We start from the raw sequence: 72089 nt of genomic DNA on the forward strand, positions 1-72089 counted from the left end.
CAATGAAGATTGGGGAAAAGGATGAAGACATCTGGGTAATGCAGAAGTAGGAAGTGGGAGGGTAGTAATTGTAAGGATGTATATGTGGGGTATCTGGACAGGCAAGGGTCATTCAGAGGGAGGAGTCAAAAAATACTCAAAATATATGAAGTAACATATTTCAAATAAAAAAGGAGAATATTTCAAAATATAAATAGGAAAAGAAAAAATTAAAGGCAATACATTGGTAAGTTTCATTTCTTTCCTCTTTATCTTCTCCTCTTTCTGAAATGGGATACAGTTATTGTTTTAGTTTATTTGTTTTAGCTTATTTTTGTTTGTTTAATTGCAGAGACTATTTTACCTGCAAATCTTTCAAGCCTACAAAAAAGGTGTTATCTTAACTGTTTGTAAATGTCAAAATGGTTCATCAGGCCCAAAGTTTATCTCCATAGTTACTAAACAGCAACAACCCGCTCTTCTGAACACTGATGAGACTTGAGTTCTACCATTTTAGGTTCTGCCTACCTATTCCTTGTTAAAAATTACTCCACTGTAATTTCTACAGTGGAGTAGAAGTTAGGAGAACTGACTTTTTTATCATAGGTTCTGTGGCTAATTTCTGGGCAACATTTGACAGGAGCCCTTTAAACTTTCTGAAGTTTTTGATCTAAAAATTAGAGATAAGCATAATCATTTTGTTTTATGACGGCTGTAAAAATAAGATAAAATGGTGTTCAGTATTCAATAAATATGAAAAATCATCACTGAGATCCCACAATGAGCAGGTGATAATGCAGGGCAATTTCACATACTTTACCTTATTTAATCCTAATGGTAGCCCTCTGATAGACATTATCTTCACGTTTAAAGAAATGAGGCTCCCCTGTCAAAAGTTAAGCAATTTGTCCAAATGTAAGATAGGCACTTAGCAAATATTTTATGAATCAACTGATGAATTACTCCCTAGTCCCCTCCTTTGGCATTCCTCACATTTAATTATTTACATAAAGTAGAACCTTGCCAATGTAACAAAGTGTGTCTAGGGGGAGATCTATGCTAAATAGAAAAAGTCTGAATTATGAAATATTTGATGAGTATAAATTCACCCAAATTTCCTTGCAACTTTAGAGCTCTGCTTATTTGATCAACTTTATGGAGTACGTGGTCATAGGGTGTACATAGTACACAGTGATACCAAATTTGAGATTTTATCATTATAATTATTAACTAAGATTATTTGATATCCATTCAGCCAATCAACAGATGTTTAAGGGGCTAAGTAGTGGGAATTCAGTGGGGAACGAAACTAGGTAGTCCTTGTTTTTGGAAGGTTTCTAGAATAGTGAAAGAGATGGATATTATTCAAATTGTTACCAAAAATTTGTGAACTTGCCATTGTGGTAAGCGTGACTCTGCTGAGAGAGGCTATAAGAGAAAGGTTTACCTCAGTGAGAGAGACAAGGAAAAACTTGAAGTGAAATATGAGAAGTGATATGAGAAGGGAGGTATGTCCAGGGCAGAAGGAATGGCATAGAAAGTGATCTCTAGCAAGAGAGGAAACTGGAGTGGTGAGAATAAAGAAATTTGTCCTGCAGCAACATAGGGGGTCAACATTGGTTCCCTCTGTCTTTTCCTTTTCCACAGAACCAATCAAGAGATGCAGAGGCAGCAGATAGATGGAGATCAGAATGAGTAGGGGAAGCACAAAAAGCTAGGAGCGTCACTCAAAATGAAATACCCTTCACAGGGAAACAGATGGAGTAGGGGATAAATAATCCCCTCCCCCCAAAGTTGAAGAAAATTGTTTTCAGGTAGAGGATAAAAATGGAGGCAGGGCTGGACTGCAAAAAGCTGGTCTTGTAGGTGACTTTAAAGAAATCTATCTTTATCTTAGGAGTAATAAGAAATTAGTGAAGGATTTAAGAGTATAGGTTATAGATGACATTTTGAAAATCTATTTCTAGCTGTTGCAAGGAACAAAGATTGGAAAAGGAGAATAGTTAGGAAATGATTGTGGAAATACAGGCAAAGAGTAGTTGGACTAAGGTTGTGTTGGTCATAGTTGCAATGGGAGACAGACAGGCATGAGAGCTGTTTAGTACATGAAATGGACAGGATTTGTTAAAGGCTTTTGAAATGGGGAGTAATGGAGATATCGAAGATGACATGTCATGGAGAATGATGAATGGTGGTTTGATTTAATGAAATTGAGGAAACTGAAAGAGAACCAAGTTTGGGGAGAGAAGATTTCAAGTTAGTTTGAGCTGACTGAGTACTAGATGCCTTTGAAAGTGGCCAATCATTTGCCTCCCTATTAATGTTTCAAAATTAATTTATACACTTGATTTATCTCAGCCATATTGTTTATACTACCTAATTACATGGCAAACGTTTTTCAAGTCAACCTGTCAAGTAATCATTATAAATTTCATAATAGTGGAATATAAATCAACGTGCCTTTTGTGTTTATAACTCTAAACTGCTGCTCTATTCAGAGATTATTCTAGATTTTTGAAAAGTGAATTTTTTTCTGCATTTATTATTTATGTGTTTTGTTTCTGTGAAGTAATCACCATGCCTTCTGGGCAGCTCTTAAGGAAACCCTATTTGAAACAGCATAGTGGGCAATCTTTCTTGAGTCTAAACAGAAGTGAGTTCTTTACGCTATCATCACGTGCAAGCAAGTTTTTCAAGAAAAGAGGCTTGGAATGATTTGCATAGGACCACTGAGTTTAGAAGGAGCTGTGATTTCATTAAGCTCACCTTGCCTTCCAGTAAGGCCACAAGAAAAACACCTCATTAAAGAAGAATGTGCCCTGTGTTTAAATAAAGCTTATAAGAAAACTCCTTTACTTCTTTCCCTAGGTCTTCCCCAAAACTTATCCACTATTTGTCACCTCAAAAGTTTTTCTTTACTTCAAATCTAAGATCTACCTACTGGTGGTAGAATTTACTTCTTTTTCTTCTCCTTTTCCTTCTTCTATTTTTTTTCCTGAATGAGTGGTCTTATAGAGGTAATTTTCAAAGTTTAAATCTATCAACTGTTTAAGGAAAATACACAGAGCTAAAGACTATTGCATTTTAAGTGGAATCTAAAGATAAATATTCACTCACAGTAGTAGCTTAAAATATTTTCATGGAATTTGGGGGGGGAATATTCAAGTGTAAAGAAACATCATAATTTCTAAAGTAGTTCATGGAACTCAGACATAGATAACCCTCAATTATACCTACTAATGGAGGAAAGTCTGCATAGAGATATGAAACCTCCAACCAGTAATTTCAAATGTCTTCACTAAAATTTTATGAGGGCAATATCTGAACTGATTTTCACTACTGTTCTTTTCTTTAGCCTCTGCCCTTCTGGTTAAGGAGCATCTAACAATCACATTGATGTGGTTAATGTCAAGAAGAATAAAAGAAGGAAAGTGAAAAATGGGCAGAAGACCTATATAGACATTTCTCCAAAGAAGATATACACATTGCCAACAAACACATGAAAGGATGCTCAACATCATTAATCATTAGAGAAATGCAAATCAAAACTACAGTGAGATATCACCTCACACCTGTCAGAATGGCCATTATCAAAAAATCTACAAACAATAAATGTTGGAGAGGGTGTGGAGAAAAGGGAACCCTCTTGCACTGTTGGTGGCTATGTAACTTGATACAGCCACTATGGAGAACAGTATAGAGGTTCCTTAAAAAACTAAAAATAGAACTACCATACGACCCAGCAATCCCACTACTGGGTATATATCCTGAGAAAACCATAATTCAAAAAGAGTCATGTACCACAATGTTCATTGCAACTCTATTTACAATAGCCAGGACATGGAAGCAACCTAAGTGTCCATCAATAGATGAATGGATATAGAAGATGTGGTACATATATACAATGGAATATTACTCAGCCATAAAAAGAAACGAAATTGAGATATTTGTAGTGAGGTGGATGGACCTAGAGTCTGTCATGCAAAGTGAGGTAAGTCAGAAAGAGAAAAACAAATACCATATGCTAACATATATAGATGGAATCTAAAAAAAAAAAAAAATGGTCATGAAGAACCTAGGGGCAAGACGGCAATAAAGACACAGACCTACTAGAGAATGGACTTGAGGATATGGGGAGGGGGAAAGGTAAGATGGGACAAAGTGACAGAGTGACATGGACAATATATACACTACCAAATGTAAAATAGATAGCTAGCGGGAAGCAGCCGCATAGCACAGGGAGATCAGCTAGGTGCTTTGTGACCACCTAGAGGGGTGGGATAGGGAGGGTGGGAGGGAGGGAGATGCAAGAGGGGAGAAATATGGGGACATATGTATATGTATAACTGATTCACTTTGTTATAAAGCAGAAACTAACACAACATTGTAAAGCAATTATACTCCAATAAAGATGTTTAAAAAAAAAAAAAGGAAAGTGAAAGAAGACAGAAGATGACTGTAGAAGGTGTACAACCCACAGATTGAATTCTATACAAAAATCAAGCCTCATATTTATTTACAATACGTTTAAAAATACAATTTTGTGTTTTTGTATTAACTACAAAATATATTACAACATTCTTCTCTATCACATAGAGATTGATGTGAGAAGACACCTTATTGGGCCTAGTAATTCCCACTCAATGCCCTGAAACTTAAAAAACACTCAGCTCTGCTGTAAAAATAATTCTACATTGGACTCATGTAACACTTCCTCTGACAGTCTTCCAGGGTTGAAAAATTTATGGTATCTTCGTTGTTCTATTGGGATAAACACATTTTAGAAACACTTCAGCTTTGCTTTTGTTTTTATTGTGTCAAACAACAACAAGAACAACAACAAACAAAAATACAAAGTATGAGTACAAGATTACTCAGGATCCCATCATTCTGATAGTTATTTCAAGGGCTAAGATAAATTATCTGCAGTTATATGGAGACTATATGGCTGCATGGACCAGGAGATTTGGTCTGTCTTAAAGATAGCTTTACATTTGTAGTGAAAGCCATTTCCATGAAAATGATAATGAAACAGTACTATTTTATTCTGCTGGTATTGATTAATGTGCATCGTATGTCACATTTGATTCCCATTAAGATTTGAAACACATGAAATCTAAGATTTCAAGCTTTAACAACACAGAATCATGATATCTTAGAAACAGAGAAGGCCAATCTCCCTTCAGTGCAGCAATTCTTTGTGAAACTTCCAGGACAAAACATAGCTGAAGCCTCTGTTTGATACTCCCACAGATGGAGAACTTACTACTTCACCATGCTAATTGTTTCTCTGCAATATTGCTATGTCTCAAACAGTCTACTTCATATGTGTGCAAGTTTATCCTATCTGTTGGTCCTATTCCACTGGGGCATCACAGAATACATTCTTATTTCCATAGCCACATTTTCAAATGTCAGAAGACAGCTAGACTTGTTCCTCCAATCATTTCTTAGAAAAATAAACACAGTTCCTTCCAGGACTTTATGTAAGACATGATTTTCAGCTTCTTGGTCATTCAGTTTTTTCTGATCTAAAGATGATTTATTTGGTCAATAACCCTCATGGGACAAAATAATACCCTATAGGTGGCTCTAATTACAGGCAGTAATTTGAAGCTATCATCTCCCTTACTTGGGATGCTAAAATGCCATTAATTTAAAGCAAAATCTTCAGGTGGTTTTAAAATTAACCCTATTCAAAATAAGATATCTTTTATATTATTCTCTTTTATAGTTCCTCTTTTTAAAATGATGTGAAATGTACATGCATTAAAATACATAAATACTAACTATGCAGTTTTAACTTGGTAATACCTGTTTAACCAACACCCTCTCGCAATATAAATATTTGCACCTCTCCAGAATGTATCCTCATGTCTCTTTTGAAACAATTCCCTCTAGCCCTAACACGAGGACAACCCCTGTTCTTATATATTTTTCTTTATCTTAGTGCTTCCTGTTCTTGAACTCAGATAAATTAGGTTTGTTGAGTCTGATTTCTTTTGCTCAAAATTAAGGATGTGAGATTCATCCATGATGTTTTTAGTATTAGTTTGTTCCTTTTGATCACCCAGCGGTATTCCACTGTATGATTATATCACAATTTGCCAGTCTTTTGCCTAGTTGATAGAATTTGGGTTGTTTCTAGATTTCTACTATTGTGGATAATGTTGCTATGAATTTTTGTGTACAAGTCTTTGTATAGATATACATTTTCATTTCTCTTGGGAGTTGCCTTGCTGGGTAGTATGAAAAGTGTATGTTTAAAATAGAAGAATGATCAATCTATTCTCCAAACCATCTGTAATATTTTGCATTTGTACCATTATGTTCCAGTTGCTCACATCCTCAACAGCATTTGGTAATGTAAATCTTTTTATTTTAGCCATTCTAGTCAATAGGATGGCCATGCAAACTGCTTTGGTTTGTCTGGGACAGTCCAGATTTATGCTTGATGTCAAAGTTTAATTCTCTCTCTCTCTCTCTTTAGTGAGAACATTTAAATTCTACTCTCTTAGCCAATTTCAATTATACAACACAGTGTTATCAACAATAGTCACCATGTTATCTATTAGATTCTCAGACCTCATTCATCATATAACTGAAAGTTTGTATCCTTTTACCAACCTCTCCCTATTCTCCCCTTAATCCCCCAACCCCTGGTAACTGTTTTTCTACTTTTCTATTCTCTGTTTCTGTAAATTTGACTTTTGAATTTTTTATTTCCTTTTTAGATTTCACATAGAAGTGATACCATGCTGTATTTGTCTTTCTCTGTCTGGCTTCTTTCACTTAGCATAATGCCCTACAGGTTGATACATGTTGTCACAAATGCCAAGATTTCCTTCTTTTTTAAGACTAAATAGTATTACATTATATATATATATATTTTTTTTTCTTTTTCCATCCATTGATGGACACTTAGGTTGTTTCCGTACCACGGCTATTGTGAAATTATGGATAATGAATGCTGCAATGGACATAGGAGTACACATAACACTTTGAGATAATTATTTTGTTTGGATATATATTCAGAAGTGGGATTGATGGATCATATGATCATTCTTTTTTTTTCAGTATGCGGGCCTCTCACCGCTGTGGCCTCTCCCGTTGCGGAGCACAGGCTCCGGACACGCAGGCTCAGCGGCCATGGCTCACGGGCCCAGCCGCTCCGCGGCATGTGGGATCTTCCCAGACAGGGGCACGAACCCGTGTCCCCTGCATCGGCAGGCGGACTCTCAACCACTGCGCCACCAGGGAAGCCCTGATCATTCTATTTTTAATTTCTTGAGGAACCACCATACTGTTTGGCACAGTGGTTTTTATCAGTTTATATCCCCACCAACAGTGTACAAGCATTCCCTTTTCTCCACATCCTTGTCAATATTTGTTATCTCTTGTCTCTTTGATAATGGACTACCTAACAGGCATGAGGCCAGTTTAATTTGTAATAGTGCTCCTTTTGCTCTTGAGAGTGTTGCAGTTTGGACAATGAATTATATGGTCAATCTGGTTAATCAGGGACTCTGGTATGACCTATACCCTAGTGGTAAAGGGTCATGTCTGCAAGTACCAGGAGCTATTTGAGGGCAGAAGAAACATGGCAGGCCATATAATCCAGATATCCTACTGAGAGGAACAGTTTCTGGAAAATTTCTCCAATGAGAGTCATGTGTGTTAGAAGCAGATGAGCAAATTTCTAACCAATTTACACCATTAAGAGTCATCACTATTAGAAATGCAACTAGAATCAATAAATAGCGTAAGGCTCTTTGTGAGTTTCCAGCATGGAAAAGTTTCCAGCATGGCAAAGCATGTTATTTATGCTGCATAAAAAAATTTCCAAAAGCTTAGTGTCTTGAAATAACACATGATTATTATCTCACTGTTTTTGAGGGCAGGAGTCTAGGCATGACTTAGCTAAATTTTCTCCTTCAGGGTCCTACTAGGCTGCAATCAAAGTGCCAACAAACTGCCTTCTCATCTGAAGACTCAACTGGAGAAGAATTCACTTCCATGTTCACTTAGGTTATTGGTACAATTCATTTCCTTGCAGCAATAGGACTTGAAGTTTGGTTTTATTTCTAGCTATTGGCTGGAGGTCACTGGCTCTAAGAGACTGTCCACAGTTCTTTGCTATGTGGACCTCTCCGTAGGCAGTTTACAGTATGGCAGCTCGATTCTTCAAGGCCCGTAGGAGAGCAAAAGCTGGGTGGCTGGCAAGATGAAGTGTTATGTAACATAATATATGAGTGACATCTCAACATCTTTGCCTTAATTTACTGGTTAGAATCAAGTCATAGGTCCCACCTACACTCACACAAGAATTACACAAAGACATGAATTTCAGGAGGTAGGAATCATGGGGCCACATTAGAGTCAGTTCTCTTCCACACTCTGCAATATTATCTTAACAGGGCATTAGAAATTACTAATTTTCTTTTGTCTACACTTTTCTCAGAAGAAAAAAAAAGAACGGTTTTCCAGAATGAAAGCTAATTGGGGTAGGGGCTTGAGCTATCTATTATAAATTGAATTTTAACCAGTGGCTTAGTTTTCCAGGGAATTCTATCTATCTATCTATCTATCTATCTATCTATCTATCTATCATACATTTTTCCATTCTTAGTTTCAAGCTTATTCTTCCAAATGTCTTCTAATATTTCTGCTACTAGGCCATGGTCAAATCACATTAAGCTTTTCTTGATTATCTTAGTTCACAGAAATTTCTCTCTTCTCTTCAAGTCAGATATATATTGGTATGAATCCTGACTCTATCACTCACTAGATTTTATGAACTAAGGAAGATTATTTAACCTTCCTGAATATTAGCCTTTTTGTTGGCAAAGTGGGAATAGTATTATTTGCTTCACCTGCTTCTTGAGAAGTGGAACTGTAATTATACACAAATAGCCTGGTCCACAGAACATCTTATCCAAATAGTGTTTCCTTTATTCCTCTCCTTTTCTTGCCTTTCTGTACTCTCTATATCATTTTTAACACTCAATGCATATTAGTCAGCATAGTTAATTTTGTTATGTGTATATGTATACACAACTGGGAGATATCTGTTATTATTACACATTGCATTTTTGGGGGTGATAATTTCAAGTAGGTTTTCCAGCTGTGGTGATGGATCTATACTGGTCCATCCACATTCTCTTCCCAATCTCTGGAATAAGTTGCAGCAAATCTATGAAGTGATTAGGCAGGTTACCCTTATCCAGTATTTGATCACTTTATTATAGAATTCATTTTGTGGTGGCTATCCTTATTATTCTAGGCCCTGTTATATTCCGATCTTAGGGCCTCTTTCTCTCTCATCTTCTTAATAGTCTTTTGGAACTCTCCAGGGGGAGGGGGGAATGTTTAGGGCCCTGGTTTACGGTTTTAGGTATTAGATAGCTTTCTTTATTTTTTTGCAGTATGCGGGCCTCTCACTGTTGCGTTCTCTCCCGTTGTGGAGCACAGGCTCCGGACGCGCAGGCCCAGCGGCTGTGGCTCACGGGCTCAGCCACTCCGCGGCATGTGGGATACCCCCTGACCGGGGCATGAACCCGTGTTCCCTGCATCAGCAGGCGGACTCCCAACCACTGCACCACCAGAGAAGCCCCTAGATAGCTTTTTTACGATACCTGCCAGAAAAGTTTTAATTATGTAAATTCCTCATCATATAATTCCAGTGGGAAAACTATATTCTTTAAGGAACACTCTGGCACTTCATTTTTAAAGTCCATTTCTAAAATTAATATGAAGTAGCATAACATATTTCCCCCCAAAAGAATAACTTCCATGAATTTCCCCTGAGAGTATTTTAAAAAATATATATCCTTACGTAAATAAAGGCACAGACTTAACCTTGTAACTTAGTAATTTCAGATGGAATAAATAAGTTATACTCAACTACTGAGCTGGTCATCTTATCATTTTGAGCCCCAGGTTTTTGTTTATTAACTGAGGAATTTGGAGCAGGTGATTCTTTAGTTCCTATGGGCTCTACAGTTCTATAATTTTGGAAAATTAGTTACATTTCTGTTTATTAATTTCTTTTTATAAAATTACATTCATTCATAATTTATTGTAACTTTCAGCTTTCTTTCTTCATTCTCAAGCTTGTGTATGTGCTGGTTCGAGAACAGGATAAGTCTGTTGAAGTCACATCAGGAGTTTTTACATATACATTTGTGCTGGTCAGGAGGTATACAAAGATAGAGATTTCCAGCTAAGGGTAGATAATTAGGCATCCCTTTCGATCTCTACTTCAAAGAGAATAGAACTTCTCTTTGTTATCAACACCAAGAATACAAACCAGGACGCCAAAATCAATTAACAAGAATTTCAGAACTGAGTCTAAAGAAGACGTTTCAAGTTGCTTTCTCAGAAGTGAAAAGAAGTGGGTATGGGGGAAGACTATAAATATCTTTTAACGTTCAGGTGGCAGAAGTTTGCATCTGAACAGCAAAATTGTCTAGCAAAATCTGAGGACATGCAATAACTGACTTCTACATTCTTGAGCTACAGATATTCTTCTTGAATGTCTAGAATATTAACGGATGGGAGATAGCCAGCATATGTCCATCACTGTTCTCAGTACTGAACATGCACACATCTGACAAGGCTGCTACCCAATCATTCAAGTGTGGCTAAAGGGGCTCATTTCTGACCTGCAGTCTGTTCCATGTTGACTGCAAATACAGTTTGTATTCTGGAGCCAGCAGGGCCACCCATGGAGCCTGTCACTCAGCAATTGGCAGAGATATAATCACTTTGCCTTCAAAATTACATCATGTTTTAAATCAAATTTATGTTCTCTACTTCTGGGAAACTCATGATTCCCCTACTGTTCACTTCCAAATTTCAGAAGGGCATCCCTGTCTTCTTTGTCCTTTTTCCAATTGATAAGAACCAGTAGAATCCTCAAACCCAAGAGCACCAGTGCCTAGGCAACTACCTTCTACAGTGCCCTTATTTCATAGAACAAATGAAGAAAGCTTCACACAAGGAAGTGACTTGCTCAAGGTCAAACAGGAGAAGGCAGAGATGGAAATGATAAGTCCCATTTCTTGACTTCCAGTTCCAAGGGCTTTCTCTGACTCCATGCTACATCAGTGTGATCTCTTGGGTGAGCTTCATTCTGATCTGTTTTTTAATATGCATCCTGCTATGACTGGCCCAATATGACCTTCACAGTTCATTATTATCATTGATCCTTATATGATGAACTTCATAAATGAACAAAAAGTAAGGTAAATAATTATGTTAGACATGCTTTCCTAGTACACTGATTTTACTCAAAGTAATAATAATCTTATATTGTAAGAGTACTTTGTAGATCCAAAAAGCACATTCATATATTTGATCACTTTGATATGTATATTTTTTTCCTTTAAGGAAACTCTGTGAATTCAGCAAAATGATTGGACCCAAAGGCTGACAATGACTATGTAGCAGATTCACCTTATCATACAGAAATATCTATTTATCCAAGTATAGGTGTGAAATGGTTAATCCACGCATCCTGATTAACAGAGTGATGCATTACATATACTATCTAAACTTTTTTCTTTGTTTGTTTTTAACTTTTTTAAAGTGCATGTATTTTTAAAAAAATTATTCAAAGCCATTTCAGACTTTAATACCCTCCATTTACAGTTATTACAATAGAATTTCATTCAAATTCCCATCCCACACTACAATCCAGTTAACAAAGGTTTTGAGTAATGCTGAAGTAACAACATTTTACATTGAACTAAAGTGCCAGACATTTCATTTAATTTAGTTTACATTTTGCTTATTTCATGAAGAATTTTAAGCCACTTACAATACAAATAAAATATAAGTAGAAAATCAAGAACATGTAAAAATTAAAAAGTAGAGATCATCAAGGCCAGGTTAGATGTTAATTGAATTTCACATTCACCTTTCAGCTTCCAAGAATCAAAAGCCAAAAAAAGAAAGAAAGAAAAAAGAAGAGAGAAATAGAAATCATTTATGCATTTTACTATATTTCTAAAATATCAATATCAAAAAGAATCAGGCAATATCAAAACAATTTAGACTTCTAAAGACAAGAATACACGGAAACAAACACTCAACACAAATGTATTGAAAATAGTTTATTGTTTCTTTAGTAATTGAAAGGGCATTTGGAATATGGCAAGGCCATAGCACATTGTATTAAATATCTCCTGGATAGCTGCAATATGGAAGATACAGAACTCATATGCCTAATTATCCAAAGTACTGGCATTTTTGAAAGACTAGAATAGATTATCGCTAATGTTTCTTTTAGTTCTAATTTCACTGACTCTGATTCACATGGAAGCTGTGACTGATTGACATTTGTGAATCTCAGATTTAGATCTCCTTGTTCCAGGCCTCCAAACAGTGCCAGACATACCCTATTAGGGATTCAATGAATGAGACATTGATGGGTTTGGTGACCTCCCTGGATGTATCTCGCCTTCCGATGTTGAATTCAGTAAAATCAGGGTCCTCCCACTTGGAGTTTCTTCATTTCTGGCAATTCCCGGAGCCCTTCCTCCCTAGGATGCTCTCCTTCATTGCTCCAGAAGGCAAGCTACTGAATAAGTGCTTCCCAGAGGGAGGGAAAAGTTACTTGGAAGAGGCTAGACTCTGCTAGATAAGTAAAAACTTTCATAAATACCTGGCTTGGAACTGAGAGAGAAGAAGGTTTTCAAATCAAAGTGCTAAATTAAGAAGCTTAATTTTGGTACTTCAGCTGACTGAGTTGTTTATGGAAGGGTTTATGCTAACAATTCCCCCGCATCCACAGGGGATGAAGAGCTGAAACTGATAAGATAGCTTCAGGGGGAGGAAAGGACTGTCTCACTCCAGTAGCTCTGTCTTCAGAAAGCATGTGAAGAGTGCGAGTCCAGGACTGTTTTGGTCCCATGCTGGTATAGAGATAGCTACAGCATACTGCCTTTCTCCATACTGTGCTTTCCTTGGAGGAACAGAACCAACACTTACGTTTCTTGTGGACTTCTCCAATTTATCATTACAAATACAATCACAAAGAGAAAATCCTTTGTCAAGGGAAGGAGAAAGACACTGGCTTTGAACGAAAAGACACTTAATTGGGATTTATACTATGACTAATTTCAGATTCTAACAATAACTTGCTGAGGAAATTATTTGCTTACTCTGGAGCAGTTTTTCCCATCTGAAGATGGGAGTTAGAGCTTTTATATGGTCTCCATCATACTCTGCACCTCTAGAAATTCCTTATTATATCATTCTAATGTTAAATATATTTCAAGGATAGTCCAGTATATTTATGTATTGAAGTTCTAAAAATCAAGTTTGGCACTGGATATTATTATTTTTGGAAATTTACATAAAAATAATAAGACATTTGCAGAAGTATTTATCTATCAGAATGTTTATTTCAACATTATTTAAGTGGTAAAAGTTGGGAACAAACTAACCTCACAATAAAAAATGATTGAATGTATAAATTATTGTTTATCCATATGAGGGCATAAGGTACACCTATTTAAATTCAGATTGTTGAAAAATATTTAATGGCATAGAACATGTTCACAGTGAAATCCAAATAATAAAATCAGATTACAAGCAGTAAGAAGATACCTCAATTTTGTTAAAGATAAAAATAAATTTGTTGGGCTTCCCTGGTGGTGCAGTGGTTGAGAGTCCGCCTGCCCATGCAGGGGACTCGGGTTCATGCTCTGGTCCGGGAAGATCTCACATGCCGCGGAGTGGCTGGGCCCATGAGCCATGATCGCTGAGCCTGCACGTCCAGAGTCTGTGCTCCGCAACGGAAGAGGCCACAACAGTGAGAGGCCCGCGCACCGCAAAAAAAAAAAAAAAAAAATTTGTTAAAGATATATGTGTGTGAAATGGAATAGAAAAAAGCCTGGAGAACTCTATTTCAAAATTTCAACTGTGTTTATTTCTGTTTAGGTAGCTGTTGGTAGTTTTTATTTATTATTATAGCATTCTACAATTTTCAATACTTTTACAATGAAGGTTGATTACATTTGCAATCAGAAGTAAACATGATTAATTTCATTTAAATATTGCAGAAAAAAATAATGTATACACCCTCCCTTTCTTCACCTTCCTTCTTCCCAATAGCTCAAGCTTGAAGAAAAATCTTCAAGTATTGTGACAAATAATATGCTATCTCAATAAGTTTCAAAAAGTTGAAATCACTTCCATTTATTTTTTGTGTGAACCGTAGATGTCAGGGCTAAAGGAGACTCCAGAAGCCCTATGATTTTCTCAACTCATGTTATTGGGTCTCAGAAAAACTAATGACTTGTCAACTGTTATAAAACAATGATCCAAGTAGTTACAAATATAAAGAATCTAAATTTTACAGACCTGACTCACAATGAGGTATACAGCACATAGCCATCTGAAAGGAATGTAGTAATGTAAAAGCACTGAAACTATTAACTGATCTAATATTAAGATTCTTCAAAGTCTGGGACTATTCCCACCATTGTCAAGCAAAAAGTTTCGAATAACTTTCTGATTACAAATAGTACAAATAGAGTACTTTGATTTCATAACACTTGGTGAATATGAAATGGTCCATTCCTCTAGATTTTTGCAGAAGCATGCCTGGATATCATGGTACCTGAAAAGCATTCCAGTAAAATCATTTAGCTATCTAACTAAAAGATAGCTTTTTGTTGTTGAGTTTGGACAATTACATGCATTTACCTCTATTCATAAGCTCAAGATATGTTTCCTGATCATGAGGTGTTGCAGCTCAATGACTGTGCTTTGACCATTTGTGGCCAGTGTTTGCCCCCACGACAAAAGTCACATGGGGCACAACATGGCTAACATCCAGAATGATCACAAGAACCACACAACTGCTTTGTCACCCCTTCAAGAACTTCCCAGCAAGGAGCTCGAAATTGCTGACCATCTGGTTGGAAACACTAGCAATAATTTGTTTAATATTAGAATCAATATGATGTTTGTCAGTAAGAAGAATTTTGTGGGATTGTAACCACCATGGTAGTCCATGTTAGGTAGACTCTTATTATTATCTTTGTTTTCCCTTGCTCATTAGTTTCTGGGAAATTAATTCTGGGCTTCATAGTCAATGTTTTCTTATTAGACATTGGAATTCATCATACCCGTTCTTTATAATCTTAAATGTTAGGAGACTAGATGAGTTAAAAGGATTACATAGATTAATAAATTTTAATGCATCTGAGGACTTTAGAAGCTATAGGAGCCATTAGTCCTGATTTTCTCAACATGATTCCAAATGTGAAAAGTTCTTTTCAGGGACCTAAATATTTCAGAATACATTTACTCATTATAGTGTCTAGAAAAATGGGTAACTTAACTGAATGTTATCTAAGCTAGTGTCTCATACCAACACTGAAGAACCTGAAGCTTAGGAAGATGAAGGAAGATTCCTAAGGTCATAGTGGCAGAATGAGACCCAGTGCCTCATTTTAGACCCCAGTTCCATGTGTTTTCTTTTAGGCTGATCATACTTGTTCACATCTCTTGAAAGGTTTTAATATGGCTCTTGGGGACTGGGAGAAATATGAAAACTTTTTTGGTATTATTGTTGCAAATTCTAGCACTATTCACTTTATATTTTTATACAATTTTTAAAGGTTACACTCCATTTACAGTTATTACAAAGTATTGGCTATATTCCCCATGTTGTAAAATACATCCTTGTAGCCTCTCTTACACCCAATACTTTGTACTTCCCACTCTCCACCCCTATATTTCCCCTCCTACCTGCTGGTAACCACTAGTTTGTTCTCTATATATATGAGTCTGTTTTTTCTTTGTTATATTTGCTTGTTTGTTGTATTTTTAGATTCCACATATAAGTGACATCATACAGTATTTGTCTTTCTCTGTATGACTCATTTCACTTTGCATAATACCCTCCAAGCCCATCCACATTGCTGCAAATGGCAAAATTTCATCCTTTGTTATAGCTGACTAGTATTCCATTGTGGGTGTGGGTGTGTACATATATATATATGTACATATATATATATATATAACATCTTCTTTACCCAGTTTTCTGTTGATGGATATTTAGGTTGATTTCATATCTTGCCAGTTGTATGTAATGCTTCTATGAACATTGGGGTGAATGTATCTTTTTGAATTAGTGTTTTTGTTTTTTTTTCGGATATATACGCAGGAGTGGAATTGCTGGGTCATATGGTAGTTCTATTTTTAGTTTCTTGAGAAACCTACATATTGTTTTTTGTTTGTTTGTTTGTTTTTGTTTTGTTATTTTGTTTGTTTTTTTGCGGTACGCAGGCCTCTCACTGCTGTGGCCTCTCCCGTTGCGGAGCACAGGTTCCGGACGCGCAGGCTCAGCGGCCATGGCTCACGGGCCCAGCCGCTCCGCGACATGTGGGATCCTCCCGGACCAGGGCACGAACCCGTGTCCCCTGCATCGGCAGGCGGACTCTCAACCACTGCACCACCAAGGAAGCCCTACATATTGTTTTTGACAGTGGCTGTACCTATTTACATTCTCACAGGGTACAAGGGTTCCCCTTTCACCACAGTCAATATCTGCAAATCCATCAGTGTGACACACCACATTAACAAATTGAAGAATAAAAACCATATGATCATCTCAATAGATGCAGAAAAAACTTTGGATAAAATTCAACATCCATTTATGATAAAAACTCTCCAGAAAGCAGGCATAGAGGGAATATACCTCAACATAATAAAGGTCACATAGGAAAACCCCCAGCTAACATCATACTCCATTGTGAAGAGACAAAAGCATTTCATCTAAAATCAGGAACAAGACAAGCGTGCCCATTCTCATCACTTTTATTCAACATAGTTTTGGAAGTCTTAGCCACAGAAATCAGACAAGAGAAATAAATAAAATGAATCTAAATTGGAAAGAAAGAAGTAAAACTGTCACTGTTTGCAGATGACATGATACAATACACAGAAAATCCTAAAGACACCAGAAAATGACCAGAGCTCATCAAAGAATTCAGTATAGTTGCAGGATACAAAATTAATATACTGAAAAACTGCTGCTTTTCTAAAATAACAATGAACTATCAGAAAGAGAAATTAAGGAAACAATCCTATTTACCATTGCATCAAAAAGAATAAAATACCTAAGAATAAATTTACCTAAGGGTGTAAAAGCCCTGTACTACAAAAATTGTAAGACACTGATGAAAGGAATTGAAGACAACACAAACAGATTTAAAGATATACCATATTCTTGAATTGGAAGGATTAATATTGTTAAAATGACTACCCAAAGTAATCTACAGATTCAATGCAATCCCTATTAAAATACCAATAGCAGTTTTCACAGAACTAGAACAAATAATTTTAAAATTTGTATGGAAACACAAAAGACCCCGAATAGCCAAAACAATCTTGAGAAAGAAGAACAGAGCCAGATGAATCATGAGCTCTGAATTCAGAATATACTACGAAGCTACAGTAATCAAAACAGTATGGTATTGGCACAAAAACAAGCACTTAGATCAATGGAACAGGTTAGGGAGTCCAGAAATAAGCCTACACACTTATGGTCAATTACTCTAAGAGGCAAGAATTTACAATGGAGAAAAGACAGTCACATCAATAAGTAGTGCTGGGGTAACTGGACAGCTACATATAAAAGAATAAAATTAGAACATTCTCTAACATATATAAAAATAAACTCAAAATAGATTAAAGACCTAAATGAAAACTTTTAAGTAACAATTGTGTAAGATTAAAGTTTTAATCAGTCCCAAGTTCATCTGGTTATAGGCCTGATTTTATAGGCTTATTCTGTTGGTACCAGATGTTGTCACTGAAGTACTCTAGTTTTAATTCTTCTATTATTTCTGCCACAGACTGAAGAGCTTTCCTCCCCCCTAAATTCCAGACCTGGGTTTTCCTTTTTCTCATTTCAAAACCAGGATAGCATGGACATATATACACTACCAAACGTAAAATAGATAGCTAGTGGGAAGCAGCCGCATGGCACAGGGAGATCAGCTCGGTGCTTTGTGACCACCTAGAGGGGTGGGATAGGGAGGGTGGGAGGGAGGGAGACGCAAGAGGGAAGAGATATGGGAACATATGTATGTGTATAGCTGATTCACTTTGTTATAAAGCAGAAACTAACACACCATTGTAAAGCAATTATACTCCAATAAAGATGTTAAAAAAAAAACAGGATGGAAGTGGTGATGACAGAAATAATCTGTATCCTCTCTTTTATTCGTATGAATTCTCTCAACACGTGTAGATGTATCATGGCTAGGACCTGACAGAGGAAATGTCTTTGGATGTGGAGAGAGAAGAAAGTATGGAAAATAGATGTGGTCTGCTGTCCATAGTCCTGAAATGTCATTTTCAACTTGCCCTGCCATAACGGGTAACTTTGGCAACATCTCTCAAGAAATCTGTACAAGGTAAGGAAAATGTCTTGTGGAAGAGAATGGAAGAAGCACAAAATGAGATGAAGGAAGAGAAGATATTAGATAGGAATGGTCTCTCACTGATTGCAGAGAGTAAAATAAGAGATTATTCTTTGATGTAATGGTCACATTTTTACAGTTTTACAAAAAGATTGTTTTCCCTCCAGGAAGTTGGTTGACATAAGACACTCTCATTCCCACCCATCTGTATCTACCTCTCCTTGATGGTTTAGGTCTTAGTTAGCCAGGCATATTTTATCCAGATAAAACCATGGAGAAAACACTAATACATGTTTCTTTAGATGTTAATTTTAAAATAATCATAATTTTTCTGATCAGTTCTTCTAGAATTGGGGCACAAAGCAGAAGAGGGAAATGACATGAGTGATTGGAATGTGTCATTCTTGAGACAGGAACCATAGAGAGATACTAGAGACACAAAAGTGAATAATGAAATTTTTGTTGCACAGTTTAGAGAAAAAATTTATTTATATAGTTAGTTTTTGTTGACTTCTGAGCATGTGGTAAACAATTTCTGTGCATTATTTCACTTGATCATCAGAAAAATCTTATGACATTGATATTATTTTCACTAATTTTTTTAGGTGAAGAAACTAAGACTAACAGAAGTTTTAAAGAATGTCCAGAGATACATGGCTTATGGCAGAGCTCAAATCCAAACCTTTCTGATTCCACAATTCATGTCAATAATTCAGCAATGCAGGGGTATGTGTGACAATAGAAGTATGCAAAAAGTGATGGCTGGTTTTCAGTAAATAAGAAAACTGTTGAACTTCTCTCAAGTCTGAACAAGGTGATGCATAGTAGTAAACTGAAGTGGAAGAGAAGGAAGACACAAACAGTGATATCAAAACTGAGCTTTAACGGTTGAGAAGAAGGTCATCAAGCTTTGCAAATAGGGTCAAAGGCATGTGCAAAGTTCTAAAATGGCATGGTGTGTTTGAAGAATGATCCGTTTTCAACATGGCTTTATAACAAGATGCATGCTGAGAACACAGTGAATGTAAGCTATGATTTTTTTTTGCATTGTGACTGGACAAGTCATTAACCTCTGGGAAAGCTAATCATTTTCTGGCTGAATTTCATGGTGTTAATCCCATAAAGTCCTTTTGAAATGTCATATTTATACATCATTTTCCTTCTCCTCTTCCACAATCTGCTCAGTTATCCTGGATCTTATTATCCCATTTATGGATTGCTTTGGTCCTCTACTTTTTCACTATCTCCCTTCTATTACCAGTCAGGTAGCCATTTTATTGCTCATTTGCACCTCTACTAGAGAGAAAAGATGTGATAGCCAAACCAGTCAACATTTTATTTGCTTGCAACTCTTTTAAAATTTTAGTAAGGGAAAAATCATAAAAAAGGTAATGAATACAATCAGATCTGAGGATGTTCTGTACATTTCTCTGTACTAGGTTTCTTTCCCTTAACCTTGTATAATCAAGAGTTTGATTTAATTTTTTTACCTTAAACATTATATTATACTGTTTTCCCTCCCTTCCCTATTTCATTTTCCAGATAATATTTACTGAAGTGAATTAAATGTTAGGTGGATTTCAATAAATAATATATCAAGTTATTGGCAGGGCTTCAATTATAATCTGAATCTTCTAATTCCTTGATATTGTAGCTCCAAATTCAGTCTACTCTATACCCTCTAAATATTCTCTTAGATTAGACACATAAATCTAATAAGAAATGACTATGGCTCAGGATGGTCACATAATTCATCATCCGAAGAATAGCACCTTTGGCAGTGAAAAGAGGTATAAATAAAAATTAATCCATGACAATAGGCATAAACCAGATTTAGTCCAGGCAATCTGGAGTGTATGGGTAATCTGTACTTCATTGAAATCAAAGGACACCCTAATAGGTAGCCCAAAATTATATATTAGAGTGTCTCCAGAGCACAACACATGCTCACTTGACCAGGTGGTATCACTCTACCCAGATTAAAATTTTTTAAAAAAATGGCAGGTGACGTGTACAGACAATTCCTAAGGGAATCCATGGACCATTGGTATTCAGTTAGTGCTTCTGAAGGCTGGAGTAATTGGGCTCTGATTCCCTTATACATCACCAGAGCTTTTACAAGTTGAGCAGTGAACCAGGTACAGTCCCTGTCCCAGAGTCATTCACATTCTTAATCTGCCAATGAAGAAGGCAGGTTAATAAACAGATATTTACTGGGCAGAGGAATAAATGCCATTAGAGTAATAAACTATGGTTTGTGAAACACAAAGGATGGAAAAAATCCTTACTATTCTCTGGGAAATTGGCCAAGGCTACAATAATGAATCCTCTAGGTGGAGGGGGAAAAAGTAAAACAAAAAGACAGAGATATTAAATAACCCCTCTTAGGTATACAAGGTACAGCTGTGCAGGTTACTTATCCTATCCATTAGGTTGTGGCAGGTTGTTTGAAGGGCTAGGGAATCTGGGATTTACCCTACAGATAATAAGGAACCATCAGTGCTTTCGTTTTTGCTTTAAAGCAGGTAAGTGATACAAACACACATGTGTTTGAAAATGTAATTCTGCTGGCAGTATTAAGGGAAGTGAATCTATATAATGTCCTTCCCATGCTTACATGTTTCTTTGGAAACCTAAGTATAATAATGTGCTAAATATTTAAACATCTTAACTACACTTAATTTAGGTATTTGCTTATTTTAAAAGATACTCTCCAGCCTCTTTCCGCTCCTTTTGCTCCTTCTCTCTTTCATGCTTATATTCTCATCTTAAACACTTTTTTTTCAGAATCCCATGTCACAGTGCCTCCTTTTTAGGTTAAATCAGCATTCCTTCTATCCTGCTTTTCCAGAAACTACACTTGGGATTTTCCTTAATTTGGTTTCCTTTTATTGACAGGATGAAGCCAAATACTGTTTTTCTCCTCTTGTCTTTTCTTTTGCTTGATTTCCACTCTTTCTTGTAGTCTTTGATCAGAGAGAGCTGTCTGCATTATCATTAAATTTGCTGAGTCATTTGTAATTTTCTTTGAACGCTGAGGGCTTCAATGCCATTAGAGATGAGGTCCAATTTGGTTGGTTTTTCAATATAATTGAGCCAAATTACATATTCTAATTGTACATCCTAATTTTTAATGACGCTGAAATGAGAGGGGTCATAAGGGTGCATGCAGTTACAAAATCTTTCATGAGATTCATGATGGAGATTCATGATAGAGAAATAGTGATTCATATCTTTCTGTATTGTATTTTCAAGGAGAAAGGCTGCTTTAAAAATGAAACCAGAAGAAACACATTAATTGAGAGAAATATGGCAAAATCCAAGCTTCAAAAGGAACGGTCTAATTTTAGAAGATAAACTAAAAGAGTTTTTTCAAGTAAATTATAGAATCATTCTTTGCTTTACAGAAAATAGAGTATATGTGTGTATTGTGGTATTGCTGCCCAGTAGCCTTCCTTATCCCTTGTTGGACTGACTTTACATTTCTAATGGGTGTGGCAGATTTAAAAAGTGGTTACAATATTTTTCAGCTCTTACAATTAGGAATATATTTCTCCACCTCTTGAATCTTAGCTTGGACACATGACTTGCTTTGACCAAAAGGACATTAAGAAACATGATAGAAGCCAAGGGTTGAAAAGTGCTTTCTTTTCCTCTTCCTGCTTCTGGAACCCTGCTACCTTGTGAAGAAGACTGAGATAGCTTTCAAGATTCTGGAGGAAAGTGGCCTAGTTGCCCCTGTTGCCCCACCCAGTCACCAGAAACATAAGGGAGACCATCTACAACCAAGATGCAGTCAACTCAAAAACTCACTGCAATTGTATAAGTAAATCCAGCTGAGATGATTGGAAGAACTGCCCAACTAAGCTCAGTCTAAATTGCCAACCCATAGAATCATAAGCTAATAATCAGTTATTTCTGTTTTAAGCCACTAAGTTTAAGGGTGGCTTATATGCATCAAAAACTAACATAACGGGTTAACGTGTCTCCAACTCTGATAGGCTGAATTCTAAATTGGTTCCCAAGACTCCTGTGCCCTGCATGCCCTATATAATTGGGGAATGGAAGAGGATATCACTCTTGTGTTTAGGCAAAGATGAAGGGATTTTGCAGATTCACTTAAGGTCTCTGATCAGTTGACTTTGAGTCAATCAAAGGAGAAATTATCCTAGGTGAGGCTGACCCAATAAGTCACATCCTTAAAAGAGATCAGCAGAACCTGAAGCAGAAGCAGATATGCTTCTTTTGTCCTTGAAAAGATAATCTGCAATGTTGTAAAGATGATTACATGACAGGAAATGGTGAGCAGCTTTCAGAGATTAAACCAGCTCCCAGGTGACAGGCAACGAGGCAATGGGACTCGGTCCTCCAGCTGAAAACTTTCAGCAACTAAAATCTTGGAAGAGGACCCTAAACCACAGATGAGATCACAGCCCCAGTCTGCAGCTAGATTTCAACCTGATGAGACTGAACAAAGCCCCCAGATTCCTGGACTCCTGACTCATGGAAACTATGAGATAATAATTTGTTTTGTTTTAAGCTAAATTTGTGGTAACTTGTTATGCAGCAGGAGAAAACAAATATACCAATCTAGTCCTTCAACTTTTAGATATAGTCAGAATTGTGACTTAACAGAGATGGTCCACTTACAGGTTTCTTTGCCAGGTTGTAAATCTTGGTAAAAGACAGAAGTGAGGTTCTTTGACTTGAAGAAAGCCATTTTCTCTTCCTCTAGGCTCACTGAAAATGCAACCCCCTTCAATGTCATGTGAATATAATGCAAAAAGGAAGATTTTATCTATAAGTGATGATCTCTTCAAAAGCTAATGTTCAGTTGGAGTCAGAGGATTAGATTATATGACCTCTTGAGGGAATTTCTTGCCCCCATAATGTTGTGGCTCAGCATAATGTCATCTTTTCTTGCTCCTAAAAGTGCTGAAAGGCACTCAAAATTATAAGTCAAAGTGCATGACTGATGGGCTTGTTAATGTTGAAAAGGAAATGGCTTGTTCTCTATTATAACACAAACAAAAGGAGCATAACTTTCACCAAGGAAAACAAAGACTAAAGGAAAACTGTCTACTGGTAAAATAAATGGCATAATGAAGCCAGTAAAAGTCCCAGCTGGTTAAAAACACAGATACAGACTAGCCAGATCTCCATGTGGCAGAATGGATGCAGAGCTTTCTCTGACAGAACAATGACAAGAGATTTCAGTGAATATGCATTGATTTAGCAGGGCCTCGGACAAATCCATCTTTACTGAGTGGCATATACAAGTTCCCTGTCATTAAGTACAAATCAAAGCATTTAAAATGCATGCAAGAAAAAATTTTCAATCCTGCAAGGCTTAGCACCATGCAGAGAGTGCCACAGGGCATCAAATTTTTATAGTGTTATTCCTGTACCATTTGCCTGGATCCATCTGACTCTCTACTCCCTAATTTGCCCTTGATTCTTCTAATTTCTGACCTTTTGATATGTTCACCCTGGCACTTTTATAGTTATAGCCTTTGCTTCCTTTCTTGAATATGATTTACATTTTTCCCTGAATATGGCATCTTTATCCCATAATGTATAATGCTGAAATCTTCAACTTTTTAAGGTGGCCCTCTTCTCCATTAAGAATCTTCTACTGAGTTCATGCTAGCTCTTCAAACAAGACTGAGACAAAACTCAGGCACTGCCACATCCCATGCAAATACCATTCTCATTGTCACATAATCATTCTAATGCATTGAAAATTCTCTAGGTCGTCTTCATGGAGAATGAGTAGCTTGCACTAGGACTAGTGGGAGAAGTCATTCATTAATTCAACAAATTGTAATTAAGCACTTACTGCATTTTGGGCACAATTTTAGGGTCTTAGAATATGTCAGTGAATAAAAGAAAGATCACTGACATCTTAAATTACTAAGATGTAATATTTATAGGTGTAATGATACTATAAAATAGTTAGCAAAAAACGGGAGATTGGAATCCATGAAGGAATTTAAGAACAGAATTGAATTCTTATTAAGTATAATTGATCAGACTAGGAACTTTACATTATCAATCTCTTTGAATCCTTCTGAAAACCACTTGAAGTATCAATAGGTATTATTATCCTCAAAACCACACACACATTAAATGGTGAAATTTGAATGTGAACCCATGAATAAAGTGTTCATTATAGTGGGTTTCCCTGAAACCATGAATAAACAGTGTAAGAGAAGTTAGCATAAAATTTCAAGGCAAAAAGACCTAAATTAAAAAGTTTTCTCTGCTACTTACTGGGAGTGTGATTTTTGTGGCCTCTCAGATAATGTCCCCTGTTAACCATAATCTTCCATGGCCTAAACCACATAGATTTGAGACAGCTATGCTAGTCTCTCCCATTAATTTGTATTTCTAGTTAGTATAAACTTGAACGAGCCTATTCACATAGCAGCCATTTAGAGGAAATGCTGACTCATAGAACCTTAAGGAACTTCTGCTGATTCATTTCAACTCTAAAATAAGGGGTTTATCCCTGTTCTATTCTTACTCTCCATCATATCAGTCCATATCTTCTATTTCAATGGTTCCCAAATTTGTAGCATGAGAATCACCTGGAGACCTTATTAAACCCTAGATGGCTTTGCAAGTAACCAGATAATGCCAGTGCTTCTGGTCTGCGGATCACACTTTGAGAACCACTATCCTATGCATTTACTTTCTCTTCTCACCTCATTCCCTTCTATATTACTTCTAACCCCTAATTAGATATATTCAAACAATCTTCCCTTTGATAGTTCCAATATGTGTGAACTTCAGTTACCATGATTTAGTTAGAAAATACCAGTCCCCCACAACATGGTTTAAATTTTAATTACTATAGTACATTAGCTGTGAGTGATTGCATAAAGTACAGACTTCTATGGCTAGCTCTGCAGTCCACAAATCACTGTGTGAATAAAAGATGTGCATAATGACCAATCATGTCAATTCTTTGAAAATCTGTTAGTGGTTGCTACCATGGGCATTGCTGGTTTACCTGCAGACAGCAAAGCATGTAGTTGTTTTACCTCCTTATCCCTCAGTAATAAAGCAATGTGGCATTTTACAAAAATGGATGATCAAAAGAGAGAACTGGCTAACAAAGATAAAAGTACAGAAAAGAAACAAAGTGATAACACTGGAAGTGAAATTGCAATCAAATGTAAATGGAGTTATAGAAGAAATTGCTGACTGTGAAATATAGACACTGTCACTACTTGAAAGACTCTAGATAAGAAGCCAGAGGAAATTAGTGAAGATGAACTTATCAACATACATGAAGAAAATGATAATGATGAAAAACATGACCATATCCCATATAAGAAATACCAGAAAAAACTTCACATTAAAATACCTCTCAAAGATATTTCATGACATTGAAGGTGCAAAAGGTACAATTTTGGAAGGTGATCCAAAATTAGAAAGGTATATGGCAATCCGCCAAGGCATAGAGAAGACGTTCACGTCATATCTTAAATTATACGACAAGAAGGAAAGCAATGTTCAAGCTATTCTTAATGCAAAGAAATAAAACACTTTAATTCTCAGTCTTTCCAATGTTTTAAATTACAGTGTACTAAATAAGCACTAGTTTTACTGTAGTTTTTCTTTTCATTCCTCTCTACATCTACAATAGACAGTAAAAGATTTTTAATATTTTGACAAAAAATTTTTAAAGGTTACAGAACAGTCATAATTTTCCATTGATTATTAAGTTCGCCTTGCGGGGTTTCAGTTTACATCACATTTTTATGGTTCTGCACTGCCATACAAATTGAGCATTGTCTATACCTGTTTCTCTCTTCCTAACTATATAAAGCTCTCTTTATGGTTATAGTGGATCAACTGGTAACTATATTAGCACCTTTACCAGAGTTCCCTGTCTTTAACTCATAATTAGCCTCCCTAGGAATAGTACTGTATGGTTGGAGTTTACTTCTGTGGTCTAACAAATGACCTGATATTGGTAACCTGCAATAATGCATTTCTTACTCAGCTCCAAACTTTTGCACTCACCAGACATCAAGTATGCAGTCTGGAGAGCATACTCCCCACTAAGCCATTACTATACATTTATCACTTGCTATATTAGTTTCCTAGAGTTGCTGTAACAAAGTACTACAAACTGGGTGGCTTAAAACAACAAACAATAGAAATTTATTATCTCATGGTTCTTGGAGGTTAAGAGTCCAAAAATCAAGATGTTAGCAGGACTGTGCTCCCTCTGAAAACTGTAGGGGAATTCTTTCTTACCTCTTTCTAGCTTCTGGTGATTTTCTGGTTATATTTGACATTTCTTGGTTTGCAGCTGCATAACTCCAAATCTCTGGCTTTGTTATCACAAAGAGATCTCTCTGCTTGTCCCTGTATTCCCATGGCTGTCTTCTTGTAAGGACACAAGTCATATTGGATTGGGGGCCCATCCTATTCCAGTGTGAACTTGTCTTAACTAATTATCTTAATTTATAATCTATCTTATTTCCAAGTAAGGTCCCATAACATATACTTTTACTGTCGATGCACCTTATGAACCGGCCATAGTTCAAATACTTAGTCCATGAGACTTATCCTCTCTTAGCCTCCATTGCCTCAAAAGTATACTTAGCATCTTAATTCCTAGTCACAAAGTAGTTTCAAGGATTAATAAACATATTTGTAATACATGTGTCAAAACTTCATGGCTCCTTAAACATTAGTTCCTTCTGAATGGCTCCCCACTTAACCATTTATAAATTAAATCCCTCGTTGAACGCTTGACCTTTAGTGCCTTATATTACTGATAAATGCCACTGTCTATGTTAGGTCTAAAAAGATTGCAAAAAACAGCAAATTAATTATGTGTTACTATATGATTTTGCATCTCCAAAGAACCTAGGAGACATGGCTGCATAAAACAGAAACATTTTTAAAAGCTTTATTGGATATTCCACCACTGAATAAAGTTAATTACATATGAATGCATGTTATGATCCTGGTTCCTGAATAATTAGATTAAAATAAAAATCAGATTTCACAATTGAAATTTGGAAAAAGAAATAAAAACCAACAGAACTACCGTATATTCAAATGTTTTCCTTTTTCTTGCAGGACAGCATGGGAATACAATTATGAAAGTTTTTTTCTGCAAAAGTCTTTTTGTTCAGGTGAAAGTATACATATTATTACAGTTTTAAAGGGAGATAGGTACCTTACAATTGAATGATTTTGGATGGAAGTATGACAGATTGTGATTTTAGATCTTTCTGGTCACAGGCTTTTCAAGACCATAGATTTTCTCATAAAGTGGAGTTGTAGGATATTTACTGGGAAGTCGTAAAAGTCTAATGATAGTATATCTAGCAAATTATATAGAAAATATTAGTGAAATTAGATAAAAGAACTCAAAATACCTTTCAGTATATATGAGCAATCAATACATGAAAAGAGTATCACTTACCTTCTTCAAGGAAAAGAATGATTTTTATAATAAATAGTGCTGGTGAAATTTGCTATCCACTTAAAAGATAACAAAGGAAGACCATGCCTTTACACCATATGAAAAAAAATCAGATCAATTTAAGATTCAATGAAAATGTGAAATAGTAAAACTATTAAAAAAATTTAAGAAGATCTATGTTTAAACCAATTTTTTTTTTTTTTTTGGTGGTTCGCGGGCCTCTCACTCTTGTGGCCTCTCCCATTGCAGAGCACAAGCTCCGGATGCGCAGGCTCAGTGGCCATGGCTCATGGGCCTAGCCGCTCCACGACATGTGGGATCTTCCCAGACCAGGGCACGAACCCATGTCTCCTGCATCGGCAGGCTGACTCTCAACCACTGCACCACCAAGGAAGCCCGTTTAAACCAATTTTAAATGTGAATTAATGTATTAAGGATGGAGAAAGATGTATGATGCAAACACTAACCAAAAGAGAGTAGGATTAATATCACATAAAGTAGACTTTAGAACAGGAAGTGTTCTAAAGCCTGGATAAATAGAAACACTATGTAATGATAACACAGTCAATTCTCCAAGAACACATAATGATTCTAATATGTATGCATTTATCAGCAGAGTGTTAAAGTACATGATGGAAAACTCATAGAGTTAAAAGAAATAATAGACAATCTAAAAAGAAAAGATATAGAAGAACTGAATACCCTATAACCAACAGTCCTATTTGATATTAATAGATTTCATTCAACAACATCAGAAAACACTTAATTTTCAAATATACACAGAACATTCAGCAGGACAGGCTATGTTTTGAGCCATAAAACAAATCTTGACAAATTTAAAGATTAGAAATCATATAAATTATGTTTATTGGCCATAACAGAAAGATAGCTGGAAAACCTCCAAATACTTGGAAATTAAACAAAACAGGTCTAAATAATGAATGATGCAAACAGTAAGTCTCAAGGAAAATTTAAAAATATTTTGGACTAAATAAAAATAAAAATACAATATATTCAAATGTGTGGGATGCATCAACAACAATGTTCACTGTTAAATTTGTAGATTAAATTGTTAGAATAGAAAAAGGGCAAAATAATCTTAACTAGAAAAAGGACAAACTATATCCAAATCAAGTAGACAATAAAAATAATAAATATAAATAACAAATAAAAATAGATAAACATTAGATAAAATCAATGAACAGTTGATAAATTGTTCATTTATAAAATTAATCTCTAGCCAGACTGAGGAAATAAGTGAGAAGATACAATTTACCATGTCAGCATTAAAAGAGAGGATATCACTACAGACCTCACAGACATTAATAGAAAAAAAGGAAGAAAATGAACAACCCACAACATAGACCCACAGATATTAACAGGATTAAATGCATAATATAAACAACTACTCCTATAAATTTACAGTTTATGGGAAATACACCAATTCTTTGAAAATACAAACTACCAAAACTAACTCAAGAAAAACATAGGTAATTAATTAATCATATATCAATTAAAGAAATTGAATTTATAGTTAAAACTTTTCCAAAAAGGAAAATCCAGTACCAGATGTTTTCTCTTGTGAATTCTACCAAACATTTAAGGAAACAAAGATAACACTAAGCCTACAAAATATATTCTAGAAAATATGAGGGAGCACATCCCAACTCATTTTATGAGGGCAGGTGAGCATTTCCATTACCAAAAGCAGATAAAAACATTACAAGAAAAGAAAAGTACAGAATAATATCACTCATGAATAGAGATATAAAAGGTTAGAGAAAAATATTAACTGAATGAATCTGGCAGTATATAAAAAAGATAATATATCTTGGAAAAGTGGGGTTTCTCCAAGAATGCTGGTTTAGGATTCAAAAATTAATTGATGTAATTTATCATGTTGACTGATGAATGAAGAAAAATCATGTTATAATCTCAAGCAATGCAGAAAACCATTAGACAAAACCCAGGAGCCATTCCTGATTCTAAAAGTCCCAGCAAACTTGGCAGAAAAGTGAGCTATCTTAACCTGATAAAGAACGTCTGTTTAAAAACAACAACATAAACAAAACCAAACAAACAAAAAATGCAGCTAACATCCTATTTAATAATAGTGACAGACTGAAATCCACCCCCTCAAATTTGGGAATAACTATATTCCCAAATATACTTCCCAAGTATATCATGTTCTCCATCATGCTGTATGTTGTAGTCTGTGTAATAAGGCAAGAAAAATAAATAAAAGGAATACAGATTTGAAAGATAGAGAAGCATGAAGTCTGCAATATTTCTACATGTTAAATCTTAAATAAGCTACATAAAAAGCTCCTAGAGGTTAACAAGGTTATAGAATCAAAGTAAAAGTACAGAAATCATATGTATTTCTATGGTCTAGCAGTGAACAAAAAGAATTTGAAATTAAAAAGCAATCTATTGAGGTGACTTCCAGTTTCTGATCTGGCATGTAAGAAGCTTGGAAGTCATCACTGCTGTCCCCATAACAACTAAAACAACAAACAAAACTGAAAATCCATTGGCAACTCTTCTTAGATCCGTCAGAGAGTTAAGGTCACAGGGCAAACTGATATCCTGAAAATTGGAGACAGACGGGTGGTTTCAGAGAATCACAGCTTACTGGAACAGAAGCCCAAGAGCAGAAACTATTGTTGAAGTCAGTAACCAGAGTAGGAAAACTTAAACTTTGGTTAATGAATTGCTGGAGTTTCATGTGGACAATTTTGAGATTTAAATACTCCAAGAGGGCTCAGAGTCAGTGATACCCCTACACTTTCATGAATTTTATCTCCAGGAACCATACCAGATTTGCAGAGTGATGGTCAGGGGAAAATCTCCTTGTGCTTCCAGTACTGGGAAGGAAAAAGTAGTCATTTTGATATATGCTTAGAGTATTTTATCCTTCTTAGTAAGACCTTTATTCAAAGGAAAACATTTTATCAGAGCCTAATCAGGATTTTACCAGAGCCTAACTTACCTGAGGGAAAGGAAATACCCAGTCCTAGCTCCCTCTAAACTTTCTGTCTCATCCAAGGGTGTGAGTGGGAAGCACTTGTAAAGGTCACAGCCCAAGGGCACAGGCTGACTAGAAGACTGAGACTTACTGATAAGACTTTAGAACACTTCCCCTCCCCTATACCTTACCACCACATCAATAAGGCTCCTGTAAAATAACAACAAATTAAGTAAATATAATTATACATTGAAAACCTTATTTAAGAAGACATCTCTAAGGAAACACAAATACAACAAGGAAGACAAAAATAAAAACACTAGAGGAAATTTTAACCTCTTATAACTACAGATAAAACAAATTGTAAATGCAGCCTAACTTCTAGTCACAATAAACATAAATCCTCCCTAAAGCTTTCTTACCTCAGTTCCCAGTACATCATGTATGATTTTCAGTGAAAATTTATGAACATACCAAAAGACAAAAAAACACAGTTTGAAGCAAAAGAACAAGTATCAGAACCAGATTCAGATATGGCGGTGATTTTGAAATTATCAGATCAATGAATTTAAAACAACTATAGTTAATATGCTAAGGACTCTCATGGACAAAGTGGACATCATACAAATCAGTTAGATAAGTAATCAGAGAAATAAAAACTCTAAGAATCAAAAAGAAAAGCTAGAAATCAAAAACACTGTAAAAGAAATGAAGAATCCCTTTGATGAGTTCATCAACAGACTAGACACCATGCAAAAAGAATCAGTGAACTTGAAGAAATATCAATAGAAACTTCCAACAAAATGCAAGGAGAAAAAAAGTGAAAAAGATGGAACAAGATATTCAAGAACTGAGGAACAATTATGAGAAGTTTAACATACATGCAGTGAGAATACTGGAAGGAGAAGAAAGAGAGAAAGGAACAGAAGAAATATTTAAAGTAATAATGACTGTTAATTTTCCAAAATTAATAACAGACAGCAAACAACATATCTGGGAATCCCAGGGAACACCAAGCAGGGTAAATACCACAAAAATCACACCTGGGTATATCATATTAAAACTGAAAAAAAAAAATCAAAGAAAAGAGGAAATCTTGAAAAAAGGCCAGAGAAAAAAGCCACACTATCTGGTAAATAGCAAGGGTAAGAATTAAGACAACTCCTTAGAAACCATGCAAGAAGAGTGGTGAAATATTTAAAATGTTAAAAGACACACCCCCTCCCCCCCACACGATTTGATTCTCTATCCATTGAAATTATCCTTCAAAAGGAGAAATAAAAATTTTTTCAGACAAAGAAAGTTGTGGAAATTTGTCACCAGTAGACCTGCTTTGCAAGAAATGCTAAAATACATTCTTCAGAGAGAAGAAAAATTATATAGGTCAGAAAATCAAATTACGTTGAAAAAGAAAAAAAAAGATCAAAACCCATACAAGATAAAAATGTTGAGCAAACTAATAATAGAGGAGAACTTCTTCAGCTTGGTAAAAAATATCTACAAAAACCCTACAGCTAACATCGTACTTAATGGTGAGAAAATAGATACTTTTCCACTAAGAGCAGGAATAATGCAAGGATATTATTTTTCACCACTCCTATTCAGCAATATAATGGAACGCTAGCTAATGCAATAAGACAATAAAATGTTTACAGATGGGGAAGAGATAAAACTTTGTTCACAGACAACATGATTTTCTATGTAGAAAATCCCAAACAATCAACAACAACAAAAACAATAATAAACTCCTAAAACTAATAAGCAATTGTAATAAGATGGTAGGATGCAATATTAAAATACAGGAGTTAACTGTTTTCTTATATACCATCAATGCATAATTGGAATTTGAAACTAAAAGCACAATATCATTTACATTAGCACCAATAGAATGAATACTTAGGTATAAATCTAACAAAGTACATACAAGACATTTATGAGGAAAACTACAAATTTCCAATGAAAGAAATCAAATAAGATCTAAATAAAAGGAAAGATACTCCATGTACATAGATAGGAAGACAATACTTTCAAGATATCAAATTTGTAGGCACAGAATTGTTCATAATCCTCTATTATCCTTTTATACACAGGATCAGTAGTGATGGAAACTTTCTTCTCTGTTATCAGTGATTATTGTATTCTCTCTCTTTTTATTTTTATTTTTCTTAGTTACCCTGGTTAGAGGTTTATCAATTTTGATGATATCTTGGAAATGAGATAACAATTTTGTACTTCCTGTGCCACTGAAAAAACAGGCAAAAACCAAGAATACAAGTTACTATGCTGTCTGGAGTGATAGATTATGATGACAGGAAATTGGGTTACTGATAAACTATGGGGAAAAGAGAACTATGTCTGAAACCCAGGGTATTCTCTGGTATGTCTCTTAATATTTTAATTTCCAATTCTAAAGATTAATGAAAAAGTACAGTAAAAATAAAGAATGATTGAGGGCTTAGCCCTTTCAAGAATAAAAATTTTTGTCACTCTACCAGGTAAAGTATCCTGAGAAACTGTGCTTCTAGCTGAGGGCAATAGAAATGTGGAATTAAGAGTGGGAGAAAGATGCCACAGATGTTCATAGGGCTTTGTGAACAATTATTTTAAAAAGGAATTGTAAGTAAATATGCATATTTTCTCTTTGCTTGCTATATGTATGTGTTTCTTTGTATATAATATCCTGTTTCTTCTTTCTTCTCATTTTTATTTTATATACAAGTCACTAGAATTTAAATTCACAATTTAGTTTTTACTTATTCAGTAGGTCTGTAAATGTATTTCAGGAGTAATTCATATAGCTAACCATGGATACAACTGTTGTAATTGTATGTTTCCTTATTTTTCAGAAAACATGAGAATTTTTTCACATGTAAGCTGTGAATTCCAGTGGTTGGATATTGGAGGTGTTGACTAGAAAGGGACAGCATAAGGGAATTTAGGGGGTGATGGAGGCTCTTTATGGAGGCAGGATGTCAGACATATGCCTGTATGCAGTTGTCAAAATGCATAAAACTGTACCAAATGAGAATGAATTGTACTCTATATAAATTTTAAGAAATCAACCAGGATATGGAGGAATGATGGAATCAGAAAACAAATAAATCTAATTATTACATCGAATCATATCACTCTGAAGGGGTTGGGGAAAAAAGCTGTTCCAAGAATGTTGGTAATAATGTCTTACCTGGATGCTAAAGACAAAAATGATTATACATAAGCACTGTACTTCAATTTACAAGTTTGTTATTCATAAGGATATAGGTAAGCAAGACTGAAACTATATTTTATTAGGTTTGAACAAAAGAGCAAATTATTGTAGATAATGAGAAACACTTCTCACGGTTGGAGGAATAAAATATGATTAAGAAAATGAGGAAGGTTAGAATGAGCTCTGGGTTAGAATCAACTGAATCACTATGGACACAGAAAAAAATGCTTATGTGTGTGTGTGTATGCCTGAGATAGTATATATACATATATTTTCTAACTCTGTTTACTAACAAAGACTAAAAGTAATGACATAACCTGTATCGCTGAGCACACCTACTGCTCAGATATTGGTTTCTAAATGCCATTCTCCAATTAAAAAAAAATAAAAATAACAGGACCCCTTGGAGAACTGACGGATTATAGGAATGGCACAGGAAAAATATAAGATATGTCTAGTGTATCTTGGAGTGCTTAAATATATGTGGGGACATATCAAAAGGGCACAGGAGGCAAGTGAAAAAGCTTTGCATGTCCAAAGTGAGAACACTTTGAGCAACAAAGTAAACAATAATAGTATTGTATTCAAATCAAAAGGATAAAATAATTATCCAGGGTTCCATACTGATATAAATAAATAAGTGAATGGGGGAGAAGGAAAGACTCTTCCTTACAGAATAATTACCTTTAGTAAATGCTGAAGGAATTAGAGAACTAGAAGATCAACATTAGAACACAACAGTAGTAATTGCCACAGGCATTATTCCCCAATGGTTCTTAAAATTAGTAGCAGAAATGGACAACTGCACTGTCTCCAGTTATCCACCTCAAAACATTTAGAGTTAACAAAGTAAAAAATAGTAACTTTACACTAAAAATCCTGGCAAACACCCCCTTGACCAAATAAACAATGTTAACCATTGTTCAGAATACATAGCAGCACTATATACCCTCTGAGATGAATGCATCACTTCTTTGATATTCTTCCCCCAAATAGAAAACTTTAATTTAATCATGAACAAATAGCAGACAAAACCAGATTGAAGAACATTTCACAAAATAAATGACCATATTTTTGAATGTGCAAGGTAGGGAAAGACTTTGGAATTGTCACAGATTGGAGGAAACTAAGAATGTGAAAGCTAAATGCAATTTGGAATCCTAGATTGGTTCCTTGAATAGAAAAAAGGACATTAGTTAAAAAATTGGTGAAATCCAAATAAAGTCTGTAGTTTAGTTAATAGTATTTTATCAAGGTTAATTTCTAACCAAATTTAGTTTTGATAATTGCTCAGTGCTTATGTAAGATGCTAGTGGCAGCTGAGTGAAGGCTATGCATCAACTCTCTGTAATATTTTTGCAACTGTTCTGTTAAGTCTAAAATTATCTGCAAAAAAATCTTTAAAATATGCAGAGGATCCAATTAGATACATTTTTAAAAGAGTATATACAAATAGTAAAAGAAACTTATGAAAAAAATATTTAAACTCTCTAACACTCAGGACAATGCAGATTTAATTAATAATTTGGTGCTATATTTCACCCTTTGGGTTGGCCATAAAGAACAAGAACAATGATATCCAGTGCTCACAGAGATATGGGCAAGCACACTCATATATTTCTGGCTAGAGCATGACTTGTTACAGATTTTTAGGGAGAGTAATATTCTATTATCATAGGCCCCACACCCTCTTTTTGAGGAATTTATGCCTTAGGAATAACATTACTATCATATAAGGACATGCATGGATTTTCATTGCAATGGTATAGTGGTAAAATAAACAAAGTGAAACAGAAATATGAAAACCTGGAAAAAACCTGAATGTTCATCAATAGAGAGATGTTCAAATCATTTGTGGTAAACCTATACTATGAAATATCATGCAATTATTATGAGTTAGCTCCAGTCCATATTTTCTGACCTGGGCAGACATCAATAAGAGTTTTAAGTGAGAAAAGAAAGTTCCAAAGTTATATATAAAATATCATCCCAGGTTTGTAATTACAAGCATTGACAACAAATACTCCTGTACATAAATGTGTGTAGATACTTCTGTATGAATATAGGGAAAGTAGTGGAAGAATATACCCTAGGCTGATAACAATGCCCATTTCAGGGGATTAGGAAAGCCATGACCTATGTGTGTGTCGGGGGAGAGGGGCAGTGGTAGGTGAGTGATAGTGGTATGTATTAACATAGATCTTCAGATACTGAGTCCATTGCATTTTTTTCTGCCTCTCCCAGTAGGACAAACCAAGCAAAAAGAACATTCTTACCTCAATATTTTAAATTACCTATACCAATTGTTATCTAAAAGTAGAAACAAAAAGTAACTACATCTTTTCTGATATTTGGTAAGAGAAAGGCTACATTTTATCTTTCTTCTATTCATCGAGATGATTTTGAGAGAGTTTAGATATTGAAAATAACTTCATATTTTGAAATATTTTATATTGAATAAAATGCTTATTTTTCACTTAGGTAAAATTTTCTCTTTTACTTTCTCACTGTGTCTGCAGCAAAATGACTTTCCATTCAAAACAATGACCACACTGAGAAATCCCAAAGCATTTTATGCGTAAAAGAAACTTTCAGATGTGTTTCTTGTATTTGTAATGTTAAAAGTTATTTTTCTATATAACACTTTTGTTGAAATTTGACAAGAGTATATAACTCTCTATTCACTCGTTCATTCATTCAACAATTATTTGCTAAGTGCATATTAAGTACCAGGATCCATGCTTTTTGCTAGGGATATGATTCTGCCAGCATGGAGCTTACAATCGATCAGAGAAGACACCCTAAACCAATGAATTGGGTATTAAGGTAGTAGAAGCATTGGATGTCCAGGCATCCATAATGAACTCAGGTCTAGAAATAAGAAAAGGTTTAGAGAAAGAGAGTGAAGTTCAAGTGAAGGCCTGAACGGTAAGTGGATAACAGCTAGAAAATAGGGTGACAGAAGAGGAGGTTCCAGGCAAAACCAACAGTACACGTGAAGGTCCAAAGGAGAGATAGAACTTGGCACCGCTGAGGAACTGGAGGTTCTCAGAATGCCTGGAATCTAGATGGCAATGGGAAAAATAAAGATGGGGGAGGCCAAAGAAGAGGGTACAGAGTGTGGAGGCCACATCAGCTCTGTTAAAGGGCTGGGACTTCAATGGCAATTTCTGAACTTGATAATGGACTAATTAAATATGCATTTTTGAAGGATGTTTCTTGCTGCTTTCTTTGAAGTCTCTAATAGGTATGCTACCCACAGACTTAGCTTTGACCTCTGCATTTTGTAGATGCTCAATATATTTCATTTGAAATGAATATTTCATGGATAATTCTACTAACAATCTTGTTTGTTTTATATTTAGAGCCTGCCTTTTTACAAAAGGATTTGGGGCACAGTGCAGATAATACAATCATGGCAATGATTTTTCTCAAAAAACTCATCGGTTTCTAAAACCAGAAGACTGGCATTGAAGGAATTGTTTACTTTCCCCTAAATAATGCTTATGGGTTTCTACTAATTGTGAGCTCTCTGAGCCTGCAGATTATGCTTAGCAGATCTCAGCTAGTATTTAGTAACAAAGGAATAAATGAATGAATGTTTTATTGAAGATGTAAGGTATGGATGATTTATATGCAATAACAAGTATTAGACCAAGCACTGAGCAGCATGTGGTGGGGTGCATGACACAACCTCTTTCTAAAGGGCCTTGCAATCAAATAGTGGAGACATCACATGCCCACAGACACACAAAAAGCTTCACTCTATCACACATGCACCTTAAACTGAAGGCTGAGTGTGATAAGCCTTGTATGAGAGGTATAATGTGTACATTCCTCAAGGCAAGACACAGTTATTTTTATTTTTCCTCAAATCAAACTATTTTCCTCAAATCAACACAGTCTGCAAAAGTTCAGTTGCTTTTCCAAACCAAATACAAACGCTAAAGACTTGGGGGTTTCCCAGTCACTTCTTACATTACAGTTTTCAAAAATCACTGCAGGATGACTTAGTTAATTGTCCCATTTTTTAGTTTTCCATCAAAAGTTGATGAATACCTGTGCATCTCACAAATCAATGAGCCCTGGAACTTCCTACAGGTAGATTAGCACATCTGTAGTTTAAAGCCAGTTTGCATTAGGAGGGAAAATATATTCCCATGAGGAATGTTTAAGGGATCAATTCATAAGCAAAGAAAACATGCTATTCTCAGCAAGGAAACAATATACTTTGCTTCTGTTGCTGTGATTAATTACACACCACAACTTGGAGAATGTTTTTAAAGGGCCATAGTCAATCTTTTAAGACCCACAAGTTGGCCTGCATTAAAAGTTGAGCAGCTTTGGCTAACAGGCCTGTTGTGTGAGAAATTATGGATAATAATAAAAATGCACCACTTTTGTATAACAAAGTCGGCAGTGTTGTCCCACCTCTTGTGGCTGATTCCACTAATGAATCACAGTTAAAACAATCAAATCTCTTTCCTGAGAGTCTCACCAATTACACTGCAGTGAAGAGGAGGATGAAATGGCTTCAGTAAAATTTCAGGGAGACTCATATGCTTCCAGATTCTTCCTTCTAACCAGTACATGTACAAATGAGTTTCTAAGAAGAATTATAAGAAAAAATATTCATTTTATGTCTCATATTGGTTTTTTTTCCTGATTCAATATGTAAGGTCTTGTTTAATCATTTACACTCTGCACCAGTGACAAAAAAAAAAAAAGCATAGTCTTTCAAAGTCAGGACCTATGTGGTGTAATTCCTCTCTCTTCTCACAATCTGACCCTTCCATCTTTTTTTTTATATATATAAATTTATTTATTTATTTATTTTTGGCTGTGTTGGGTCTCTGGTTGCTGCGCATCGGGCTTTCTCTAGTTGCAGTGAGCGGGGGCTACTCTTTGTTGTGGTGCATGGGCTTTGCGGTGGCTTCTCTTGTTTCGGAGAACAGGCTCTAGGCACGTGGGCTTCAGTAGTTGTGGCTCACGGACTCTAGAGCGCAAGCTCAGTAGTTGTGGTGCACCGGCTTAGTTCCTCTGCGGCATGTGGGATCTTCCCGGACCAGGGCTCGGACCCATGTCCCCTGAATTGGCAGGCGAATTCTTAACTACTGCACCACCAGGGAAGCCCTGATCATTCCATCTTTCATCTTCCCTCCTTTGCTGATCTTTCCACTCTCAGGTAATGAGACAGAGCTTCCACCAAGTGCCACACCTTGTCCTGAAGCAACCTGACAATCCATTACACCAACTCTTCTATCTTTACATTTTGCAAAATGAAGGTTCCTGGCCACATCTTTTCAGTGGAGTATTCTCACTGTGACCTCCTACCTACTCTGTGTCACCTTATTTCATTTGTTCTTTATTATGCTGTACTTGCAAGAGTAGGATGTGGACCCTAAGTGCTGATTTTTCACTCCTCATCTCTGAACAACTTTCCCCTACAACACAAAGTTATGTACTCCTACCAAAGACTATATAAATAATAGTCAATTTGGTTTCAATTTCAGGCAGATGAACCCTGCCTTTACACAGTGACCCCTGGCAATCATAAGAAATGAAGCACATGCTCTGCCTACCCATTTGTGGAGAAAGGTTGGAGACACCTAATCCACCAGTTTTTTCCCCATCTTTCAAGCTCCACTGCCACTGGCACATTCCCAGCAATGACCTGGAATGGGACCTTGAAAAATATAGAATCAATTCCAGTTTGTCTACTTCACAGACATCTGGATAAAGGGAAATTATTTGAAAACTCTTAAGTTTGAAGACTACAACCTTAGTACCATAAAAGCTTAAGGCTTCATTTCTGATGATTCAAATCTACCACACTGGGCCAATGCAGAGGCTGATGAAAATAAGAATTAGTTGCCTGCAAAAGTATTTTTTGCTATGGAATGTTTTAGTATTTTAAATTTCTATTACCATGATATCTTAGTACGAGGGCCTCAACAGCTTGTTGGTGCTCTGTAGATTTTTTGTTCTGCAACTTAAGTAATAGGTATGGTCCTTGATTTTTAAGAACTTAGAATCAAAGAAAAAACACAGATGCATACAAATGCATAAAACACTCAAATTATCTGTCTAATCTTAACATGAGTCAGATAGAGTTGAAGAGGGCTAAATCTTGAAGAAAAAAATAGACACTGGCAAAATTTCTGTTAATAATGTCATTCCCTCTTGCCTCACTGACCTTGAAAGTCTATCTAGCATGTCCTTCCCCTTCCTTCTACTTATCCTCTAGGAATTATCTTGGCTCCTTCTTTTTCTTAGGATTTGTTCTAGTTCAACTTTCTGTTCATAAATTTGGTTTACAAGTCCCCTTTTCCCCAAAGTAAGCTGTACTTACCTCAAGTGGCACTTCTCACTTGATAAAGTCATCCCTCAGTACGCCTGGGAATTGGTTCAGGACCCCCATGGATGCCAAAATGTATGGATGCTCAAGTCCCTTAAAAAAATGGTGCAGTCCAGTTACCCATCTATATCCGTGGGTTCTGCATTCATAGATTCAATTTTGATCTGCATTTGGTTGAATTCACGGATGTGGAACCCGGAGATACCGAGGGCCCTCTGTAATATGAGTGCCTGAGTCTATGTTGATTTCAAACCATAGACCTGAGAACCTTGAAGGAAGAAACTTTATCCAATTCTTTCTTTCTTTTTCTTCTCTTTTCTTTTTATGGGCACTAATCTTTTCACATGTTGCATTAGTGAGTATTAGTTGAAAGTGCATCATGAAGTCATGTAATGAGAACATGATACAGTAAATATATAAGACTAGAGCAGTAAGGGTTAGATGTGGGAACCAGTGGAGGAATAAAGAATATGGAGATGGAAGAAGAATGCTGCTTTGTCAGTGTTGGAATAGAAGTGTCATCCTTCACAGGACTGCTTTTTACTTTTTACCACATCTCAGTGCAAAGATGAAAACAAGAATTTTGTCAAACTTGCTTCCATTTATAATCACTCGGAAAACTGAAAAAAATAAAAGTTTTAAAATGAAGGGAAGCCAAGAAGTATGTGAAGAAATAAATCTGAAGCCACTCTTCCATGGAGAGTGCAGTGAAAAAGACCATTTTCCATATACTTTGTCAGCATTTTTTTTTTACAAGTATTGATAATGCAACTAGGCTGATGGGTTAAATACCTTGGTAACAGGAGCACAGACAAGGCATTATAGGAGAAATTATACAACATATTTACCAAATGTAATGGGCTGATTCTATCACCATATCTGTAGAACAAAATAACATGTGTTCTTGCCTAACAGGTATTTTACCTTAAAGTGCTTTTCTTGGTGTTTTACAAACTTATTTTCTGACACTGGTTATTACTTATTTCTACAGCCTTTATTATAGGAGCAGTTAAAGAGTAACTTCCATTCTTAAAAAGGTTGATTTGTTTTGCTCCAGGAAGGAGTCTGGTGTGAAATGTTGAGACAAGCTTTAGTTAAGGGCAGCTGCCGGGTAATAATGGAAATCATTCATTTCCTTTGCATGTTACTTGCCCTTTTATTTCCTCATCTTTCTTGCACTGCAAGTAATTGGTTACAAAGTCAGTATTCTCACTTGCCTATTTGCAGTGCTCTTTATTTAATTATTATTTTTTAATTCCCACTTCAAGAGCTAGCCAATGGTAGGCACAATCACACATATCTATAGATGGGAGAGTGAAACAGGGCACAGCATAATAGTTTTACCCATCTTTGTAGACTGGATAATTTCCCCTTATGTATCGGAAAGTTGGTTTAATTTATTTAGTTCTTTGGTCATTGTTAAAACATTTACTTTGTATGGATATTCATTATGTATTTAGAGAAATTCTTGAGTTTATAGATGAAAAGATTTTCATTCTGCGTGCTTTAATATATTTAAAAATATTTTAGTTATTGACGTTTCATGTACTTAATCCAGTCTTACTTATTCTTTCATGGGAAAAAAAGGGCGAGTCTAAATGCAAATTAACATTACTGTTTAAATATCACAGACCATTTTCTCTGAGCCCAGTTACAATAACTAGTAATTATAAGAACTGCTTGCTTTGGCTTCCGGCTAAGCCAGTGCTAAACTTGTCCTTTTATTAGATCTGTCAGACTGAGTTAATTATCTTTATGATAATATATGTGCCTTACCTCCAACAAAACAAATACACTTATAATTAGCTTTTTAGTTAGAATTTTAATTTATTTATAAAGAATGTTTGTTTTCCTTCTTTTTTCCTGCTTTGAAAGAGAGAAGATGGAGAGTGAGGTGTTTCCCGTTTATCAGGTTACCAGCCTGCCTACTAGTTTATAGAGGAAGAGAAAAAAAGGACTCATTGTATTTAATCAACAAGTCCAGTATTCAATAGTACATCACACCCCTTCCATGTTATATCAATTCAACTCCAAGGCATTCTATTCTATGCACAAACACAAAAAGGGACCCTTTTTATCTGCCTTCTCAACAGAGTAGTGTTATGGAAGCTATTATATGGAAATACTAACAAGTATGAATTGAAAAGCTTTCTGTATCACAGCATAGCTGCCTTAAAAGTCAAATCATGTTATACTGTCCCCACATTTTTATGGCTCTTGCTCCTCTTTCATCTGTGCTCAGCATGTTTCAGAATATTACACAAATGCCTACAATGAATTCTTGGAGAATATCTATGCCAAAACAGAGTATAAAGGAAAAAACATATGCTTTGGTGTCATGTCAAACAAAGCTGGGTTTCATCCTTTGTTCTGCTACTAATTAGCTGTGTGACTTAGATAAGTTGTTTAACCTCTCTGAGCCTTGGTTTCCTCATCAGTATAATGAGAATAATGACTAAGTTTGTAGGGGATGTTGGAGGAATAAAAGGAATACAGAGGGCTCAGCAGGGTGCCTGGCACAGTTTAAAAGCTCAGTTAGGGGTGGTTGCTATTATCTGTATTAGAATCATGGAGGAGTGTAGATGTCTAGAGGATCTGAAATTAATATTACAGCCTAACAATCATTTCATAAGTTTTATTTTATATGGAGATATGTTTTCTACTAGCTTCTGAAAACAGACATCCCTGATTACCTAGAAATCCACTCTGATTCAAATTAAATAATGAAAACACAGTGCAAAGAAACAATTTCCCAAACTTGCCGTGATGAACTTCTACCTTTTCTATGCTGGAAATGGACTGCCTTATCTCTCAGCCCTATTTACAGCAGAACACAACTCATTTTTTTGTCTGTAAACTTACCAACTCATTCATTTCACTTTGAAATTTTCTATTGGTTGCAAGCTCCCCTCCAGATACTTCTGATCTGCCAAATACAGATCTTGGTTAGGATAGCAAAGATCTTATTCATTCAATGTGGGTCAAAGTTTTCATAATGTAAAGTCAGATTTGTCCAGGATAATGTTCATTCTATTTGCAAGTCATTAGTAGTGAGTGACCATTACCCCGATTCCTTGCCAGAAGAGAGATCCCAGAGCTGGAAATGATGAACCAGCACCTTGACCATGTGGCCAAGTGCTCACACACCGACAAGAAAGTATGGGTGGGATGTGAGAGAAACAGACAGAGGGCGGTAGAGAGGCTCTTACGTCCTCTCAACACAAGCATACTGATACCAAATCCTGGACTGATTTGTTTCTATAGCTACCTTAGGAGTTTGGGGGTCAAGAGGCCAGACGTGCTAATTCAGAGACCAGAGAAGGCCCTTTGTTGTCAGAATTCCATGACTTTTGCACCCAGGTCCAACGCCATCTACATCATATTCTCATGAAAGCACTTGATGGTCTTTCTTATAACTCAGAACCATGGCAACCACTCTCAAATTGTTCTATTCCATCATGAAATTATATGGATTTTTTTCTTAAACTCAGAGGTCTCTTTTCTTTCTTTTTTCCCTAAATAGGAAGATAGGTCCTTGTTCCCAGGCCCTCTACCTGGTGCTGCCATTATGACATTGGTGGTACATTTCTATAGTCTGTAGTTTAGCCCTAAGTTCCTAGAACAGTTCATTTATTTATTCAATAGTGGTTTTTTTGGCCAAATCAATGTGCTACATACAGTGTATAGCAATAAAATAGTACACGCTTTCCTTGTTCTCCTTCTTTTCCCCTACCCCTGCATGTTTTTGAAAAGGATGAAATGTGATATAAAGATCAGCCAGTAGCAACAACAACAGCATGGGGGAGAGCACACTTGCTAATAACCCTGAGAAAAACAGTATTTAAGTTAGGAATAATAGCATTAGAAGAACATTTTATCAATCCGGTGCTGGATAATTGGAATTTGGAACGTTGTCAGTAATTCTAGCATTTTTTAATTAGCAGTCACTTATAAAACAATATAAATATTTTAGCAGCAAAGAAAACAAAGATAGGTGCTGAGTAAAGATACCTAAATTTTATATTCTCATGAACATGTACACATATATCATCTATTCAGTCAAAAACGGCTAATTAGGATGCTACTATATATCAGGCACTTCTAGCCACTGGGTATCATTAGTGAACAAGGAATGATTGAACAAAGCTGCTGTGTCATTGCATAGCCTTTTCTTATATCTGTATATAGGGTGAGGTAATATGGAAAAGGCTCTCTCAAACCTGACCAACTTGCCAGATTAATCAACCCCTCCATCCCTCCCCTAAAACATACTGGCCACTGCCCTTAGCACAGTGAATGCTTACAATTACTCCTGCCCAATTGGTTTATGAAGAACCAGTGGTGTGTATTTCTAAATATTTTGTGTGTGCTAGCTGTGCTTTTTAGTGTAATTATGTGAGTTAATTAAATAGGTAAACCGATTATGAGTGTAAAAAAGAGAATTATAGATTCTATAAAACTAATTGAAGTGCTTTAAAGACTTGATGAGGATGAGTCACTAAAACACACTTAACATTGAAATAAGCACGTGTCCAACAAATGCTTATACATGGCTCACATGTATCTGGTGATGGGGAATGCCCTCTGGATATCTGTGATAGCTGGGTCTATAGACTGCAGCAGTCTGGAAGGTACAGTGGAGATCATAAGGTGTGTGAAATATGGAAGCCTTCTTCAAGTAATTTTGATGAATATCCTAAAAAGTGAAAAGTAATAATTCACATTCTCAGTTTCACAAGAAATTAAAAATGTCTTCATTTATCCCTCATGAATTAATTCATGAATTAAATATTTTGGTGAAAAGAATTTTCGTAATATCTTCTAGTAAGACTAAGTAAAGGAAATGCAGCTGAATGTAAAAAGGCCAGTCTTGCCTACCTTTTCTTTCTTCTGTGTAAGTCATTTGGGGCTTTTCTTTGCTACTGCTGTGCTCCAATGAGCGAATCTGATCTCCAAGTCATTATTACCTTTTTTGCCTGAATGGCAGGGCTACATACAAATAGAACTTGTAGTGTAATTCTACACTTGTATTAACACTCATTCCGCTCTACTTTATTTAAAAGTAACGGTGCAGAGAGGTCCAAAAATAATATTAGACTCTAGTAGTTTGCCTGCAAATTACCATTCATTTCTTTGTATCCTGCATCTCCTTAGCTGTCACTCCCATGGGCTTAAACAGAGACTCAGGCTCTGGCAGCTAGTTCCACTACTGATGCATTTTAGAGATTTATTAGACAGAGGTGGGGGGATGGTCTTTTATGTACTTTTAACAAGTCCCATCTCCTGGTGTCTACAGTTTCTTTCTCAAAGCTAGGTGTGGCAGCATCTTCTCTTAGTCACCTTCACATTTTCTGGCCACTGCTTTTTCCTGATATGTCATCTCCTGAAGGGCACTGTTCAGGCACCTTTCCAAATTTGTGGGACAACTTGCAGAGTCTTCTGGAAACCCCATTAACAGAAGCTGTGTTCCAGGCAGTGGTGGGGAGAAAACTGTCTTTCCCCTTTAATTACAGGTATACTTTGATATGTGGGTAACCATTCAGAGCTCTTTGTTGCCCCCAGGAATGTTCAGAATTGATACCAACCCATTTAGTTCACAGTTTTAGTACCTGCCTCTCCATGAGTCTCTGAGAGGAGTGTGATAAGATGAACATGAGACACATTCAAGTAAAAATCTGTGCACCACACATTACTTTCCGGTGGAAAATGCCTCCTAACAGCAAAGCTTGTCTACCTGACTCTCTTTCCATGGGCTAAGCATAGCATGGGCCTGCAAGATCTAAGAGAGTGGATAAATTAGTGAGCCAGGCTGGGAGGAGACTCCAGCAAAGAAAGAAGTCACATTCTCTATTTAAAAGGAGTATTTTTCAGCTTGAGCCAATTGTTGTCACGCTAGGATGTGAGCCAAATATAATCAGACCTAAATTTTCTGGTAAAGCTCAAATCTAGACTTTTATGTGTACTCACTTGATTTTTGAATCTTGGCAACTAATTCAAAAACTATTACAAGTCCTGGCCAAGCACAGTGCATCTCCATTTGGTCCCTAAGTACCTAGTAAATGATGTCTGACTTAGATCATTATTTCTTAAGCATTTCCACCCAAATATCCCTTAGTTAGAGAATCATGCACGTTTTCTCCTGGGAGAGTATGAAGTGATCAGCCCTCCCAAATTTTTTTAAGTAAAACAGTGCCTCAGGGTTCTATACCAAGTTTATCTCATGACCTTGTACATGCCCCCATGTAAGGGTGTTCTCTCTATTTTCTTTTAGGAGGCTCTTCACTCCTCTACAACTATATTTCTACAACTGGTCAACCTTACTACTCAGAAAAACGTGCCCAAACCCAAGATGTCTTAAATTAGTAAGATCAGCTTAATGTTAAGATAGGCATTAGTACACTCAATAAATATGTCTGGAACAACTTTTTTGTGCAAATAACAAAACTTAGTTTGCAAATCTACTTCTTAAAGATTTTGTGACCTGATAGAATATTTAAGGAGGGTATGTTTAAAAAGGAGAGAAGTTAAACTTTGTTATATGCCTATTATGTAACAGGTACTTTGTCATTTAATTCCAGAAACCATCTTATAAAATAGGTAAGATGAAGCCCATTTGAAAGATGAGAAAGCTAAGTGCTAAGGATATTCAGCTAGTACCAAACAAAGTATAACTCGAAACCTAAACTGCCAGTGTACAAAATCTGCCACTTGAAAGTTAGGTATACATATATCCAATTTGATGTCCTTAGGTATTTCTATATATCTATAGGTATAGATAGATATAGATTATTAAAGATATACATGTATAGAAATAGATAAATAGGAATCATAAGTATATATATGTATACATACACACACCTATGGGATATCTAGCTAGCTAGCTATCCATTTGATTTGACGTCCTTCAGGCAAATGCAGAAAGGAATAATTACAGCTTGAATAAACCACAAGAGACCTCTTTCATTCTTTCCTTCCATTCCTTCCTTTATTCCTATCCTGGATTGGAGATTTTTGATTAGCTACAGTCACTGAATATCCATAGCTTGATGACCATTTCTAGCAAAATTTACCTAAAATAAACTCTAGTAGTTTGCATTTATTGCAGTAAAATAAATATTTTTGCATTTATTGCAGTAAACTGTGACTTTATAAGATTTAGGTAATTTAGGATTTTTAGGATTTTTAGGAATTTAGGAATTTAGGATTTTTATCAAACTCCAATTCCATGCTCAGCAGGACTACTTCAGTGGTCACGTTAACTTGACATGATCCATTTTCTAGTCCTTAAAAGAAAATTATACATAGTTTAGTTCAACTTAGAGAATATCTTCATATCTGGATTTGTTTCCACATAGTGATATTACAAGTGTGTAATCAAAATATTATTGCAAGTACTAGATTTTCTAAAAGCAGTGATAATGCTTGCTGTTTGATAGGTTCTGAGTTCAATAAATTAGGTTTTAGAGATTTTGATTTGTTATTGTAGCTGTTTTTATATTTTTGGTGAGAAAGACATTTCCAAGAGACGTTTTGCTAACTTTCTATGTGCCTTTCATGTACAAATAGCTCCTAGGAATTAACCAGGGGAGGTAACAAAGTAGATAATAAAGGTGTATTATCCCCAACAAATCTTAAAGTTATTTTCTTTTGTTCCCATGTCTTCCTCTAAGTCTCAGTGCAGTTTATGTCTTAGGTAATCTTGGGTCATCATGGACCCTTGCACAAAGGTTCCAGGCCACTTTTGTCTACCAGTAGAATACCATCCATTTGTGTCTTTGCAGCTAAGTAAGAAAAGATAGAGCATGACCTAGGAAGAATCCCTTAAAATCTGGTTTCAGAGATTACAGGGCTAAGACTCATCATTCCTCCTTCCTTCTGTGTCACAATAATAGAGACTAGACACAAGGATCACTAGCTAAATGTGACAAGATGTTAGTTTTGCTAATGGCTAATCAGGTGCCCAGTTGTCCTCCAACTACAAGGCTCCTGATAAAGTGTGTTGGAGAATGTAGCTTAGAACTAAAACCTAATGAAAACTTTTTATTTTCATTTCAAAGTAAGGTCTGAGGGGAGAGCTGGGTTAGCAAAACATACTCCAATCGTACAAAACCAGTCTACTAAAAGAGCGTAGGCCTGCCACACACATGGTTACCTGAGAATGAGAGAGAAAGCGGGGAGGAAGGGCAGGTCTCCTTCAGAGGACTTATGGGAACAGAGAAGAGAGAGGGAAAGCTCACCCCCTATAAGTATAACCAGTGCCAAGAGAGCAAGAGCCCATGCCTGACATGAGCAGAGATCTGCAGCACTGTGCCCTCACCCATGAGGAAAAGTGTAGTCTTAGCAATGTTAGGTTCTCACTAATCAAATTTAGCTGTTCCCCTCCATGGAAGAGGTGGGGATAAGAGTGAGAAAATACTGACACGCGATGTGAAGAGTTATAGGACGACATACACACTGCTGCACATGCATTTGTGTATTGCAGTAGGATCATTTCTCGGAAGGCCTTAGAACTGCTTTGTTTTCATCAGGGACAATGAAACTAGGAGGAGGGACTTTCTGGCTGTCTAGTGGTTAAGACTCCACGCTTCCACTGCAGGGGGCTTGGGTGTGATCCCTGATCAGGGAGCTCCCTAATGCAGAGAATTGAGGCCAAAAAACAAACAAAAAAAAACCAACTAAAAAAAAAAAAACAACTTCAACAAAAAGAAACTAGGAGGAAAAAGGTGATAGAACAGAATGAAGTCACTGTGGCTTTTAAAGGTTTATTCCATTTGTAGGGTATTAGGGTTCAGACCGAGAGATTGATAAATGTTCCTAAAGTTTCCAACTAAGAAATGTACCCAGACTCAGGGTTTCACAGGGCCTTACCTTCATGGGTTAGTTCATGATGCCTTTATCCCCACCTGCTGTTCAGTCTCCCTGGTGTTCTCCAGCTCCACTCCAGCCCCTGCCTTCTCAAGACCGTGGAACATAGAACTTGAAATTGAGGACTCCCTATTGTCACTGACTGATGAGTAGGAAGGGACTGGGGGAAGGGAAATTCCCTAATTCTGCCACAGGGAGAGCCATTCTCTGAGGAGAATGTAATCATTTGCTTGTTCAACCAACATTCATCAGGTAGAGTGTAGTGATCCTCAGGGGTCTGCAGATGCCAGGTTTGTGAAACCCTGCAGTAAAAGTTAAGGCTGTCACTTTAGTTGTTCCCTTGATACCAATATTGTTGAAAACAAACTCAAAAGTGAGTCTTTGAAACATATTACACCAGTGGCAAATTATAAGGCGATCCTCAAAGATATATTCATATTTATATTTAATATCATTGAAACTCAAACAAGAAATTTACAGAGACCTAGAAAAATATGGACTTAGACAAATTTATCTTAAGAATCCCAAAGACATTCTGCAGTTTAGAAATGCTAGCATAGAGGGAAAATAAATAGTTTTGAGACTCAAATAGTCCAGAATTTTAATCCTGGCTCTGGAATTTATGTTTTATTTTAGTAAGATTAGATGATTTAATATCTTTATATTTAAAAATTGAGAATAAAACTGCTTATGTAACAGAGCTCTTATGAGGAAGATAGAGCATGATGTATGTATGTCACATAGTGTTTTACACATAGTAAACTCCTAATCAATATGGATTCCTTTTTATGCCATAATGCCCCTTCATTCCCATTGTGTTTAAGGGACCATATGAGACGATACAATGATGAATTAAATATTATGTACAAGAAGATCTCAATCTGGTGAGACAATAGACATGTAAACACAATTACAATACACTGAGATAAATATCATACTAGAAAAATGTAAAAAAATCATATGAGATATAGAGGAAGATTTTTTCCTGTTGTGCCTAAAAGAAACTCTGAAAATTGTTTCCAAAGGAACATATTCCTGGTGAATATTCAGTTAATGATAATAGTGATGATAATGTTGATGATGTTGATAAAAATGAAGTTTGTGATTATGTTGACAATAATGATGGAGATAGTTTACATTTATTGCATATTTGCTATGTTGTAGGAACTCAATTTGCATATATTACTTGATCCTCACAACACTCTAGTGAGGGAGAAATATAATTTCCATATTGTAGAAAATCACAAGGTTACACAGGTAGCATGGGGAAAAGCTGGGACTTGACCCAGTTCTGTCTGATTAAAAAGCTCAAATCCTTAACCACTATAACGCATGCTCTTTCCATGAATTAATTACTGAATGGTAATTAGGTTCTATTTGAACTATAGCTCATTTGAATTTAAATAGGATTTTGTGGGTATATTGAGCACCTTTCCTTATTCTCTCCTATTTACCAATTTCTTGGTTTTAGCACCCTAAATGGGATTTGGGGAAACAACACTTCAAAACTCAGTACATGTCCTTCAGAATGTGAGCACTTAACCAAAGACTCTAGATATGGAACATGTGGCACACACTGAGCAAGGGAGAGTATTAACTGCTCTGGGCACAGTGAATGGTTCAGGGATGGACAGGCATGTGACTCAACCCAAGAGGCAAACCCCATCAGAACCAATCCCAGAGACTTTGTTTGTGGGATCATAAACAGGGGTCATTCCTTCCCTCCTAGATTGTAACCGGAGAGGTTATAAAATTGGAGCTACTTCAGCTATACTACTACCACAAAGAGACTGAAAATGAGGCCCGTAGTTTGGAGAAAGCAAGAACTAGCAAAGAGATCAGATCTCCAGAACATCATTTTCAGCCTCCAATTTCAGTCACCTGAACCAACATATTCTATTTCTGCTGGTGTCAGTTTGGGTTATGCTTAATTTCCTTGCAACCAGAGGACTCCTGAATGATGAAGTAGGCTTGTCTTGATGCCTAGTAAAAATATTTTTAAAAATTATTATATACTTTATATATAAGATATACATGTATAAGATATATAAATATATCTTGTATGTTTCTGTGTATGCATGCATAATATTATAACAAATTCTTATGTAATACAGGCTGAAGAAGTAGCACATTATCGAGGTCATTATAACACCATCTGCGGGTTGACTTTCTCCGTCTCCATCTTTACATCCAGAGATAACCAGGAACCCAAATTTTCTGTTTATCTTAAATTTGCCTGTTTTTACGTAATATTAAAATTTTACATTATTTTTAGAGATGTACTTTTTGTTATGGATTATATGTATAGTCTACATAATTTATTTTTACAATTGTATAGTATTCTTTTGTATGAATAGACCACAGTTTATTTAAACATTCTGCTTTTGATAACCTTTGGAAAGTGTCCATGGGCTATTAGCAATGGGCTTTACAAACATACTTGAACACATTCTCTGGTGCAAATGAGTAAGAATTTTCCTGTATATACCCAGAGGAAGCATTTTAGGGCTATAAGATATTCACATCTTCAACATTAGCAAATAATATCAAGGTTTCTTTTTCCAAAGTATAGTGGCTGTGGCAGTGTTACTCCACACATGGGTAATGAGAAAATACCCATTACTTTATACCTTTGCCTACTTGGGGCATTGTCAAAATTTTAAAATTTTTGTTCAGTCTGTGAAATGATACCTATTGTGATTTTACTGTTATTTCTCTAATTATGCATCTTTTAATATATTCATTTACCATGTGTATATCATCTCTTGTTAAGTATTTATTCATTCATCTTGCCCATTTTTCTGTTGGATTGTTTGTCTTTTAATTATTGATTTATAGGATTTTTATTACATTCTAGTCCTTACTGGCTCATAAATCTTCACCCCATTTATGGCTTATCTTTTCACTCTTCTTCTGGTACTTTTTGATAACCAGAAGTTTAAAAATTGTTAATATTTACATTCATTAAGTCTTTGCTTTTATGGATTATATATATTTAAAAATCCTTCTCTACATCAAGTCATGAGGATAATTTTCTATATTTTATTCTAAAAAGGTAAAAATGTACCTTTCAAATTTATCTCCTAAACCAAAGAAAGTGTTTGAGGTAGAGATATAATTGTATTTCTTTCCATATAGATAACCAATTGCCTCAGCAACATTTATTGACAAGTTCACTATTTTCTCACTGCTCTGAAATGTTACCTCTATCATACATCTAGCTTGCATAAAGGTGTGGGTCTATTTTTGAACTTCCTATTCTATTCCATTGGTCTCTTTGTCCTAATCTATGCCAACAATAGTGTCTTAATTATACTTTTATCACAAGTCTTAATGTATATAGTAAGTCCCCTCAAGTGATTCTTCTTCAGAAATGTCTTTTAATGTTGGGCCTTTTTCATTCATATTAATTTTATAAACAGCTTATCTAATTCACATAAAAAAACTCTGTTGGAATTTTTACTAAAGTTAGATTAAATTTACACATTACTTTGATAAGAATTGACATTTTAAAATGTTGAGATTTCTATTCATGAACATGGTATATCTCTCCATTATTTAGGTCTTTTTTTATATCTAATAGTAAAGTTTGAAATTTTCCCTTATAAAGGTCATTTCCTCTTTTTAAATTTTAATTCCTATGTAGCATATATTTTTATCTTGTTAAAATTACATTTCTATCTCTTGTGTCATAGAAATGAAATATAACTGATTTTTATATTTGGTCTTGTATTCAACAAATATAATAAAATATCTTAATTTTAAGAAATTTTGTTTTCACATGGGTTTTCTATGTAGATAATCTTATACATTGTGGATAATGACATTATTGTTTATTCTTTTTAAACCTGTAAACTTCTTTTTTCGAAGTATTATGACTAGGAGCTCAATAAACGACAAAAAGGAGAGTATATAATGTAAACAACAGTTACCTCCTCAATTTCACCTCATTTCTGAGTGTAAAGGGAATACATATAATGCCTTATCATGACATATAATCTCACTGTAGTCTTTGGTTAGACTGTCTTCATCATTTTAAGACATTTCTTTCTTTACTTGGCTTGTTAAAAGTTTTTGTCATGGATGGAGATTAAATTTTACCTACTATAATTTATGCCTCTATTTCCATGTTCATATAGCTTTCTTCATCTTTGATATGCTAATAGAATGAATTATCAATACATTAACAGCTTTCCTAAAGTCAAATGAGACTTGCATCCCTAACATAACTATTGATGGATCATTTTGTCAGGCACATTTTGGTGATTTTTGTAGGTGTAACTATGAATAAGATCAGACTATAATATTCCTCTCCAGTGCTACACCTTGTCTGTCTTGTTTCAGTACCAAGGTACTGCTGGCTTCATAAAATGTAATAGATTATTTCCCTGCTCCTTCTTTTTTTCTTTTTCTTAAAAACATAAATGATGCTAGAAACACCTATTTCTGGAATGTTTAACTGAAACTGCTTATAAAATATTTGAGACTTGGTTTATTCCCCATCAGAAGATTTTAAGCTAGTGAAGCATTTATTTATTTATTTATTTATTTTTTGTGGTATGCGGGCCTCTCACTCTTGTGGCCTCTCCCATTGCAGAGCACAGGTTCCAGACACGCAGGCTCAGCGGCCATGGCTCATGGGCCTAGCCACTCCGCGGCATGTGAGTTCTTCCCGGACTGGGGTACGAACCGCGTCCCCTGCATCGGCAGGTGGACACTCAACCACTGCGCCACCAGGGAAGCCATCTATTCCGGTTTTTATTTTGAGCAAGCTCAAGTATTATTATTACACATGTGTTATGATTAAAGGTCAAACTCTAGATTACTGTGTTTGCCTCTGCACCAAAGGAACCCTTAGCATCCTTGTCCATTTACCATGCTGGATTTGCTTTTGTTTTGGGTCTTGATATGTAAAGATTTCTCTGGTAACCATTATCATTCTGTTCTCTGTATCTCTGAACCTCTCTTGTGATGTTAGCTAGTACTGAGAAGGAGTTTTAAAGCAGAATTTCATGAGCATATTTAGGTGTTCTGTAGCTGGAGAAGTTGAGAATACATGGAATTTCACAGAGCTTAACGAGGAAGCTGGCACTATGGTTTTTAATTTCTTTGGCTGTGACATTTTAGCATTAAGTATAAATGATTGAATAATATAAAATTTATTCTTGTTGTTACGGGATTAAGAAGCCTCAATCTCCACTTGCTCACCACTGCCATCTTGCACAAAATTGGAGGAAGCTAATAGAGATTGCCAAAGTAGAACAATAGATCCATGGGAAATGTTCCCAAGTTGCTAAAATACATATTACAAAGGTACATTTGGAAAATATTCCATTTAAAAATGTTGGACCACCCATCTTCATTTGTGAATGTCATAGACTTATTGTGCTTCTGGACCATCTTATCATGGACCTCAACAGCAGGTGTTAGACCCATGGATGTTAACAAATCTTGTCTGCAAGTTTGAAGGGGGAAACCAATTCCATTTTGAGAAGACACACTTGCTTTGCAAAGTATTGAACTACTTTAAAAGCATGTGGACACCTGCTTCCTGCAATGTCAATTGCTTTCCATTGCAATGAAACAACAACATGGATATTGAGATTTACCTGCATTTTATACCCATCAAATCAATATAAAAAGATGAGGTAGGGGCTCCCCTGGTGGCACAGTGGTTGAGAGTTCGCCTGCCGATGCAGGGGACACGGGTTCGTGCCCCGGTCCAGGAAGATCCCACATGCCGCGGAGCGGCTGGGCCCGTGAGCCATGGCCGCTGAGCCTGCGCGTCCGGAGCCTGTGCTCTGCAATGGGAGAGGCCACAACAGTGAGAGACCCGCGTACCGCAAAAAAAAAAAAAAAAAAAAGATGAGGGTAAAATTTCTGCTGCTTCTGTGGAATGAGAATGAACCATGTTTTACAGTAATGCCAATAAGATGAGCAAAAGAGCAAATACTGAGAATTTTTATCTAGGAGCTCTATCCTAAATGGGGTATGCATAAGATATCAAGTATTGAGATGTGCTGCAGTTGTAGAAAAATCTTATTGTTATAAAACGTAAAAAGGGTCTTTTACTCCCAAGGAGACTGGCTATTTTATGCATCCCACACAGTCAAGAGTAGTCTGAACTGTTTAGCACAGATTTTAAACAGCAAAATAAAGTCAGTATCATTTAGGACACTACTTAAACTTGTGAGATCATTTTAAAACTGTCTCAGTGAACATCAAGATACAAAAGATGGATGACTAAAATGTAAAGACATATGGTTGCCTTCTCCAAAATAAAAATGGCTTGACAACCCCAGGGAAAATGTCCAATACAGTAAACTTAGTCTTTACTACATTTCATGTTTTGGAGCCCTCATCTTTCTTTTCTTGAGTTCTTGGTCCTGACACTGCCTAATGTTGTTCCTTGATTGCTAAAATTGATTCTGCACCCCAGCATGACCCCCCTTCCTTCAATCTCACTTGATTTTTTAAAATATATATTTCTCAACTTAAGAAATGACTTGGTGATTTGACTAAAGCAATAGGTCATTCAGAAATCTTCAATCCAAGTGAATTCTCTCAAGAGAAATAATGTAGGAAATCTATTATGAGAATTTTAAAGATCATAGCATTTTTCTGATAAACCACATAAGTAGGAAGAATAAATAAACAGGTTATAGAAAAATTAAATGCACTGTATATTATATGTATTTGTATAATATATATGTATAAGTAAAAATATATATTTGTACATATTCATACTGATTAAATGGTCACAGATGATTGAGCTAGGAATGGCCTTCGCTAATAAATGCTAGTTCTGTTTCCTTCATCTTTTTCATTTCTGGAATTCAAGTCTAAAAGTTCTTTGTCATACATTGTATTCATAACTTTTATTTTTCATTGAAGTATAGTTGATTTACAGTATTGTGTCAGTTTCAGGTATATAGCAAAGTGATTCATATATATATATATATATATATTCTTTTTCAGATTCTTTTCCATTATAAGTTATTACAAGATATTGAATATAGTTCCCTGTACTATACAGTAGGTCCTTGTTGCTTATCTATTTGATATATAGTAGTATGTATCTGTTACTCCCGAACTCCTAAAATAAACTTTGTTTCAATCCTTATGTTATTTCCACCTTGCTCCTCCTCCTGAGAAGCTTGAGTCATTGGCCATATTCACTGCTTGTGAGCACCTCTATTTTGAGTCGGTGAGGCTCTTCCCTGCCTCTTCTTTTTAGAGAACTTCCTTGATGTTTACTGGTATTTTTCTGTCCTGGATTGACTTAAAAGTAAAATGGAAAAACAAACCAGTAAGTGAAACACCAACTGGAAAACACAGACACTCACAGAGTATCACCAAATCCTATCAGAATAACATAGCTTCACTCTGTCCCTCTAACACTGCTCATTTCTTTGGGTGTTTATCATTATCTCAACTGCCATCTTTCATTTGCTTGCTTGTTTACATCTGTGAAATCCTGCTACAATGGAAGATCCACGAGAGATGGAGCTTTTGTCTATTTTCTTCTTCTGGAATACACATGCCAATAACAGGGCCCATCACAGGCCACATGATCAAAGATCTTTTTTGAATGAATGAATGAATGGCTGGAGAAGATGGATGCGGGCCAGGAACACACTTTAAATAATTCTGTGAAATACGAGAGACTTGGCAGTATTACTGAATTGTGCTGCCAACGGAAGATCCTAAACACTCTTCTGGGCAGTTTAAGCAATTTTATTTTGAAATTAGTGAATGTACATTAGTGAACATTGATATTTTTGTCACTTTTCTCCAAAAATGTGTGTATAATTGAGCAGAAAAGGAAAGGTAGCTAGCTACATTTCCTCTAATGATCTTAAGCTCTGTAGATAGGCATTAAGGAAATCATAAACACAATAGAAGAATTTCTCTGCTCTTTTAAGTCATGTTTGAACAATTGGCACTCAGACTGAGTTTTTAAGTAAGGGGAGAGAAAAGTGGAAAAAAGACCAAAAGTGAAAGGCAAAAGTAATTACATGAACATACACACACACATGATCCTCCCATAATCTGCATTTTCCACCAGTTTTTCTTTCAGTATAAAAGTTTAGAATTGTATATGTTATGCTGCTTTAAATATGATGATGATAACAATAACACTAATGATAATCATAACAGCCTTGGAGTATATAAATTATATTTCACATACATAAATTTATACTAGGTATTGCCTACCCATTTTATAGGAAAAGTAATAGTTTAATGGAAGTTTACTGCCATCATATCTTATAAACTCAATTATTAGGGCTCCACCTACCACATGCTTTCTATTTTAAAACCTTCTTTTTTTTTTCCTTTTGCTGTGCCATGCAGCTTGCAGGATCTTGGTTCCCTGACCAGGGATCAAACTCCAGCTTCCTGCAGTGGAAGTGTGGTGTCCTAATGACTGGACTGCCAAGGAATTCCCTATTTTAAAACATTCTAACCGAAAAAAAATACTAGAGACATTATCTTTTTTATATCACCTATTTGTTACACTTTATCTTACATAATGGGAATTTCCAATATGTATTAAAACAGTAAAAACATCTTTGTTTTAAAATTGTGAAGGCCATGCATCTTTGCAGGTCTATTTTGGCCACCTTCTCTCTGCTCTCTTTTAATAATCTCACTTGTTTTCATTATCCAGCTACCCTTTATTGGTTGATGACTCCCCAGTATTTATAATTCAACTTAGACCTCCCTCCCAGTTTCAGACCAATAGAGCAATTCCAGCTAAAATACTGCAGACATCTTAAACTTAAGTCATTAACTTCTCCCAGAAATCCACCTCTATTCTGATTCAAGATGGTTGATCAAAAAAATTTTAACTCTCTTTCATTCAAATCTCATCAGATTTATTGGAAATTATAAAAGTAAATTCATAGTAACCTTGGAAAGTCAAGAGGAGTGCCACTAGCACAGCAGAATGGTAAGGATTTCTGGAGCTTGACAGTGAAGCCCAGCAGGTATGATGCCTCTATAACATCATCAGGTATCAGGGAGGATTTATAAACAAAGGGTTTATCTGGAAGAATGTGAGGATAATGCTAAGAGATCTAAAGGGACAGAATCAGGAAGAAGGATCTGAATGTGGTAAAATTTCACCTGGAAATTATTTCAAAGACAAACTTTGCATCAGTTCCCCAGTTATAGAGCATCTGACTCCAAAAATTTCTCAGAGGAAGATATTCCAAGGTAACTGTATAGGCCTAAAAAGTAAGCAAGTGATAAAGGCAGACAGAAGTGATGAGGAACTTTCCTACTCAGAGAAGGAGTCACTTACCTGACGGGAGATTCAACCCACCCAATCTGAGGAAATTAAAATTTTGTATTCAGAGCTAATAAAAGGTTTCTGACTGAATAAACTCACCAAAAACTAGAAAGTAAAAGAAGAGACCCTAAAAAAAAAAAAAAAAAGATGAACACAGATTATCTAAATGGCAATAAGAAGCCAACTGGTATCAGCAACAAAGGGAGCTTGAAACAAGAAGCAATGTCCTAGCATTCTGGAGAAAGAATGCTTTGAATCTTGTTTTCTGTCCCCATCCAAAACAGCACTCAAGTGTGAGAACTAGATAAAGGCATTATTATTATGTAAGGAAGGAACATTTTCCACCCACAAACTTTTTCTTAATGAATTATTTGAGAATATATTCTTACAAAACCAAAAGTAAATCCAAGAATAAAGAAGATGTGGAGTTCACAAACATTATGGACTAAAACACCTGTAAATTATATTACTGTCTAAATAATGATTAATACAATAGTTGTGAATTTTAAGACAATGATTGAGGAATGACTGGTAAAAACATGGAGACAACACAAAATTATAACAAAATGAAAGTAAAAATCTAGATGATTTCAACAACATGAAATGGCCTTGAACACAGGAAAGAGATAACAGCCAGCTAAGACTCTTGTCTTGGTTTGTGGGAGAAATTGAAATATTTTAAGCACTGTGAATATGTGTATTAGTTTCCTAGTGCTGCCATAATAAATTATCACAAACTGAATATGAAACAACAGAAATTTATTCTCTCACAGTTCTCAAAAATCAAGGTGTTGGAAATGTTGGTGCCTTTTGGAGGCTCTGAGGGAGAAATATGTTCCATGCCTCCCTATTAGCTTTTTGTGGCAGCCAGCAGTTCTAGGTGTTCCTTGGCTTGTAGATTCATCACCTCCTTTCTCTACCTCCATCATTCCTCTCTGTGTGTCTTTCACTGTCTCTTATTAAAACACCCATATTTGGCTTTAGAGCCCATCCTAACCTAGAATGATATCATCTTGAGATTCTTATACAAATTATATCTACCAAGACTCCTTTTCCAAATAAGGTCATATTCACATGTAGACATGTCTTTTGGGAGGTCACATTTCAAATTCTACAATGTCTTAACATTTGTTGAAAAACAAAAATAAACTTTTATTGTACTTACAATATATCAAGCACTACATGTTTTATATGTATTAACTGATATAACCTTCCCAGTAAAACTATGAACTATGTGCTATTTTATCTATATCTATGCGCTATTATATGTTTACTGATAAGGTCATTGAAGCACAGAGAGTTTAAGTAGTTTGCCCAAGATCATACATGTAGTTAAGTGGTAGAGCAAGGGTAAGAATCTATGAGTTTGGCTCTTGAACTTATGATCTTAACCACTGTTTGTTAAATTTAAATTCAACAAATGAATTTCACAGAAGAAGAGAAGTGGAATATATGACATCCAAACAACTAAGAAATTAAACTGCAACAAAGAGTACTCCATCAATTTTATAAAAGGTGGAAATATTCAGAAGGAGATCTCTCCAAAAAAGAGATAGCATGGAGAAGAAATCAAAAAAAGAAAGTTGATATCAATTCAAGTAAAACATAGAAATTTTAAAAAGAACAAAAATAATTTAAAACAAATTCCTACAACATGTTGTCCAAGAGACAGCTAAGTCAAGTGACATATAAATGTGGGAAATAAAGTTATACGAAGAAATATTACAGTGAAAATTTAACAAAACTAAAGAGTTGCAATGTTTTTTACAGATTGGCCAGAGAATATTTTTAAATGTACATCAGATTGTGTCATCCCCATGTTCAGAGCCTTCCAATGGCATCTTGCTGCCTTTGAATAAAATATCAACTCCTTCAATGGCAGACAATGTCACAAATCATCTGTTTGGTCCCTGCCTAACTTTACACCTCATATCCTCCTCTCCCAATTTCCCCTCACTCTCTATGTCCTGAGTCCACTGAGATTTTTGTTCCCCAAACCTTTCTGTACACTCTACTTTCTCTCTGCCTAAGATACTCTTCCTATGGCACAACTTTGGCTTGGTTTCCATTCATCATTAAGATCTAAGGTCATAGATCACTTCTTCAGAGAAGCCCTCCCCAAATTACCTAAAGTAACCCACCATTATGCTCTGGCACTTTGCCTTAATTATTTCCATTCCAATTATTTCAACTACTTGATCTTACTTGTTTGTTAAAGTCATTTATAATCATGAAGTGATCCACTTTACAGCATAATTACTTATTAAATGAATCCTCCTTTAGTAGCACTACAATAATCCACTCTCCCAGGAATCCAGGAAGTCTTATACACAATGGCGCCTAAGGTCAGTCTTAGAAGATGAACTAGGGTTAGTCTTCAAGTTAGGTGAATAGTGGTAATTTGTGGTTATATATTTAAGTAATTTAAATTACTTAAATATATAGGTATTGAGACTATAGAGAACAGTTGCTTGAGATGTCATTGACTCTCTTTCAGTCATATCTTTAAAAAAATCACCAATGCTATTATTCCAAATATCATTTGTTTGACCCTTTAGGTCTACTCTACATCCTTCTCCCTTTTTCTTGATGCCTGGAGGGCAGACCAAATCTTGTTTTCTGACTTTCATTTGGAAGGCCAGAAAATGCCAAGAGTACTTACTTTATGTTTTCCACTACAATTATTGAGTGCCTACCACGTGCTGAGACTGTTATGGACCATGAGGACAGTGCAGTGAACAAAGTAGATAAAAAAACCATTGCCCTTGTAAAGTTACATCTTAGCTGGAAATGACAATGAATAAAACAAATGTGCAAAATTATATGAGACATAGCAATAATAATTGTGAAAAATGTGAAGCGGGGACATAATAATGTTGAAGAACTTTGAAATTTAAAGTGGGGTGGTCATGGGTTCTGCAGGACCTGAAGGGCCACTGTAAAGAGTGTGGATTTTACTCAATGTGAATAAAAGGAGAACACTGTGGAGGAGGGGGGGGTGAAACTGTGACACAATCTAATTTAACTTTAATTTGTTATTGTGTATTTGCTAGTTTTATAGTGTGTATGTGTGTGTATTTAAAATAGACTAAAGGAGGGCAAGTAAAAGTATAAATAAAATATATTCAAGAAGTGGGGGCTTCCCTGTTGGTGCAGTGGTTGAGAGTCCGCCTGCTGATGCAGGGGACACGGGTTCGTGCCCCGGTCTGGGAAGATCCCACATGCCGCAGAGCGGCTGGGTCCGTGAGCTGTGGCCGCTGAGCCTGTGCGTCTGGAGCCTGTGTTCCGCAACGGGAGAGGCCACAACAGTGAGAGGCCTGCGTACCGCAAAAAAAAAAAAAAAAAAAAAAAAAAAGAAGTTAATACCAATCATCCTGGTAAATGATAATGATGGCTAAAACCAACTTAGTTGCAATGGAATTGTTGACCATGTGGTATGAAATGGTCAGATTCAAGACATAGTTTGAAAGTAGAGTCAATGAGACTTTCTGATAGCTTAATCCATTCAACACATAGTTATTGAGTGCTTACTATGGGCTAGGCATTATGTTAGGTGCTTGGGTTAGAACAGTGAACAAAACAGAGATCGCTGTTTTTTTTTAAACTTAAAATATAATAATATACAGGCAATAAACAGTGAACAAAACTATAAACAACAAGGTACTGCTGTATAGCACAGGGAAATATATTCAATATCTTGTAATAACTTGTAATGGAAAAGAATCTGAAAAAGAATATACATACATACACACAAATATATATAGATATACGCACATATATATACATATATATCTGAATCACTTTGTTGTACACCAGAAACTAACACAACATTGTAAATCAACTATACTTTAATTTTTAAAAAATGAACAAAACAAATAGATAAAGTATATAGTACGTTACATAGTAAGTGTTATGGATAAAAAAAATGATAAAGGGCTTGAGTGAAGAGAGGCAACAGGGGTGTTTAGAGTAATAAATGGTCGGAATGTGCCTGGTTGAACAGGCGACATTTGAGTGAACACTTGCAGGAAGAGAGGGAAACAGCCAAGCTGATATTTGACGGAAAAGATCTCCAGGCTGAGAAAACAGCTAAAGCAAAGGCCATGTGGTAGGTGCATACCTGGGGGCTTACGGAACCAGAGGAAGGCTGGTGGGGCTGGAACTATTAGTAAGAGACAGATATTAGGACAGGATGTCAGAGGAGAAATATACCGGGTTTTGCAAGCCATTGTAAGGACTTACACTCAGGGCAATGAGAGTCACTACAGGGTTTTATGTGGAGGAGTAGCAAGATTTAATGTTTGTTTTAAAAGGAGTACTCAAGTGGCAGTATTGAGAATAGGCTCTGGAAGTCAAGGTTTGAAGCAGGTAGAATGGCTGTGAGGTGGGGTGTGTGAAAAAGAGAACAAGTCAAGGACAAAATCGCATTTAATGGAATGGAAAAACTGGGAGGAAAGTAAGTTATAGTGAGGAAGATAAGAAGATTAGGATCTATTATTGGACATATTAAGATTGAAATGACTAGTAGAGATTCACTCTTTACTTTTTGTCCATGTGGAGGGACTTCTGGTCTCTATCATCCCACAGCAGGAAGTTATTTAACAGATGATTTGACATGCTCAGCTTAGTCATCCCTTTTATTCTTTTATTTTGGGAACCATTTTACTTGCAGGAAAAAATGCATTCTCTAATTCTCTGTAATGTAAGTGAAAAAGTCAAGCCCCCAATGAAAAGTGCCCATGTCTGTTCAACAATTGTGTTTGACTAGATGAGTAAACTAAATCTTTGGTGAAGAGTTAGTAAGCCTTATTTGCTGCAGTTCCATAGATATTTTCTCTAAAGTCCTTTACAGAGAATGAAAATTACGATTTGAATCTCAATATGATAGTCCCTATGTCAATCTGTCAACCCTTTTGAAACTTAAAGATTTTAAAAAATGAATATAGAGGGAATTTTACACTAAAGATTATTATTAAGAGGCAACCTTCACATCCAAGTCTTCTCAATTTTGAAGGTAAAATTGAATTTGACCTTTAACTAAAGATCAATTCCACTGGGTAATCAATTTGGACTGATTCCACTGGAGAACACCTAAGAGTATTCTGGCATCATAAATGGCCATTAAAAGCCATCAGTGCAAAAAAAAAAAAAAAAAAAAAAAAAAAAAAAAAGCCATCAGTGCTATAATTCTTTTAGAAACAGTAGTTATGCAAGAGTCATATGATGGTTATTGCTTTATGATTTAGATATTATTTAATGAACAGTTGGAAATATCTATCAAGTCTAACTTGACAAAAGAGGACAGAGAAGACCTCCATCTTAGCCAAGACTACTTGGGAAAAGTGCTGTAATTTCCAAAATCATACCCTTCAAACTGACAATAGTAGCATATTATCCATTTGCTTTACATCTTTCACTTAAAATTATCAAAACACTGCAATACCTGACTTCAGTCTTATGTGTTAACGAGAGTCACAGCTATAAATCCTTAGGACTGCTCATCACCATCATCAGAGGTCACTCTAGGTGAGGGGTTTTAACCTGTTTGTCCCATGGACCATTCTAGCAGTCTTTTGAAACTGTCTTAGAATAATAGTTTTAAATGCATAGAAGCCCAAGATAAGAAACTTAAAACATACAGCATTTTTTCAAGTGTAACTAATTTCTCATTATGCTTAAATGTTATATCTATTCACAAGTTTGTAGACATTTTTCAAGGAGAATAGCATTATTTTATTAGTTACCTACCATTAGCTTATCAAATTTTTATTTTATGTTGCTCACAAAGTATCACAAAATTTACATTGGTTATAAATATCTCATGGCTGATGTAAACAAACAACTCTTTGATTGTTTGGATTTCTTTTTGTTCTTATTGATCCAAGTCCCTACAAAGTAATATTACAGAATTTACAGAAAACATAATCATTTTTATGTCTTCCACTAAATATGGGCACATTTATTTTTATTACTTATTTAATTTATGTTTCTTGAACACATTATCATGGGCCCAGACACTCTTCAAGATGCTAGGGATTCAGTTCCGAGTAAGACAAAATTAAAGAAAGTAAGGGAAAGAAAACAAAGTGATGGAAGAAGAATCAAAGAAAAGAAGGAAAGAGGAAGGGAAGAGAAGCAAATATAATATTAAATAAGGCATAATGAGAACATAGAAAGTAACAAGAGCTGAGAGTGAGATAGGTGGTTAGGAAAGCACTCTGAGGAAATGACATTTGAAAAAAGAAATTAATAACTCAACCTGATATATGTATTGTTTATAAAAAAAAATTTGTTTGAACAAAGCATGATAATGTTCACAGGCAAGTACCAAGTGTTTCTCTTTAGACAGAAAAAAAAAAAAATAGGAAGCTCCCTATATCTACCATTCCCCATGAGGCAACGTTGAGGACCTTTACTACAGGGTCATATCTGGCAAAGTTGAAGCAGTGGCTGCCCCACAGTGGCTGCCTACACCCACTACAGCAGTGGCTGTAGATATAAAGAGGAGGCACCTGGAGAAGAAATGGGGAGACTCCCCAGAAGCATTTGACTTGAATAGGCCTCTCCATGGTTTTAGCTATGCTCGAGGTACCTGCATTACTATTACTTCATTTTTCCTTCCTCCTAGATTCATTTGCTCCAAAAAGTCAATTCTTACATCAGATGGTGAGGGCCATGCTCCCTCAGGAATCTGTAGGGAAGAATCCTTCCTGGTCTCTTCTAACTTCTGGTGATTTGTCAACAATCCTTGGCATTCCTTGGCACCCAGCTAACAGCACTTCAACTTTTGCTCTGTTGTCATATGGCGTTCTCCCCTCATGTGTCTGTGTCTTCACACTGTCTTTTTATAAGGACAATAGCCATATTGGATAAAGGGCCCATCCTATTCCAGTATGACCTAATCTTAACTAATTACATCTATAATGATCCTGTTTCAAATAAGATCATTTTCTAAAGTACTAGAGGTTAGGAATTGAACATACACTTTGGGGGGAACACAATTCAAACCACAATGGTCATTTCTAGAGTTCACACAAAAATTTGAAGTACTTAGCAATAAAACAGAGCAGAAAGAGTATAGGCTAGAAATTTAGATAGCTAATTATTTAACTTTTCAAAATACCATTTGTTATGTTGATCTTAGGAAGGTTGCAAAAATGTCTAGACTTAGTTTTCTGATCAATAAAATGGTGGTATCACGTACTTTGCAGAACTGTTGCAAAGACAGAAATAATGTAAATAAAATGGGAATAGAAATAGAAACTCAAATTCCCGTTCAGTTGTTCTTATAACTATTTTTGACATTCAGAAACTAATTATAAGACTAAACAGAAAGGTATTAAAAAATTGTCCAAACTTAGGAAAAAACAGGGGTCCTGAATCAAAATTGTATTTAAGTTAAAACAAAAAAATAAATATATTTTTGTTTCAAGTTCAGAATTCCAAATTAAGATGTATCCCTGATACACTTCCAGAGAAAACTGAATTGAATAAAACCCATTAATGACATAAACAGTTCAGGAATCAGCAGAAAAAAATATCCAGGTTGTTGACCTGAAAGATAATAGTCCGTAGAGTTGCCTAAGAGAGATCAGTATTTCCCAGAGAATTACCTTGAAGTTAAAACCATGGCCTGTAATTAAGAACATACTCTATAACAGGCCTGTGCTGACTACCCTATATAATTTATGTCTACCTCTGGTAGTCTATCATAGCAGTTTTTTCTTTCCTTTATAGCATCGATCTCAATTTATAATTTATAAATTACATACTGTGTTTACTTCTCTGTTTTCCACACTAGATCTTAAGTGTCTAGAGAATAGAGACTATGTCTCTAACCCCTAACACAGTGACTGTCATATAGAAAGGGCTCAATAAATATCCGTTTAATGATTAAATGAACTGGTGAGTTTATGGATGAATAAAAGCATTATTACTCTCTCCAGACATTCTAACAGATTTGTCTTCATCAAAGACAATACAATAAATTGTACATTTATTTACATGTCCATTGCATAGTGGTATTGGAAAAAAATGCATGAAATATTGCTGGCAAAATGATTTAAAATTTCCAGTGACAACATATCTTGTATATCAGTGATATCTGTTACTTTTTATAATCCTTTCTTTTGTATCCAAAGAAAGGTAGACATCAGAGATTTGGTAATGGAATACTGAAAAAGCAGAAAAGCAAAACAAAATAACAATAAAAACAGGATATAGTAGAAGAAAATGAAAATGAATAAGAAAAAGTCAAATAAGATATAGGTAAAAGTGAGTGGCTAATTGAACTAAAGTCTGAAAAAAAAATCAGATCATTATACAGAAGAAGAAAAAAAAATGACCGACATCAGCACACAAATAAGCCAGGTTAAAAAAGTTGTGTAACATTCCATATTTCCATAATTTGGCGCAAAGTAACATGCACTACTAGTTTTCTCCATTGCCAAGCTTGTTGGTTAATATCCCTGGTGAATTTCTATCTTACAGTACTTGACTCTGTCCTCCTCTCTGCCTAGAACCCCTCCAACTGCCTATCACTAGACTTCTCATTGTATTCATTTCAAGACCCCAATGAGACTCCAATTTCTCCATTATAACATTTCCAGTTTATCTGTTGAAAAAGTTGAGACTCAGGGGAAAAGAGACAATGCAAGTGTACACATTTGGTGACAGCACTAGCACTAGAACACAAAGGGAGTGTTCTGTCTACAACATTACAAGGTCTATGATTTGTAGCATCCTTTGCTCCCAGGTTTGAAGTAGTGTACATTATCCATCAGTTGAGCCAGATCATGTCTACATGGGTCAAGCTATAGAACAGGAATCCTTAGTGGGAATCCACTAGATTATAGTTACTATCAGATCAGAGGTAAACACTATAAAGCTGTCTACTATATCTTCCCAAGTATGCAGAATGAAGCAGATGGGAGAAAACCCCAAAGCAGTAGAGCTGTTTAAAATAAAAATGACCTAAAAGTGCATAATACTTGACAACTCTTCATATCAAAGGATACGTTTGCAGGGTATGCAAGAATATTGGATGAGCAAATTCCTGTTCAACCATGCAGTGATTTGCAACACAGTAAGGAAAGCATAATCTTAAGGGGGTGATTTCCTTTTTCCCTTTAGTACTGAACATAACTTTCATTAATTCTAATATGTGCCTTTTAAGGGCAAATATATCCATGGGCATCCTGGAGACACTCAACAGTATTTTTAATTTAGAAAAGTAGTATAATTACACAATATAAAATCAATATCTATTGGTTGTTAAAACATTTCATTCAAGTTTGACATTTATAGGATTTGGTTGGCATTTTTCTTCATTTACACTACTTGAAGATCTGAATAAATGACTATAAGCTATAGGAACTCGTTTAGGAAGTACCTCTAAAGTCTCCAAAGGCAAAAAAACTCATAATTTCCTAATGTTGCCTGCAGACACTTCCATTTACTCAAGTATTCACTTGTTTACTTCATAAGCATTTATCAGCAGACATTACTGGGCACTTCAGAAAAAAAAGTCACAATACCTGTCTTCAAGGAAAACAAAGCTACTATGGGAAAACATAAAAATATGAATGAATTCATAAAAATATGAAAGTAATAAAATTACTTTGAGAAAATTGTGAATGAAGTACAGAGAATGCAGTTGAGGGTAAAATAGACAAAATTAAATCTGCAAGGAATGGTCACTCTATGGAGGAGTCTCAGAAGACAACAGTGTATGTTGAAGAGCAAAGACTTGGAGATTCGACACTGGATAGGCCCTGGCAGTATTGCAACACCTGCTCCATGATGCAAATTTAAAATAAAAACACTTAAAGATAAGTGAAACTCAGTGATCAAAAACAAAGGATGAGTAAATATATTTTCAGGTAAGTATAAATGTCTGGTAAGCAGAGGTCACAATATTAATATTGTCAAATAAAATTCAAGGCAAAGAACATTTTATAAGATAAAAGTAGTCATTTTATAGAAATAATGTCACAATAATGTAAATTTACAATAATATAAATATCTCATAGCAAATAAAGTTGGCTTAAGATTTATAGAAGTTGAAATGTTATATTAATGGAAATCAATAGCGCAATTATATATGTTTGACAAATCTAATTAGTAAAATTTAATCAGTATATGAGTCATGAATTTATAATATTTATTACATACATTATTTTGTTATCTGCTCATTAATGTTATGTTCTAAAATTTAATATCCATCACACTATATTATTTCATTATAATATATCAAATAATATAATTGCTATTTTATTATATCTAATGTATATACATACCAAACATTCTATACTAGAAAGAAAAGATACCTTGCTGGACATCAAAGATCTTTTACAAAAACTGTGCATATAGTAGGTCACCCCAAAAAATCTCAATAAATTAAAAAAAAGTTAGTTTATGGTCTATATTATCTTGATTATAATGCAATGAAACTAAATATTAATAAGAAAAGTATATGTTTAAAAATGCTTAGAAAATAAAAATATAATAAATAACTCTGGGGTCAAAGTGGAAATTAAATTTGTCATAACAACAATATAGACTACAATGTAAATGAGTATATGGTCTATTACATTAATGGAATGCAGACAAATTTCCACCTAGATGAAAATTTATAAACCTAAATGCACATATTTTATGCAAGAAATAATGGAAATGAAAGAACTGAATAATCAGCTCAAGAATACATGACAGGGCTTCACTGGTGGTGCAGTGGTTGAGAATCTGCCTGCCAACGCAGGGGACATGGGTTCAAGCCCTGGTCTGGGAAGATCCCACATGCCGCGGAGCAACTGGGCCTGTGAGCCACAACTACTGAGCCTGTGCGTCTGGATCTTGTGCTCCACAACAAGAGAGGCCGTGACAGTGAGAGGCCCGTGCACCGCGATGAAGAGTGGCCCCCGCTTGCCGCAACTAGAGAAAGCCCTCGCGCAGAAATGAAGACCCAACACAGCCCAAAATAAATAAATTAATTAATTAAAAAAAAAAAGAATTCCTGACAAACTAAAACAAAAATTAAGTGAGTAAAGCAGAATAAAGGAATTAATAAATAAGAAATACAAACAGAAAGGAATGAGGTAGAAAAACAAAATGTAGCAGAATCAAAAAATAAATATAAATAAATATGAAAAAGAATAGTCAAACCTAACAATGTTAATTGAAAGAAAGAAAATAAGAGTGAAGGAAGTCACAACTATGAAGCATTAGGAATAAAAAGAATTATGTTAAGATCATAGACAATATTATTTTCAATGTAAAAATCACTATAAACTAAAAATTGGAAAATATATCATATAATATAAAAATATATTAATTATCAAAGTAATCTAAGACATAAAAATCAAATGAAGACTAACAGCAAATATGAAACTATAAAAAAAAAGTCTCCTAAAATTGATGCCAAGGAAAGATGATTCAGATAATTTTTATGGGAAAGTTATGTCCAGATCAGTCTAATGCTATTTAGGCTGTTTCAAAACATAGAAAATACTTTATGAAGTGAACAAAAGAAGGACATAAGAAACCTTCAAATTAGCATATAAAAATACACCGTATTGCCACAGTTTTAGAATTGTAGATTTGAAGATCTTCAAGAAAACACTATCAATTTGTGCCTGGTATCATACTAAAGCAGCAATATTAGATGATGAAATGGACTGGGTCCAAAAAATTCAAGGACAATTGCTTATCTTATATTAATGTATTATGTGCATATATCAATTGTTCAAAAGAGAAAAACCACGTGAATATTTTCATAGTTGCCCAAAATGTATTTGATAAAATTAACTGTTTGTTTCTCATAAACCTTTAAGAGACTACTTCCTTATACATTAAGGAAAATCTATATCAAAAATATAGACAAGACAGCTTAAAGAGAAATAGAGGCATACATATTGGCAAATGAAAAACCAAGTAATTATTATGTATAATGATATAATTATGCAATAGAATCAAATGAAAAACAATGACAACAAATTGAAGTGCTTTTAGAATTATTAAAATACTTAAGTTGTAAGGTGCATTCATGTCTTATTTGTGGTTTCAGTGTGAATCCTCCATACTCAATATTTAAATCTGTCCAATTATCTACCTCTCCAAGATATTCTCATCTCTTTAATGTCTTGTATTTCACGTTAATGACTGGTCTTCATTTGCTTCCTTTTCCTATTAATCCTCCATCCTTGTTAAAAACCTATGGTACAACCTCAACCTTTTTGCCAGATCTTGGTCTTTGTACCTGATTTAACTATAACTTGGCCCCTCTGAGAGGATTCCGCTCATTTAAGTAGCAGCTGCTGTTTTTACAAACTTGCAAAACCTCTTAAAGTATAGACTCAAGAGTTCAACTACCTCTAACACGCTTCTTCTGATGTTTATGGCTTCATCTCCATAAGGGGGAAAAAAAACCAATAAAACAAAAACAAAACCTTTAATTTGAAACACATGTCATCTGGCTAAATCACTCTGAACTCCTCTTCCTTGCTATCATCCACAAATATCTGAGTTAACCCTCTTATTCAACTAAAGACTATGGCCCTTAGTTCACACTTTTCCTTTCTATCTGAAATCCTACCATAATCCAGGGTGACTTATAGGCCAGATAGAGGACACGTCCAATACTGGCCAAGGGCCACAGTGCAGCTGCCACTTAGACCCCTCCTGACTAGCCTTATCTCTGATAATTAAGTCAATGATTTCACTCTCTCCCCAACCTCCCATTTCTTCAGCTCCTGAACTCAACTCTTCCTACATCACTTCTTTCCCCTAATTGGAACACCCTGATTGTGACTGGGACACGTTCACATCACCCTGGGAGCTTTAAGAAAATGTCCAATGGCTTTCTGTCCTACCCAAAATCAATTGTTTCAGAATTTCTTTGGAAATTGGCTTTGGATTTAGGCTCCGATATTTTATAAAAGCAACCCGAGTACTGTTCAGGCAGATTAGGAACCACTGCCCTGAAGTAGGTCTTTGCTTATATTTGTATCTTCACTGCCTTTCCTATCCAGCTTGGATTCCAAATATAATCACTTTCAGATTGGTCTTTGGCCAATAGCCTCAACTCCATTCTTCTGTGATCCCTTCCATTGTTTTCACCTGGCAAAGTTAAGTCATTGAGAATTACTTCTCTTAGCTTCTAAGCACTGCTCGAGGAAAAATACACAGTCGTGCACACTGGAATTGTTACTAGTTTGTAGTCATTGATATAAAATGGCTCATAGCTGTCCTACAGTCCTACTGTGTCCATAATAAGCTCATTTTTCCTTTTCTCTATGACACATGTCAAACCATCTCCATTCGCTTCAAATCTCTAACCCTATCACCTTACCCATCTCTCACAGATGTCCTTAAATGACAACTTCAGAGTAAGAACAGAATTCTTTTCATGGAAACTCCCTGAACTTCAGCTACCACAGCCTCAAGTGTCCATGCTTCTGCACCAGATTACCTCTTTCCTTCAATGTAAGAAACGCCCCTCCTACTATCTAAGACTCAC

The sequence above is a fragment of the Delphinapterus leucas genome, chromosome 5, assembly GCF_059928025.1.
Source record: "Delphinapterus leucas isolate spDelLeu-1000000601 "Yukka" chromosome 5, BTC_Dleu_Yukka2, whole genome shotgun sequence".
Taxonomy (NCBI): Eukaryota; Metazoa; Chordata; class Mammalia; order Artiodactyla; family Monodontidae; genus Delphinapterus; species Delphinapterus leucas.